The following is a 60,948-nucleotide window of genomic DNA, read 5'->3' on the forward strand; positions in this document are numbered from 1 at the left end:
GGCAGTTTCTTGTGTCTTGGCCAAAACCTTTGTTGTGGTTCTAGCATTCATGGCCACCAAACCTGGTTCCAGATTGAGGAAATGGGTGGGGGGAAGAATGGTCAGTTTTATTCTTCTATCCTGTTCCCTTGTTCAAATGTGTGTTTGTGCTGTGTGGCTGATAACGTCCCCACCATACCCAGATTTTGATGCACACTCAGTGTCTGAAGAACTCATTATGGAATGCAATGAAGACACAGTCATGTTCTACTGTGTTTTGGGCTTCATGGGCTTTCTTGCTCTGGTAAGCTTCTCTGCTGCTTTTCTAGCTAGGAAGTTACCCGATAGTTTCAATGAAGCCAAATTCATCACTTTCAGCATGTTGGTCTTCTGCAATGTTTGGCTGTACTTTATTCCAACCTATCTAAGCACAAGGGGAAAATATACCTTGGCTGTGGAGATCTTCTCCATGATCTCCTCCAGTGCTGGCTTATTGGTGTGCATCTTCCTTCCCAAGTATTTTATCATTGTGATGAAACCTGAACTGAATGATAAGCATCAACTCATGAAAAGAAAATTTTAACAAATCTTTCCATTTTCCTGATATCCTTTATATGTGGATGTTGGATATTTTCCTCAATGGCACATTTTAACCCGCAATTTCAGAAAGATTGGCCTTCTATATTGCCTTTTCTCCTGAGATTTATATAGCTCAGAACTTATTTTCCCTCTGGAAATGGTAATCATAAAATCATACAGATAAACAAATATCCCAAAGATGGCAACTGGACTTCTTTGCACTACACAGGTGATCCTGATGACACAGATTAACCTCCAGGTGGCATCAACAACTCTCTAAAACAATGCAAATTACCAGCTGTCTGCAAGGAGTATAAATCCTTCCATTCCCTAATTCCAGTCAGGACTGAAGAACCATCCTGCATGAAACAGGAGCTTTGTAGTAACTACCATATGACTGAGAATCTAGCACAAATTGGTGTATGTACATATTTTGTGGTGTGATAGACAGCTAACTAAATATATAGATTAAATATGAATTGTCAATTTGTCTTCAGTTTTTATCTTAATTCATATACACACTAGAATGTGAAAAAGAAGTGAAGTTAAATACAAATGACCTTTTTATTTAAAAATGAAAATAGATATTGGAGATCTTCCCCACTGGCACATTTAAGCCAGCAATTGCAGTAAGATTGGCCTTCTATATTGCTGTGTCCCCTGAAATTTATATAGCTCAGAACATTTTTTCCTTCTGGAAATGGGGACTATAAAAGCATACAGATAGACAAATATCCCAAAGATGCTTTTTCATGAGAGAACTGAACTTTCCATACCCATTTGCACTACACAGATGCCTCTGATGACACAGATTAACCCACAGGTGACCTCAACAACTCTATAAAAGAATGCAAATGACCACCAGCCTGCAAGGAGTATAAATCCATTCCCACTATACAGTCAGAGCTGAAGAAGCTTCTTGCATGAGAAGCAAAATGTCTTCCAAGAAAAACAAGAAAGTCCAGTTGCCTCATGAAAAAGCACCTTTGGAGTAACTACCATATGACCTGGATGACTAAGAATCTCCATAGACAGATAAACAAAAAATATAATGTACACATTTTGTTGTGTGATAGACAGCTCTGACTAAATATATAGATTAAATACGAATTGTCAATTTGTCTTGAGTGGACATCTTAATTCATATACACATTAGAATGTAAAAAAGAAGTGGACTTAAATAAATATGACCTTTTCATTTATAAAGTTAGGGCTTCTGAATTATTTCTGAAGCAAACAAACACTGTTAGTTTTCTAGATCACATAATGTGTAGAAGTTACCTAAGAAAATGGGCTAAATTCAAAATATCATTTAGCTGGATATATATGCCTTCTCCTCAGTAGCAAAGGCCAATGAAATCTCTGGCACAAAAATAATCCAAATCAATTCCATCAAAAGTCCAATGCATGCTAGTATCCAATTTAAATAATAGTCTCTTTCTAGAAAATTCAATGAAGTATGATAACTGTGTAGAACACCACATTCCATGGTCATAAGTCAAACAGAGTACCTCACACTTCAATAAGAGTCACACAATGATTCTAAATGCCAGCTGATGAGATCATTCTAGTTTCTCTGGATGAACCCTAGCTGGAATTTGCAGAGCCTTTACAACCAGGTGATCTGATAAAGCATCTCACCTCAATGGGATGGCCATGGACCTATCCCAGACCACCTAAGGCCCGATTCTAGATAATGATCATATTCTAGATAAGATTTTCTTTTCAGAGCAATAGTAATGTCATTTGCTGGGGGAATCTGTCATCATCCCCTCTCATGGCCAAACCACATCCTACTGGCTATGAGAATTTCCAATGTTCATCCCTTCTGCAGTGAGGTAGGACCTATATGAATAGTTCATCCTTGGCAACTGATGGATCTATTTGGGTTTCAGAAGGAACTGGGAGATATCTTGGGGATTCTGCTGCATGCCCTGTGGAAGTTTTTGTCAGAAATGGAAAAAGCTCTGTAGAGGTTTTTTTTTCACAAATAGAATCAGAAAGCAGGCAAGACCCTGGACAGGATCATACCTTTATAACGTCTGGTCCATCAGTCCTGAAACTCCCCTTGGTGTACACAGGAGGTGAGGGTGCTAAAAAGGTCCAAAAGATGGTGCAGAGCCACTGGAGGAAAACAACGAATGATGTGACATGATTGCACTGGGTGAGATTATCCAACACCTTGGGATTAGATATCATCAGCTTCTTCAGTTCTAACCAGTTAGATTTTAATGGTTTTTAATATCTGTTTCATCAGTTCCATCCAGCTGGTCTTCATTTTGTTGACATTGCATTAAACCAGTGTTTCTCAACCTTGACAATTTTAAGGCATGTGGACTTCAACTCCCAGAATTCCACAGCCAGCATTGCTGGCTGTGGAGTTCTGGGAGTTGAAGTCCACATGCCTTAAAATTGTCAAGGTTGAGAAACACTGCATTAAACAATGATGCAGTATTTTTATGATATATGCCTTAAGAATACGTGTAATTCCTGTATACACAGGAAAATTCCTTTCTAAAAGAAGAAATATCATAGACTACACTGATGGTTTCAACCAGCGCTTTTTTTGTCATAGAACTCGCTGGAATAGAGTCCGGCATCTTTTTTTGACAGATTTTTCAAGTTTTAAAAGTAACTTTTGAAAATTTGATGTTTGGTCCACATGAACTTGAATCGCCCTGTCAAACATATCAGGTCAGCGGCAAAGGGATGAGGCGGGACATGACATCAGTGTTCCAATATCTCAGGGGTTGCCACAAAGAAGAGAGAGTCAGCACCTGAAAGCAAGACAAGAAGCAATAGATGGAAACTAACCAAACAGAGAAGCAGCCTAGAACTAAGAAGAAACTTCCTGACAGTTAGAACAATTAGTCAGTGGAACAACCTGCCTCCAGAAGCTGTGAATGCTCCAACACCAAAAGTCTTTAAGAAGAGATTGGACAGCCATTTGTCTGAAATAGTATAGGGTTTCCTGCCTGAGCAGGGAGTTGGACTAGATGACCTCCAAGGTCCCTTCCAATTTTATTATTATTATTATTAAAATCATTAAAATGGTGCTTTGTCTGGCTGCTCGACTTGGGGCACTGCTCAGTTTGTGATTGGTCATTTGGTCATGCGCTGAGTGCTTATTGCATGCGACGACCGTTGTTTTGTTACACAAGTGACATGTGTGGATGTGTGTACAGTGATTGACTATGTGCGAAAGGTAAATAAAATATTAACAAGATGAGAGTTCCCACACCTTTTTTGTTACAAAAAAGCACTGGTTTCAACTAATGAAAATACTAATTTTAATACAATGATTGGATTCACCATTGGGTGTCTGACAGAACAATGACAGGGCTTGATCATCATATTGCAATCACCTCCATTAATATTATGTATTTTACTTCTAAGTGACCCCACTTAGCTGATTCAGGAAACAATTTTATATTAAATTGTTGTCTTACTCTCACATAGCCACTTTATCAAGTGCTTCTTTGGAGTATGAGGCTGTCATATTATTCTCAGACAGTGTTTAAACTGTTGAAATTCACAATCACCTGCAGACACTAAGATTAACAGTGCCCACTCAGAATGAAAAACCTAGGACAAATGTAAACATGTGCTGAACATGCCTGTGCCAATTGTGCATGGGCAGAATACATGCATGCACAGCATCACGTCTCTGACATGTCTGTACCCTTTCTTTGGATGTTCATGTCAAAAAATGCCTTAAATGGTACCCTTTTAGATTAGTTGCAGAGCCATTTTAAAAATGTCTAGGAATAGAACAGAATAGAAAAGAAATTAGGAATAGAATAGAAATTAGGAATAGAATAGAAATTAGGAATAGAATAGAATAGAATAGAATAGAATAGAATAGAATAGAATAGAGTAGAGTAGAGTAGAGTAGAGTAGAATAGAATAGAATAGAATAGAATAGAATAGAATAGAATAGAATAGAATAGAATTTATGTGTATATTAATGCATATATTTACATTTGTATTTTAATTTATGAATATAATGGAATGGAATAGAATAGAATAAAATAGAATAGAATTTATGTATATATTAATGCCTATATTTACATTTGAATTTTCATTTATGGATATAATGGAATGGAATGGAATAGAATAGAATAGAATAGAATAGAATAGAATAGAATAGAATAGAATAGAATAGAATAGAATAGAATAGAATAGAATAGAATAGAAATGAGGAATAGAATAGAATTTATGTATATATTAATGCCTATATTTACATTTGTATTTTCATTTATGGATATAATTTTATTTTTCTCTTGTGGCTCATGTCTTACTGCCTCAAGAGGCCTTCCAATGTTTTATCAATGTTCACATATGTGACAGTCTCACTATAATTATGAAATTAGCCAGTTTCTCTCCTCCAGATCCTATGGGATCCCATGGAAAAAGGAGGAACTGGCCCTGAGCGATAATATGTATTGTCCCCATGATATTCCATCCCATGGCTGGGAGCCCCAGAGCTCCAGGAATACACAAATAGTATATTGCTATTTGTGTCTGAAGAACATCTCAACAAGACAGGTCAGACTGATCTACTTCAAATATATTGTGGAAGACATAAACGTTTGGACACAGAAAGAAGTCACTCATGGAAGATGTTTGTATTCATGGAGCTGTTCTTAATAATAATGCCTCAAGTGGTGTGCAAGGATCCTAGCCTTCAATGTGACCTTGAGGAGCCTCTTCCTATTTATCACACATATCATCAGATTGGAGACATCAACATTGCTGGCATTATTTCTACATTGTTCACGTTTTCTTCTCCTATTGATTTCAGTCAACATCCTTCTCAGGCACGTCAGAATGGATCTGTGTAAGTACATCATCAATTCATTGTCAGACTCTAGATCATTCTGCTAAATCACACAATGCTTGAAATGTTTTCCTCTAATGAAAAAAGCTCCTGAAAACACACATCTTAAATAAGATGCCTAAGTTTACTTGAACTTAACTTTGGGCTAAATACATGCCCATCATCTGTCAAAAATTTAAAATAGTTTTAAAATAATGAATAAATGAAAAAGAAAACAAGTAACTCAAAGGGTGACTCATAATACCACTAGCTTTTTTAATGCCGTCAGATTTCAGTTTTTCTATGTTTCTAGATATTGCACTGACACATTCCACTAAAGGTGTTATACAGAAGTATTGAACATCCCATGATATGATATGATTGCATGTCCTGATATAAGCTATTATGAAAATCTGAGGATTGATACTGGATCTTTCTCATGTTTTCAGAAATAATGCTTCCAATTTCAAGCCAATTTTTGTCTTAAAAATAACTCCAGCTCCAGGCACCTTGATCCACAAAAAATGTCTCGTATGTATCCTGATTTGCAGCCTAATTGTTGGAGATGTGGATGTTTGGATGCTACTTATTTTCATATTTGGTGGTTATGTAAAAATATAAAAGCTTTTTGGATTAAGATATGGTGGAATATTCAAAGAATTTTTAAAAGAAGGATAAAATTTACCCCACAATTGTTCTTGTTAGGTATTGTTTCTGATTGTAATAGTAAAGAGACTATATTGATGTTAAATTTAATCACAGCCGCCAGGTTGTTAGTAGGGCAATGTTGGAAGAAGGAATCTTTGCCTACTTTGCAAGAGTGGTTTCTCAAAGTTTCTTATTTGGCGGAAATGGCAAAGATTTCGGCTTTCTTGAAAGATCAATCGCAGGAGAAGTATCTCCTGGTATGGAAAAAATGGATATAAAAATATTATTTAGTTTTTGAATAAATTATATAAATTTAAGATATTTCATAGACATTTTTTTTAATTTTTTTATTTTTCTTTTCTTATTGGATTTTTTCTTTTTCTGTTTCTTTCTTTCTTTCTTCATGTATTTCTTTTTATATATATATCGCTGTTAATTATTTTACAATTTGTTTAATATATGTATTTAGATTTGCTTATGGTTTATATGTATCTTAAGATTTTCCTTAAAAATTTTTAATTAAGCCTGTATTCAGCTCTGGGAAGGTTGTGGGAGGGTAGGGGGGGGGTTGGGAGGGTTTGGGGAAGGGAATTTTTTTTTTCTTTTTGTAAAACTTAAAAATTTTCAATAAAAAAAAAAAAACTCCAGCTCCTGTAGAGGTATATATGAACTAGTGTTACACGTTCCATATTCCAAGATCTTAGCTGAATAATCAAAATATGGCACTAAAACACTTTTCACTAAATGTTTTGTATTTGAGGATTGCAGGTGCCATGATATGAAGCAGATCTTACTTCATCTGATTTTTTTACAGAATGCTTTTTCAGAGTTACCAGCATGTCCTGGCCTTAGTGTTTACTCTAAAAGAGATCAATGAAAATCGGCAGTTTCTACCCAATGTCACGCTGGGCTTCCATATTTTTAACAGCCATTTCAGTCCAAGCTGGACCTACTTCGCCTCAATGGTCCTGCCTTTCACTCAGGGCAAATTCATCCCTAACTACAAGTGTGGGGTCCCAAACCCTTTGGCTGCAGTCATTGGGACACCAGATATAACTCTTCACATGGCAGCTGTATTGTGCATCTACAAATTTCCTCAGGTAAGATGTGCTGAAGATATTCATTATTATATTGCCATACCTCTCCAGAAGTCTCCAGGTTCTTTCTCTAAAAAGGGGGAACAATTTTCTGATTCCTAGATATTATGTTTTGCTTGATAGGATTACCGTAGCAGCATGAGTAATCATAACTCTTGACAGACAGTGAGGATATTGGGCATAGAAAAATGTTCCCTAATGCCACACACTGAATTAAGAGTTGGAAGGGACCTTGAGGTCTTCTAGACCAACCCCTGCTGAAGCAGGAAACTCTATGCTTTTCTGTACAAATGGCTGTCCAATCTCTTCTTTAAAAACCTCTAATGATGGAACATCTACAACTTCTGGAGGCAAGTTGTTCCCCTGGTTGATTGTTCTAAGTTGGTTCTCTTCGATAAGTTTCTATCTATTGTTTTTTGTCCTGCCGTCAGGTGCTTTGGAGAATAGGTTGACCACCATTTCTTTAATTCTTGTCAACCTCAGCATATATCAGTATATCTTGGTTGATATTTCCAAATAAAGACAACTCGTTGCATAATGTTTCAGAATGTATAAGCTCAATGGCACACAGGGACGCAAATGAATGTACACATTTTCAGAGGTTCACTTAGACCTTCGCATTCACATATGTTTGTCTTCCTGCAGTTGACCTATGGCTCTGCTCCAGCCATGGATAAAGAGACTCAAGCAGTTTTCTTCCAGCAAATGTTTCCAGATGAATCCCACGAACATAACGGTCTCATGGAGCTATTGAAGTACTTAAGATGGATCTGGGTTGGAATTCTTGTTGTAAACGATGAGAAAGCAGAGAAATTTGTCCAGGAAGTGGTCCCTATCTTTTCTGAGTATGGCATCTGCACTGAGTTCATAGAAGAGTTACCAAACGTAGATTTTTACAGTGATTTTACTGATGCCATGGATAAAGGACTAAAGATATACCATATTCTTATGAACAGCACAGCAAATGTGATAATTGTATATGGTAAAATTCAGACCACAACATTTCTGAGAACTTTCCTCCGGTTTTCAGAAGTGGAGGATATACCAAGGAAGCCAAAGATCTGGCTTATAAATGCCCAGACAGATTATACTTCAATGTCCCTTCATAACACTTGGGACATCCATTTCCTACATGGGGCTTTATCCTTTGCAGTTCACAGGAAAGATATTCAAGACTTCCAGGAATTTCTTCACAATCTAAGTCCAAACAATGACCACCATGACAATTTTCGAAAAGATTTTTGGGAACAGGCATTTGGTTGTTTCTTCCCTAATTCAAAAGCAGAGGTATCTGAGAAAACCTGCACTGGACAGGAGAGAATTGAGACCCTTCCTACATCTGTGTTTGAAACACGCATCAGTGGCCAGAGTTACAATATTTACAATGCAGTCTATGCTGTGGCACATGCTTTGCAATCTCTGTATTTATCCAAAGCCAGGGAAACATCAATAATGAAAAAAGGAAGGAAACAGTTTCACAATCAAATGTGGTGGCAGGTAAGAAACCATCATACCTCTAGTTTCAAGATCTGTCCATAAACTTTAACAAACAATAGTCTTTGGTGCAATTGACTTTAGATCTAAAATTGAGATGTAGAATTGAATTAACCATTTGAAATACTTAGAATATGTTTCTGTCAATGAAATTAGAATCAGAATCAGAACAGAACTGAAAGGAACTTTGGAGATCTTCTAGTCCAGCCCCCTGCTCAAGCAGAAGTTCCTATACCTTTTCAGACAAGTGACTGTCCAGACTCTTCTTAGAAACCTCCAGTGATGAAGCACCTACAACTTCTCATGACAAACTTTCCACTGGTTAATTTTCCTCCCTTTTAGGAAGTTTCTCCTTAATTCCAATTTGCTTCTCTCCTTGATTAGTTTCCATCCCTGGTTTCTTGTCCTGTATTCTGGTGCTTTGGAAAATAAGAGGACCCCCTCCTGTTTGTGGCAGCCTCTTAAATACTGGAAGACTGCTATCATGTCCTTCTTTTCTCTAGACTAGCCAAACCCAAATCCTGCAACCGTTCCTCGTATGTTTTACTTTCCAGGCTTTTAATCATCTTATTTGCTCTTCTTTGTATTAACTGCTTGTCAAGCCCAAAACCTCTTGGTAACACATGATGATTCTTCCAAGCTGGTTTCTTTATTGTTTCACACTTGTAGAAAAAAATCTTGCAGAACTCAGCACTCTACTCTATGTATATACAATCTATCCTGTGAACTATAAGAGAGGGTTACGGTTATCTTCTTTCTCCCACACATATGAATTGCCTTTTACATCTCTGAAACGCATCTCCTCCATCCTGGGAATCTATCTTCTTTACTACGTTCCATCACTCTACCATAAATTCAGTCTATAAGTTAATGGAAAAAGTGTTCTACACTCTCTACATGATATGCTGAAGTTGCTTTTTATTCTATTGTAGATGCTTTGTTTGGAAGGTTTGCATTTAGCCAGAACCAGTTCTTTGATGGTTGAAAGTATAATCGTACTCACATTTTTAGGATTTCCAGACCAGGATCTTTCCATGCATTTACTTATTTATTTAGCATCTGGGATACAAAATCAGGGAAATCTAGAATTGCTAGACACAATGCAATTCTGATAGTCTACTCTAAATTGCTAGTTCATTCTTTTTGGCTTTGCATGGTTATCCACTCCAGGAGGCAAACTAGCTAACCCCAGCTAATGCTTGGATTGTCGGCTTTTTCAAATTCCCCTGCTGGTCTACTTCACCTCATCTTGTATTGAGTTGCCTCACATCTGGCCACATTCAGTGCCAGCTTCCAAACTCTGCAATCATAAATGTGGCTATGTTTTTCTCAATGTAGTGGTACCTGTTTATCTACTTGCAATATTGCATGCTTTTGAACTGCTGGGTGGGCAGGAGCTCAGCCCATCTCACAGAACGAGGTTCGAACTACCAAAGTCCAAACCATTTCTGGCCATGTGTGGTAGATGAAGGACTGGTCATTATATTGTGACATCCTTTTCAAAAAAAAAAGATTTAGCATGCTGAAATGTTCCCTTTCCATCAGGCATACGGTTCCCCCCTCTTCATAGACCAACTGGGAGTCACTTGCATTTCACCACCCACATATTCACAGCAACACGTGCATAATTTTGGAGCAAATGAATGAAAATGAATGAGAATAGCCTTATATACTTCCAGGAACACAGTTCTAGGAGAAACAGAGAAGGGAATCAAGACTGCTTTAATATCTCAGGGCCTTAATAAAAAAATATACAAAGGGAAGATGCTATTTTGAACTTACGTTTTGTGAGAGAAATGTATCATCCTATTTGATGAAAGAAACATAGATTTCAAAATGGACATTTAAGCCACCAAATCCAACTCCTGCTTAATGCAGGATTTCAAATTCCAGCAGCTCCTGCAGATGTTGATTCTGCCTTTACTTGAATGCATCAAATAAAAGAAAGGGCATTTCTTGTTTCTATTTTTTTTTTTGTTTTCTATAATAGGTAGATAGGTAGGTCGGTAGGTGGGTAGGTAAGTAGGTAGATAGATAGATAGATAGATAGATAGATAGATAGATAGATAGATAGATAGATAGATAGATAGATGGGAGAATTGTGATCATGTGACCACAGGAGTCCTGCAACAGCCTGAATTTCAAGGAAATCATAAGTACCACTCATTCTGCACCACTGCAAATGCAAATGGTAGCTGAACAAGTAGCCATTAAAGGAGAACCAGCTGTACTTAGGTGTTGCTGTGCTGCCTCATTCATAAAGATCTCTAAGTTATCATCAACCACAAAGGGTAGACCTGACTGAGAAACCAAGACCATGTAGGTCAGGACTAATTTTATTGCAAGAGCTACTGTAACAGAATCTTACAAGTTTGAATGTCCTTACCCCTCCCACACATTATCCTTAGATGAATGTGGAGGAAAAAAATAGATCGAGGAAGCTACAGACCTATCAGCCTGACCTCAATACCTGGGAAGATCCTGGAAAAGATAATCAAACAACGAATCAACGAACACCTAGAGGCAAACAAAGTCATAACCAAAAGCCAACACAGGTTTGTCAAAAACAGATCATGCCAAACAAATCTTATTGCATTATTTACCCAGGTGACAAAATTAGTAGACCAGAGGAATGCTGTGAATATGATTTACTTGGACTTTGGTAAGGCATTTACTAAAGTAGACCACAATCTACTACTTGATAAGACAGAAAACTGTGGGTTAGAAAGCATCACCACCAGATGGATTCGTAACTGGACCAGCACTCTTCAACATCTTCATCAATGATTTGGATGAGCGTATAGATGGGGAACTCATCAAATTTGCAGATGACACCAAGCTGGCAGGAATAGCCAAAACTCCAGAAGATAGGCTTAAGATATAGAAGGATCTTGACAGGCTTGAACACTGGATGTTATCTAACAAAACGAAATTCAACAGTGGAAAAAGTAATGCACAAGTAGATGTGGTACCTCACTCAATAGTAGTAACTGTGAAATGGATCTGGGAGACCTAGTGGTCAATCACTTAAATATGAGCCAGCAACTGCCAAAAAGGTCAACATAGTCCTAAACTGCATTAACAGAGAGATAGAATCAAGATCACATGAAGTGTTAATACCACTTTAAAATGCCTTGGTTACGTCACACTTGGAATACTGCATCCAGTTTTAGTCACCATGATGTTAAAAAAGATGTTGAGACTCTAGAAAAAGTGCAGAGAAGAGCAAGAAAGGTGATCAAGGATCTGGAGCTTAAAACATATAAAGAACAGTTGCTGGAATTGGTTATGTCTAGTTTAATGAAAAGAAGGATTAGGAGTGACCAGATATCAGTGTTCCAATATCTCAGGGGTGGCCACAAAGAAGAGGGAGAATTGGGTTTGCTTGAAATGTTTTCTCGAGTTGTTTATTGTGGTCCAGTCAGTGGTGCAATTCAGATATGTGAACAACTGGTTCTCTGTGTAGATGCAGCTTCCAGAAATCCATTCTAGGCCTGGGCAACAAAAAATTAGCTACCGGTTCTGCCAAAGTGGTGTGAATTGGCTGAATCCTACCACTGGGTCCAGCCTCTAAGTCCTCTTATTTGATTGACTCCCCCTCCTGTCTTTCAAGACCATTCTTATGATCTGTACAGATACAGAGATTTCCCCATTCACAACACATTAGCTGGGGGAGAAGGAGCCTCACTTCTTTTGTCTCTTGCTAGCTGGCCAGGAGTCGGCATTTCACGTATTATAACCCAGTTCTGTATGAAAGCCATAATTGAATGAGACCTCCAAACAAAGTGATCCTGAACTCTTCCTGACTTAGCAAAACTTCATATGCCTTATGAACATTTTTCTGTCTCTTGAATATAAGTTAATATATTAAATATATAAGACAATAACAAGATAAAACATAGTGTAATCAGAAAGTTGTCTGTCTGTCTCTCTCAATCTCTCTCTGTACATATACATATATGTATACATAAATGTATACATAGAGACTTTTTCATTTATGTTTTGTTTTTTCTTGTTAGTATGTTGCTTCTAGGTTGTTGGATTGCAGCTGCAATAATTAAAAATTTTAGAATGGCTACAGCAACTATAAGTCTCTTTCTAAGTAAGAATAGTATTAACCTTTTATAGCTTTATATACGCTATTTCTCATATATCTATTAAGAAGTCATCTGTTTAAGAGGCTTTAGGAATTAAATTGTTAAAATTCTTCTTCTTTTTTTGCAATTCCATATGAATTTTATTTTGGTAATCTAATATTTTACCTCTATCTCTATCTCGGAATGATTGTAATGTTACTTGTTTGATTCTGGCCTATAGCTAAAATGAAAGTTTTTATATTTTATTTATTTAAACAACAATACCTATGTTCTGAATATATAAATTATTTCTCCTTCCGTCTCTCCTTATCTCTCTTTGTCCCTCTCTGTCTGTCCCTGTATTTCAGGTTCATTATTTTCTGAGAAAAGTCAGATTCAACAACAGTGTTGGTGAGAAGATCTCCTTTGATGAAAATGGAGAATTCATTGGTGGATATGATATTATCAACTGGGTCACATTCCCAAACCAATCCTTTGTTAGGGTCCAAGTTGGAATGGTAGATCCCACAGTTCCAGCAGACAAATTCTTCAATATTTCTATAGATTCCATCACTTGGCCAGGAGGTTTTAATAAGGTTAGGTGTCTAAATCTAGCCTGGTCTGCCTTCATTTATATAGTGTAAAATTTTCTTTATAGATGAAAGTCTTAGAGCCTCATCTCTAAAATAGCCTAAATATCAATGTTCTATGGATGGAAAAATATCTATATTAATGTTTACTTTTCTAATAGTTGGAACAGGACATTGTACTCATTACTTTGGCCCTCTGTTAATTATGGGTAATGCATGGTTTTGAAGTAAAAGCTACAATCCAGTGTACTGGGTTTCATCAGTCTGGTGATTTCAAAATTAAGAATTTGAGAAAACCCTCTTTAACTAGCACAAAAATTGTGTTTGGAGACTGAGGTTGATGGATATAGAAAGACATTGATACCAATAATTGTAGATATTTAATTATTATTATTTCAAACCAGTTACATCTCAAAATCATGCAATCACATTACTTCTGCTTATTAATCCACTTTATGTGGTTGATTCCATAGTAAGAATGGCTCTTCTTTTTCTTCTGTAACTTAAAATATTCGTTTTTTGTTTATTGATAGGCATTACCTTTATCTCAGTGTAACGATCCTTGTGAGACAGGATACAGCAAGGAAAAGATAGAAGGGGAGTCTTTTTGCTGCTATGCTTGCCGTCAGTGCCCTGATGGGAAAATAGCAAAAACAAAGGGTAGGAAATTTCCAGATAAAATGGGACTAAGTCATGAGGGTACAACACTGTCTGTAATCCACTGCATCAATTCTACTATATTCTCTTTCAGATGTAGACGACTGTTCTCCATGTCCAGAAGATCAATATCCAAATGCTCACAAAAATATGTGCATTCCAAAGCGGATCACCTTTTTGTCCTATGAAGAACCCTTGGGGATCAGTCTGACCATTCTTTCACTTTGCTTTTCTTTAATGACAACTTTGGTAATCACAATCTTCGTGAAACACAAAGACACTCCCATTGTCAAAGCCAACAACCGGAATCTCACCTACATCCTCCTAGTTTCCCTCCTCTTCTCTTTCCTTTGCATCTTTCTTTTTATTGGGAGACCCAACACAATTGTGTGTCTCCTTCGACAACCAGCTTTTGGCCTCATCTTTTCTGTGGCGGTTTCTTGTGTCTTGGCCAAAACCTTTGTTGTGGTTCTAGCATTCATGGCCACCAAACCTGGTTCCAGATTGAGGAAATGGGTGGGAGGAAGAATGGTCAGTTTTATTCTTCTGTCCTGTTCTCTTGTTCAAATGTGTGTTTCTGTTGTGTGGCTGATAATGTCCCCACCATACCCAGATTTTGATGCACACTCAGTGTCTGAAGAACTCATCATGGAATGCAATGAAGACACGGTCATGTTCTATTGTGTTTTGGGCTTCATGGGTTTTCTTGCTCTGGTAAGCTTCTCTGCTGCTTTTCTAGCTAGGAAGTTACCCGATAGTTTCAATGAAGCCAAATTCATCACTTTCAGCATGTTGGTCTTCTGCAATGTTTGGCTGTGCTTTATTCCAACCTATCTAAGCACAAGGGGGAAATATACCTTGGCTGTGGAGATCTTCTCCATGATCTCCTCCAGTGCTGGCTTATTGGTGTGCATCTTCCTTCCCAAGTGTTTTATCATTGTGATGAGACCCGAACTGAATGATAAACATCAACTCATGAAAAGACAGTTTTAACAAATCTTTCCATTTTCCTGATATCCTTTATATGTATATGTTGGAGATTTTCCCTATTGGCATATTTAAGCCAGGAATTGCAGTAAGATTGGCCTTCTATATTGCCATATCCCCTGAAATTTATATAGCTCAGAACTTTTTTTCCTTCTGGAAATGGGGACTATAAATGCATACAGATACACAAATATCCCAAAGGTGCTTTTTCACGAGACAACTGGACTTTCCATAACCATTTGCCTGACTAAGGTGCCCCTGACAACAGAGATAAACCCCCAGGTAGCCTCAACGACTCTCTAAAAGCGTGCAAATGACCACCGGCCTGCAAGGAGTATAAATCCATTCCCCATTGTTCAGTCAGAGCTGAGGAGGCTTTTTGCATGAGAAGCAAATTGTCTTCTGAGAAAAACAAGAAAGTCCAGTTGCCTCGTGAAAAAGCACTTTTGGAGTAACTACCATATGACCTGGATGACTGAGAATCTCCATAGAGAGATAAGCAAAAAATATAATGTACACATTTTGTTCTGCGACAGACAGCTCTGACTAAATATATAGATTAAATATGAATTGTCAATTTGTATTGAATGGTCATCTTAATTCATATACACACTACAATGTGAAATAGAAGTGGACTTAAATACAAATGAGCTTTCATGTAAAAAGGTAGGGCTTATGAATTGTTCCTGAAGCATGCAAACATTGTCAGTTTTCTAGATCACATAATGGGCTAAATTCAAAAGATCTTTCAGTTGGATATATATGGCTTCTCCTCAGTAGAAAAGGCCAATGAAATCTCTGGCACAAAAATAATCGAAATCAATTCCATCAAAAATCCAATACATGCTAGTATCCAATTTAAATAATTTCTAGGAAATTGAATGAAGTATGATGACTGTGTAGAACAGGACATTCAGAAAGAGATACAGTGCAGGAAGCAAATTGTTAATTGTAGCAAGCATTGGGCACAGAAGCAATAAACAAAGCAAAAGGTTACATTGTAGTGAATAGAGGAAGGAAAAGCAATAAACCCGCAAGGACATTCCCCCTCCCCCTTGGGAGTATGGCAGAACCCAGGGAAAGGTGAGATTTGTTTTTAGGTCAGAAGAAATAGGTAGAAATGAAATAGGAATGTGTTCTGACAAGCTGTATATATGTGCCTTCTCAGTAGTAAAGACCAATGAAATTTCTGGAACAAATATAATTCAAATAAATTCATCAAATGTCCAATACGTGCTAGTATCCAATTTAAATAATTTCTAGGAAATTCAAACAAGTATGATAATTGTGTACAACCACACCTTCCATGGACATCAGTCAAACAGAGTACCTGGCACTTGAATAAGATGATTCTAAATGCCAGCTGATGAGATCATTCTGATTTCTCTGGGTGAACTCTGGCTGTAATTTGCAGAGCCTTTACAACCAGGTGATCTGAGAAACCATCTCACCTCAATGGGATGGCCATGGACCTATCCCAGATCACCCAAGGCCCGACTCTGGACAATGGTCATATTCTGGATAGAATTTTCTTTTCAGAGCAATAGTAATGTCATCTGCTAGGTGAATCTGTACGCCGCCCTGAGTCCTTTGGGATTGGGTGGCATATAAATATTTGAAAATAAATAAAATAAATAAATCCCCTCTCATGGCCAGACCACATCCTGGTGGCTGTGAGAATTTCCAATGCTCACCCCTTCTGCAGCAAAGTAGGACTTATATGAATAGTTCATCCTTGATGGATCTACTTGGGTTTCAGAAGGAGCTGGGAGATATCTTGGGGATTCTAGTGCATGGCACTAGTGCATTTTTGTCAGAAATGGACAACCCCATGTGGAGGTTTCTTTCACAAATATAATCAGAAAGCAGGCAAGACCCTGGACAGGATCATGCTTGTATAACTTCTGGTCCATCAGTCCGAAACTCCCCTTGGTGTACACAGGAGGTGAGGGTGCTAAAAAGGCCCAAAAGATGGCGCAGGGCCACTGGAGGAAAACAAAGAAAGATGTGACATGGTTGCACTGGGTGAGATTATCCAACACCTTGGGATGAGATATCATCAGCTTCTTCAGTTCTTACCAGTTATTTAATGGTTTTTAATATCTATTTCATCAGTTCCATCCAGCTGGTCTTCATTTTGTTGACATCGCATTAAACAATGATGTAGTATTTTTATGATACATGCCTTAAGAAGAGGTGTAATTCCAGTATGCACAGGAAAATTCCTTTCTAAAAGAAGAAATATCATAGATTACACTGATGGTTTCAACTAATGAAAATACTAATTTTAATACAATTATTGGATTCACCATTGGATGTCTGACAGAACAATGACAGGGCTTGATCATCACATTGCAATCACCCCTATTCATATTATGCATCTTACTTCTAAGTGACCCCAATTAGCTGATTCAGGAAAAAAATTTAAATCAAATTGTCTGTTACTCTCACATAGCCACTTTATCAAGTGATTTTTGGAGTGTGAGGCTGCCATATTATTGGCAAATGCAGGACAGTGTTTAAACTGTTGAAGTTCACAGTCACCTGCAGACACTACTGTTAATAGTGCCCACTCAGAATGACAAACCTAGAACAAATCTGAACATATACTGAACATGCCTGTCACAATCTTGTCTGGGCAGAATTCATGCATGCACAGCATCATATCTCTCACGTGTCTATACCCATTCTCTGGATATACATGTCAAAACATGCCTTGAATGGTACCCTTTTAGATTAGTTACAGAGCCATTTAAAAAATGTCATCTTTTTGTGATGCCTTCCCATTGGTGCATAGAATAGCCCAAAGCACACATTCTGGTATACAGATATTTCCTGAGGATGGGATCTAGCATCAGTCCAAAAGCTCAGAAGACTAAACCTCTGATCCCAGTGACTGACTCAGGTTGGATCCTGGAATGGTATCCTGGCACATGTATATTTCCTTCTTTTCTGAGAAATTATTTGTTTTGAAAGATATACTGTAGATTTGACAGAAAACATGGAAAGGAATATAAATATAAGAAATTCTGAGATAATGGAATTGAAGAAGGATGGACTGGATTTTCTTGGCAAGAGGAATGCTGTGTTTTTAAGGAGAATTTTTCAAGAATGGATACTGCAGAGATATTTACAACAGAAACTTATGAATTCCGGAAATGGGAAAAAGAAAGAAAAAGCACTGATGCCAAATTTTCAAGTGCTCTGAATTCAGCCATGTTTCTTCGCTTTTCAGTTGCCAAAGCAATGGGGGGGGAGATGCATTCTTATAGTTTAGTCAAAACAATAACTTTCCTTTGGGAACCAAGGTCAAGCAGCCTTAATGTTTGGCAGGCTGGAGCTACCATTAGGAAGCCCATCAAAGGTGTTAATTAGGATTGTGATTTATGACATACAAAGAGGTGGGGAGTTCAACTGTTACTTTGTAACCTTTTGGGGGGGAGGTAACGTTCAGTCTTGGTTTCACCTATGTTCATGCTGATATTATGTAGCCATTAAAAGTATTTTTTGAGGAAAGTAATTGCCTCAGAGTTCTTATTTCTACTGGTCTCATTTATTGGAACCATGACATTAAACCAAGACTCCAAATTTCTTTCATCCATGGGGTCCTGAGCCCCAGTCACCTACCCAAGCCTTGGGAGGATGACAAAGACTCAGGGAAGACACAGAGATGGAAAAGAAAGGAGAATCAATCCAAGCCTAAGAGCAGCTGCAGCGGATGGGACACAAGCTGCTACTTTCATGGAGACTTTGGTCCTGGCAGCTGGAGTGAAACCAAAGACCCATGAAGTCCCAGTGGAGAAGCTGACTCACAAAGAGGAAGCCATCGTCCTCAGGAAGACCTGGTGGTCTGATGCTGCACTGCCACTAAAGACCACGTTGAAGGCTGCAGAGGTTGAATTCCCATTTATTTCATTGTAGGGTCTCCCTTCACCTGTACCAATAAAGGCAAAGCGGCCAACAACCTGGGACAAATCCATGAGTAGAAGAGGGAGAAGTTTGATCAGCTGGACATGGGCGAAGGGAGACATACCATTCACCAGATATTTACAAATAGACGAATTGCAGCCACCCTGAAGAGGCCCTAGCCCTGTGGTGATCGAGTGGGCCACCTCTCCACTCCCGAAGCCTGACCTGACATCGAGCCTGGTGCATTAGTGGAGCCCCGATCACTACCAATACCAAGCCAGCCCGGATCAACCCCAAAACCAGGTTAGTCCTGAATATTACAGACAATCCACTAGTAATGAGTGATGCAGGCACCCCTTTAGCCCAGATCGGCCCCATTGGTCTCCTAACCTCTCCTCACTACTGATGCCCTGCAAGCCCAGAGTGCTATTGGCACTATGCTAGCCCCAATCACCACCAGCACCCAGTAGAACCCGACCCCTATCAATGTCATGCCAGCCCTGACTGTTGTCCACATCCTATGAGCCCAAGACTCTCACCCAGGGTTCTCAGAAAAGGGGGATTGCAGCTGCCCTAACCACAGTTCCCTGGCTTAATGCAAGCTCTATCAGATCACTGCCCAGACAACCCATTTCCTCTTAAGCCCACTTTCAGTGGGGACCCTGAGAAGGTGACTATCTTTCTAAATCAGGTGTGGTCTCACATTAATTGTTATGAATGGGTTATGAATTTGGATGAAGCCGAGATGATTGATGCCATGGCTGCCAACATGGAGGGGGAGGCTGCGGAGAGGGTGACTGGTCTATGGGAGAAGCAAGTGCCCAAACTATGGAATTTCGATCTGTTCACACATGGACAGAGGGCTAGGTTCGCGGATGAATTCCAAGCAGTACAATCAGAAAAAGACCTGCATGACATGAAGCAGAAGGGTTGGCCAATAAGAGAATACGTGGCAGAGAAGATCAGGCAATGGCCCGAGCAATCATTGATCCACTACTTCAAAGCGGGGTTATATTGCAACCTATTCCAGGCTTGTATCTGCAGAGGCAATCCTAATCAACTCCATGATCAGTATCACTTATCTACAAACATGGATATCGAGCTGACACAGTACCACAAGCCTGCTGCTTTGGGACTTCAACCAAAGCAAGACCCTGTGAGGCGTCAACCGTCACAATGGCCTCCACCTGCCAGAACATGTGGATCTATTTAAGCCTCCACTGGATCCCAGATCAATTGCTTCAGGTGTGGACAACCTGGACATCGAGTGCCCAATCCGTTTCCCTCCACCAAAAAGTGCAACCGCAATTCCAGCAAAGCCAAAGAGACAACCTCGGCTGATGCAGGAGAAGTCAAATTGGGCCAGCCATGAGCAAGTTGTACAAGTCACCTCTCCTCCCCAGGAGAAGCAAAAGGAGCCAGCTGAAAGCCTGCCCACACAAATCCTTACAACAGTGATTACAGGGAGGAAGACACCCCATTGTGAGACAGCCTGTCCCACCTTTTGCCTTTTCACCAAAATAATGATGCCTAAACTGGGGTCTCAATTGGATTTGAAAGTTTTAATCAATTAGGGATGCACCCAATGCATCAACCTCCCTACCATACTAAAACTCCGCTTTAGAGCAAAAGTGCTGCCACTACCCTTCAGATTTGAGCAGGCCAATGGATCTGTCATAGGGGGAGCCCCAGCTACCCACCTAACTATACTAGTGCATCTAGAAATAGGGGAACATTGGGATTTAATCTGCTTTGTGGTGATCCCAAAAATGATTGAAGCAGTGAATCTGGGATTGGCCTGGCTTGTTAAATGGTGCCATGGTTTGGTTGGAAAACAGGACATTAAGATTAGCATCCTGACTGTTGCTTCCTACCCCAATCAGTATTCCAGTTGAAAGCCAGTTGCAGCACCTGGAAACCTTGAAGTCTGTTGTTAGTTCCTCACCAGGAGAACCTATTATCCCAAGTGAATGTAGAGTCTTAACAGAAGCTTTCAGCAAGGCGGAATGTGATGTCCCATCACCCCACCAAACTATGGACTGTACTATTGAAATTTTACCCGAAGCAAAATTACCCAACTGAAAATGTATTCAATGACCCCTCATGAACTGAAAGAGCTGAGATCATATGTTGGTAAAAACTTAGAAAGGGGATTTATCCAACCAGCAAAATCCTGAGTAGCCACCCCAGTGCTGTTGAAAAAAAAAGAAAGATGGGTCGATCAGTCTGTGTGTGGATTATAAAAGGGTTTTTAGTTTACCTTGACAGCATCTTCATCTACACTGAGACCATGGATGAACATGTTAAGTTAGTGCGCAAAATGCTAAAACAGCTATTAAATGCCAAACTTTACACAAAACTCTCACAATGAGAGTTCCATCAAACACACCTGGATTACTTAGGATATAGGATCTCCAGTGAAGGCATTGAAATGGACCCAGCTAAAGTGAGAGCAATACTGGACTGGCAGCCACACAAACTCGAAAGCAGCTCAAGTTTTTGCAGATTCACTAATTTCTACCAGCAATTCATCCCCTCTTTTTCAGAAATTAGTTTGCCACTTACTGAGAAATGGGTGGGAAGCCGTGACCATGCAAACCACTCCCATGGTCCATTGAATGCCAAACTGCATTTAAAAATTTAAAAAGACTGTTTGAAGCTGAACCTATTCTCAAACATCCCGATCCTGAGAAACAATTTACCATTCAAGCCGATGCCAGCAATGTAGCTGTGGGGCTATTCTTTTGCAAAGGAATGACAATGGAAATGTACAGCTCTGCGCTTACACCTTCAAAAGATTAATTGACACTGAATGAAGGTGGGCAGTTTGGGAGAAAGAAGCTTTCGCCGTAGGATGGGCACTGCTTACTTGGTTAAAATACATCCCAGGAGGAAAGAATTTCCTAGCTGATGCCCTATCCAGATTACCTCAATACAAAAGCCATCGAGAAGTGATTATGAACTCTGTTATTCTGCAAGCAGAATTGGTTTCTCAAGTAAAAACAGGGGACCTATCGCATGCAAAATCAACTGAACCTGGTAATCTGATTACAAAGAGACTGAAGGAGAAGTTGATATCTGGTTCTTAACAAATAAAACCATACTGACTTGTCGGGATGGGATAGCTTGGAAGGGATCAAAACTGTATCTACCAGAAACTCTCAGAGTTCAGGCTCTCCAATGCAGCTATGAGAGCAAACAAGCGGGTCACTTTGGATATCTAAAACTTTACATTTAATTTGTTGGCAGTTTTGTTGGCCGGGACTGAAAAAAAACATTGAAAATTATGTGAAAAGCTGCACAACTTGTGCAACCATTAAAAAACATCCAGGAAAACCCCCTGGATTATTACAAAGAGTCGCAGATCTTTCCCAGCCCTGGGAAGAAATAGCCATGAATTTTATTGTAGAATTGCCAAAAAGTAGTGGAAATACGATAATATACACTGTGATAGATCTTTTTTCTAAACAAGCTCATTTCATTGCCTGCACCAGTCTCACCTCCACAGAGAAATTGGCAAGAATGTTTCTCAAGCATATCGACTGACTCCATGGAGCTCCAAAGTGGATTATATCAGTTAGGGGATGCAATTCGTTGCCAATCCTGGAGAGACTTTCTGAAACTTATTGGGTCCATGCATGGACTGTCATAGGCTTTTCACCTGTCTACTAATGGAGCTGATGAAAAAGCTAACTTGATGCTGGAGCAATATATTAGGTAGTATGTGGACTACCAATAGACCACATGAGCTGACACCTGCCCTTCACTGAGGTGGTTTACAATAACACTCTACATAGCAGCACTGGACTCACTCCTTTTAAAATCTCTACTGGTAGAGAATTCATTCCCATGTCTGAGCTCCCTCAGGATCCTCCTTTTTCTCAATAGGTGACTTCCTAGAAAACTGTGTGGGACAATGCAAAAGCAGTTTTGATAAAAGCCTCAAAAATTTATAAAGAGCAGGCAGACAAGAGGAGGGCCCCCCCCCAGAGATCATTTCATGTGGGCGAAAAGGTTTACCGCTCTATAAATATCTAAGACTCAAACTACCTAGTAAAAAATTGGGACCAAGATTTTTTGGTCCTTTCCCTTTAGTGCATATCATAAATCAAGTCACTGTGGAATTAAAGCTTTCTCCTCTTCCAGGGATAATCCACCCTGTGTTCCACTGCAGTCTACTGACGCCATACAGAGAGTGCACATTGAGACCTCCTCCCAAACAGGCACCTGGTCCTCTTGTTGTGGAGGCACCTGGTCTTCTTGTTATCAGATAAAGCAAATCTTTGACTCAAGGTTATATAATGGAAAATTACAGTATCTAGTGTATCAGAAGGTTACCCACTATCAGAGGCCACCTGGGTTAAAAGTGCTGATGTAAAAGCTGATAGATTGATACATAAATTTTATGATAAACATCTGAATAAAGCTAGGGGTTGATTTCTGATTCTAAATTCTTTTCCATTCACAGGATTTCTCTCTTATTTAGGGGATCCGACTGTTGAACCTTCAAATGCTCTGAATTCAGCCATGTTTCTTCACTTTTCAGTTGCCACAGCAATGGGAGGGGGGAGATGCATTATTATAGTTTAGTCAAAACAATAACTTTTTTGTGGGAACCAAGCTCAAGCAGCCTTAATGTTTGGTGGGCTGGAGCTACCATTAGGAAGCTATTAATTGGGGGTTGTGATTTATGACACACTAAGAGGTGGAGAGTTCAACTTTTATTTTGTAACATTTTGGGGTAACTTTCAGTCTTGGTTTCACCTATGTTCATGCTGATATTATGTAGCCATTAAAAGTGTTCTTTGAGGAAAGCAATTGCCTCAGAGTTCTTATTTCTACTGGTCTCATATATCGGAACCATGATAACTGATTTCCAACTCCCTTTGGTGTGGTAAAATAAGATAATAGTGTGAAACTCAACTTTTTACTTTTACATGATAGTATAAAGTAGTCATTTCTATAACAACAAACCTATCTAATCGGTAAAACCCAAAAACAAAGTTTAATTTTTTTCCACCTCAAGCACAAAGTCCAGAAGAAGCTTCCAACTAAAAACAAAAAAAATGTTTTTTCCTTAATCAAAGCAGTTAATTTAGCCATCCCTGTTAACACCATTAACTTTACAGCCATTCATCAATTATAGGAATCAAAGTGTCCTTCTATTTTTGTGCATGAAGTATTCTTGCTGCTGTCAACACATATAACATCAAAGTTCCATTTTTTTCCAAGTCTTTTTTTATTAAATCCAAATGAAAAGTGTCTGGTTTTATAATTATATTCACTTTGAGAATCTTCTGTATTAAGATGTAAATCCTACTCCAATATTTCTTTGCTTTATTACATGTCCACCATAATGATAAAAGGTCCCTTTTTTACATTTGCAGACTTTCTAAAAATAAATTATAATAACAGATTGTTAACAGAGCGATTTGAACTTTAATTTTGCAGTTGTTTAACCCATTAACTCTTTTTTTCATATATATAATGTATGACAGTCCAATGGGTTGAGAATAGAATAGAATAGAATAGAATAGAATAGAATAGAATAGAATAGAATAGAATAGAATAGAATAGAATAGAATAGAACTTAGGAATAGAACTTAGGAATAGAACTTAGGAATAGAATTTAGGAATAGAATAGAACAGAATAGAATAGAACAGAACAGAACAGAACAGAATAGAATAGAATAGAATAGAATAGAAGCTGTGAATGCTCCAACAGTGGAAGTGTTTAAGAAGAGATTGGATAGCTATTTGTCTGAAATGGTATAGGGTTTCCTGCCTGAGCAGGGGGTTGGACTAGACTAAACTTTTATTATTAAAATCATTAAAATAGTGCATGCGGGCTGCTTGTGTGTCAAGTCCAATGCATGTGTACTTCATCTAGCTGCCTGGCTTGGGGCACTGCTCAGCTTGTGATTGGTCATTTGGTCATGCACTGAGTGCTTATCGCGGGCAACGACTGTTATGTTTTGTTACACAACTGACGTGTGTGGGTGTGTGTACAGATAAATAAAAGATTAACAAGATGTGAGTTCCCACACCTTTTTTGTTACAAAAAAGCCCTGGTTTCAACTAATGAAAATACTAATTTTAATACAATGATTGGATTCACCATTGGGTGTCTGACAGAAAAATAGGGCTTAATCATCATATTGCAGACATGTCAAACACAAGGCCCAGGGGCCGGATGCAGCCCACAAAGTTGTTTCATGTGGCCCACAAAGCCATCCTGGAAACAGTGAGAGAACGGCCCTCGCTGCCATGTACAATTTTGTGGTGGCCATCTATGCTGAAACTCATTCAGTCTTAGCTCCACAAGGCTGCCTAGAAACAGTGAGGAACCAGCCCCTGCTGCATTGGCCCCACCCCCTGGGTGCATATAGGGGAGGTGTCACCCTTCACGAGGAATTAAGAAATGCACCATCGCCTGGAAGTGGCCAGCAAATGGCCTTTGCCTGCTTCACATATCTGGCTTGATGGGCTCCAGGGGAGAGGTTTTGGCAGGCAGGGGGTGCTCTCTTCACAGCACCGGGTGGCGCGAATCCAAAAAGAAGTGTGAGGCTACACAACTCCCAGCCTGCCCGGTTTCAGCATGCAGCAGGGCGCTCTCCTCACAGCGCCAAGAGCTGAGCCAGGTGGCGCGAATCCTAGCAGAAGTTCAATGCTGCCTAGCTCCCAGCCTGTCCAGTTTCAGCAGGCAACAAGGTGCAAAGCTGGTAAGCTCTTTACCGCCTGGTTCAACCTCTCAGCACTGTGAGAAGAGCACACGGCTGCCTGCCAAAACCAGGCACGGTGGATGGCATCGCACTTCTTTTGGGATTTGCGCTGCTCAGTTCAGCCTCTCGATGCTGTAAGGAGAGTGCCCCGCTGCCTGCCGAAATCAGGCAGGCTGGGGGCTGGATGGCCTCATGCTTGTTTTTGGATTCGTGCTGCCCGGCTCAGCCTCTCAGTGTTGTGAGGAGAGCACCTCGCTGCCTGCCAAAACTGGGCAGGCTGGGGGCTGGGCGGCATTGCGCAGGTTACATCAACTCTCACACTGCTCATGGCATTCCTTCCACCCAAATCCCACCAACCCAGATATGTGAAGTAGGTTAGGGCCATGTGCTGACCACTTCCAGGCGATGGTGCATTTCTTCATTCCTCATGAAGGGTACGTTTCTTGCCTATTTTTCTCCCTCCCTCATCTCAAATATTTTCCCACCACTCTATACTTAGGAAGGAAGGAAAAAAGGAAAGGGAGGATCTGAGGGAAGTCCTGCCTTAGTCCTGCCCTGCTGCCCTTTCACCATCCCCTTGCCCCCTCCTTCTGGCCTATCCTGGGGGTCTCTCATCCTATTGCTAAGGAAGCTTTGGATACAAAGTCGGGTCTCCTCCCATGGAGAGGGAATGGGTCTCCCTCTGACTTTGCCCTTGTACCCATCATGAGCAACCTGGTTAAGGAGGAGGTAAGTGCAGCTGGGTGCCCCCTTGGGGAAGTGGAGCTGGGCTTGGTGCCATGAGTGCTCAAGAGCCAGGCTGGATGATTGAGCTCTGCTGCCCAGGGTTCTGGGCAGCCCGCACCAACATCCAGCCCCTCCCCCCCATGGCCTGAGAGGAACAATGAGGCTCCTCCAGTGGACCATGGCTTGGCACTTATGCTGATCCCATCTCCTTCTCCCAGAGACCCTCAGATCTTTCCCACTCCTACCCAGGCCCCCACAGGCACCCTTGACACAAATGATGCAGAGCTGGCCACGCCCACTCTATCCATGCACACCCAGTAGGCCACACCCACTGTGAGGGCAACCACAATGTTGATAAGGTCCTCAATGTAATTTTGTTTGACACCCCTGTCATATTGCAATCGCCTCCAATAATATTATGTATCTTAGATATAAGTGACCACATTTAGCTGATTCAGGAAACAGTTTTATATCAAATTGTCGTCTTACTCTCACACAGCACGTGATTCTTTGGAGTATGAGGCTGTCATATTATTCTCAGACAGTGTTTAAACTGTTGAAATTCACAATCATCTGCAGACACTAATATTAACAGTGCCCACTCAGAATAACAAACCTAGGACAAATCTGAACATGTGCTGAACATACCTGTCTCAATCATGCATGGGCAGAATATATGCATGCACAGCATCACATCTAGGAATAGAATAGAATAGAATAGAATAGAATAGAATAGAATAGAATAGAATAGAATAGAATAGAATAGAATAGAATAGAATAGAATAGAATGTATATATCAAGGCCTATATTTACATTGTATTTTCATTTATGGAAATAATGATCTCATTTTTCCCTTGTGGCTCATGCCTTCCTGCCCCAGTAGGCTTTCAAATGTTTTGACAATGTTCACATATGTGACAGTCTCACTCTCATAATGAAATAAGCCAGTTTCTCTCCTCTAGATCCTATGGGATCCCATGGAAAAAGGAGGAACTGGCCCTGAAGGATGATACTGTATGTATTGTTCCCATGATATTCCATCCCATGGCTGGAAGCCCCAGAGCTCCAGGAATATACAAATAGTGTATTGTTATTTGTGTCTGAAGAACATCTCAAAGAGGCAGGTCAGACTGATCTACTTCAAATATCTTGTGGCACACATAGATGTTTGGACACAGAAAGGAGACACACACGAAAGATGTTAGTATTCATGGAGCTGCTGTTAATAGTAATGCCTCAATTGATGTGCAAGGATCCTAGCCTTCAATGTGACCTTAAGGAGCCTCTTCCTATTCGTCACACATATCATCAGACTGGAGACATCAACATTGCTGGCATTATTTCTACATTGTACAGGTTTTCTGATCATATTGATTTCAGTCAACATCCTTCTCGGGCACTTCAGAATGGATCTGTGTAAGTACATCATCAATTCATTGTCAGACTCTAGACAATTCTGCTAAATCACACAATGCTTGAAATGTTTTCCTCTAATGACAAAAGCTCCTGAAAAAACACATCTTAAATAAGATGCCTAAGTTTACTTTATGTGAAGTGAAATTTCAGCACCCACATAAAGTTGAAAGAGAGATCAAATTCCCAATCATAAAAAACCACATCTAAATATCTATAACCATAGAGGAATGTATGACTTGATTTATGAGGATATAATTATCATTAAGATTTCGGGAGAAAACATATTCCCTTGATAACTTTTTCATTTGGTACTTCTGCTACCAAAATTCAGCAATTTCCTTCTGGATATAAGCCATTCTTAAAAGCTGTGAATAATTAAAAAAGAAAAAAAGAAACTCAAAGGGTGACTCATAATACCACTAGCTCTTTTAATGCCATCAGATTTCACTGTTTCTACATTTCTAGATATTGCACTGATTCCATTCCACTAAAGGTGTTAAACTGAAGAATTGAAGGTCCGATGATTTAATATGATTGCCTGTCCTCATATAAGCTATTATGAAAAGCTGAGGAGTGATACTGAAACTTTCTCATGTTTTCAGGAGTAATGCTTCCAATTTCAAGCCACTTTTTGTCTTAAAAATAACTCCAGTTCCTGTAGGGGTATATATGAACTAGTGTTACACTTTGCATATTCCAGGATATTAGCTGAATAATCAAAATATGGCACTAGAATACTTTCCACTAAATGTTTTGTATTTAAGGATTGTAGGTGCCATGATATGAAGCAGATCTTACTTCATCTGTTTTTTACAGAATAATTTTTCAGAATTATCAGCATGTCCTGACCTTAGCGTTTACTCTAAAAGAGATCAATGAAAATCAGCAGATCCTACCCAATGTCACGCTGGGCTTCCATATTTTTAATAGTCATTTTACTCCAAGCTGGACCTACTTTGCCTCAATGTTACTGCCTTTCACTCAGGGCAAATTCATCCCTAACTACAAGTGTGGGGTCCCAAACCCTTTGGCTGCAGTCATTGGGACACCAGATATTACTCTTCACATGGCAGCTGTATTGTGCATCTACAAATTTCCTCAGGTAAGATTTGCTGAAGATATTCTTTATTATATTGCCATACCTCTCCAGAAGTGTCCAGGCTTCTTTCTCTAAAAAAGGGAACAACATTCAGATTCCTAGATATTATGTTTTGCTTGATAGGATTACTTTAGCAGCATGAGTAATCATAACTCTGAACAGACAGTGAGGATATTGGGCATAGAAAAACGTTCCCCAATGCCAGACATTGAATTAAGAGTTGGAAGGGACTTGGAGGTCTTCTAGACCAACCTCTACTCAAACAGGAAACTCTAAATTATTCTGTAAAAATGGCTGTCCAATCTCTTCTTAAAAACATCCAGTAATGGAGCACCCACAACTCTGGAGGCAAGATGTTCCACTGATTAATTGTTCTAAGTTGGTTCTCTCCTTGATAAATTTCCATCTACTGCTTTTTGTCCTGCCTTCAGGTGCTTTGGAGAATAGATTGATGACCCCCCCTTCTTTAATTCTTTTCAACCTCGGTATAGAGTGGGACATCTTGGTTGATATTTCCAAATAAAGACAACTAGTTGCACAATGTTTCAGTTTATAAGCTCAAGGGTACACAGAGACGCAAATGAATGTACACATTTTCAGAGGTTCACTTAGACTTTCGCATTCACATATGTTTGTCTTCCTGCAGTTGACCTATGGCTCTGCTCCAGCCATGGATAAAGAGACTCAAGCAGTTTTCTTCCAGCAAATGTTTCCAGATGAAAACCATGAACATAACAGTCTCATGCACCTATTGAAGTACTTAAGATGGACCTGGGTTGGAATTCTTGTAGTAAAGGGTGAGAAAGCAGAGAAATTTGTCCAGAAGGTGGTCCCCGCCTTTTCAAAGCATGGCATCTGCACTCAGTTCATAGCAGAGTTACCAAATTTAGATTTCTATAATGATTTTACAGATTTTTTGGATGAAGGACTAGAGATATACCATGTTCTCATGAACAGCACAGCCACTGTGATAATTCTATTTGGTGACATTTCCGCTATGACAGTTCTGAGAACTTACCTCCGGTTATCAGAAGTGGAGGATATACCAAAGAAGCAAAAGATCTGGCTTATAACTGCCCAGACAGATTATACTTCAATGTCCCTTCATAACACTTGGGACATCCATTTCCTACATGGTGCTTTATCCTTTGCAGTTCACAGGAAAGATATTCAAGACTTCCAGGAATTTCTTCACAATCTAAGACCAAACAATGACCACCATGATAATTTTCAAAAAGATTTCTGGGAACAGGCATTCGGTTGTTTCTTCCCTAATTCAAAAGCAGAGGTGTCTGAGAAAACCTGTACTGGACAGGAGAGAATTGAGACCCTTCCTACCTCTGTGTTTGAAACACGCATCAGTGGCCAGAGTTACAATATTTACAATGCAGTCTATGCTGTGGCACATGCTTTGCAATCTCTGTATTTATCCAAAGCCAGGGAAACATCAATAATGAAAAAAGGAAGGAAACAGTTTCACAATCAAATGTGGTGGCAGGTAAGAAACAATCATACCTCTAGTTTCAAGATCTGTCCATAAACTTTAACAAACAATATTCTTTGGGGCAATTGACCTTAGATCTAAAATTGAGATGTAGTATTGCATTACCTATTTGAAATACTTAGAATGTTTCTGTAGATGAAATTAGAATCAGAATCAGAATAGAACTGGAAGGAACCTTGGAGATCTTCTAGTCGAGCCCCCTGCTCAAGCAGAAGTTCCTATACCATTTCAGACAAGTGACTGTCCAGGCTCTTCTTAGAAACCTCCAGTGATGAAGCATCTACAACTTCTCAAGACAAGCTTTCCACTGGTTAATTGTCCTCATTTTTACGAAGTTTCTCCTTAATTCCAATTTGGTTCTCTCCTTCATTAGTTTCCATCCCTGGTTTCTTGTCCTGTACTCTGGTGCTTTGGAAAATAAGAGGATTCCCCTCCTGTTTGTGGCAGCCTCTTAAATATTGGAAGACTGCTATCATGTCCTTCTTTTCTCTAGACTAGCCAAATCCAAATCCTGCAACCGTTCTTCATATGTTTTACTTTCCAGGCTTTTAATCATTTTAGTTGCTCTTCTTTGTATTAACTGCCTGTCAAGTCCAAAACCTCTTGGTAATGATGATTCTTCCAAGCTAGTTTCTTTATTGTTTCACATCTATAGACAAAACCTTGCAGGACTCAGCACTCTACTCTATGTATCTACAATCTATCCTGTGAACTATAAGAGACGGTTACCTTCATCTTCTTTCTCCCACACATGTGGATTGCCTTTTACTTCTCTGAAAAGCATCTCCTCTATCCTGGGAATCCATCTTCTTTACTACGTTCCATCACTCTGCCATAAGTTCAGTCTATAAGTTAATGGAAGAAGTGTTCTACACTCTCTACATGACATGCTGAAGTTGCTTTTTATTCTATTGTAGATGCTTTGTATAGAATGTTTACATTTAGCCAGAACCAGTTCTTTGATGATTGAAAGTATAATCATACTCACATTTTTAGGATTTCCAGAAGAGGATCTTTCCATTCATTTATTTATTTATTTAGCATCTGGCATACAAAACAGGTGGAAACTAACCAAAGAGAAGCAACCTAAAACTAAGGAGAAACTTCCTGACAGTTAGAACAATTAATCAATGGAACAACCTGACTCCAGAAGCTGTGAAAACTCCAACACTGGAAGTTTTTAAGAAGAAACTGGACAGCCATTTGTCCAAAATGGTATAGGGTTTCCTGTCTTAGCAGGGGGTTGGACCAGATGACCTCCAAGGTCCCTTCCAACTTTATCATTATTATTATTGTTGTTGTTGTTGTTGTTATGGATCATCGCACAGTCAGCCAGATGTTCAGACTGGATTTGGCATTTTGTATTCCTATCGAGTCCTTACCCAGGACCTGGGATAGGCAGATGTGGATGTTTGATGGTATTACAGATATCGTCGCAGGATGGAAGCAGTTCCTAGTAAGGCCGCCTTTTGCAATTGACTAATAGCGAATTTGTCAATGCCAATGGTGTTCAAGTGGTGCTCCAGTGGTTTTGGGATTGCACCCAAGGAGCCTATTACTATTGGTACTACCCTTGCTTGCTTTTGCCACAGTCTTTCTATTTCTATTTGTAGGTCTTTGTATTTTGTTATCTTCTCCAGTTCTTTCTCTTCTATTCTGCTGTCTACAGGCACTGCCACGTCCACTATCCAGACTTTTTTGTCTTTCTTATCGACAATTGTTAAGTCTGGGGTATTATGTTGCAGGTGCTTGTCTGTTTGAATTCTGAAGTCCCAGAGCAGTTTAATTTTATCATTTTCTATGACTTTCTCTATTTTATGATCCAACCAGTTTTTGCTTACAGGCAAATGATATTTTTTGCAGATCTTCCAATGCACCATTGTTGCTACTTTGTCATGCCACTGCTTGTAGTCAGTCTGTGCAATCTTCTTGCAACAGCTTACCAGGTGGTCCACTGTTTCTTCAGCTTCTTTGCATAGGCGCTTACTGTCTGTTGCTGTCTTCTCAATTTTGACTTTATATGCATTTGTCCTTAAGGCTTGATCTTCTGCAACCAGAATTAGTCCCTCGGTCTCTTTCTTCAATTTTCCTGCTCTTAGCCATTGCCAGGTCTTTTATTATCTGTTTTCCCACCTATTTTTTTTCATGTATTGGCCATGTAGTGCTTTGTTTTCCCATGCCTCTATTCTGTTCTTCATTTGGTCTTTCTTGTAGGCCAATTTGGTCTCTCCAGTAGTCAGTAAGCCTTCCTGATATACTAATTTCAGTGCATCTTCATCATTGTTCTTCAGATATTCTTCCAAAGCCATTTTTTTCTTCTTCAACCATCTGATGTATTTGTAGCATTCCACACCCACCTATTTGCCTTGGTAGATAAAGTTTGTCAATGTCACTGCGTGGATGAAGGGCATGATTCATTGTCATTATTTTTCTGGTCTTCCTATCCATTGCTTTTAGTTCTGCTTGAGTCCAGTCCACTATTCCAGCTATGTACCTAATGACTGGAATTGCCCAGGTGATGATTGCCTTTATCGTATTTCCTCCATTGAGTTTGGACGTTAAGATCTTCTTCACTCTCTTGATGTATTCATCTCTAATCTTTTTCTTGACTTCAGTGTGCTTGATGTTGTCAGCTTGAAGGATACCCAAGTATTTGTAGTAATCTTCCTCATCCAGACTCTTAATGTTATTTTCATGGGGCATCTTGATTCCTTCAATTTTCACTATTTTTCCTTGTTTGATATTAAGTGTGGCACATTTATCCAAGTCAAACTCCATAACAATATCTTGGCTATATATACGGACAGTGTTGAGCAGCGATTCTATTCAAGAGAGTCTATTCTATTGGCTTTCAAAAGCCAATAGAATAAAAGGGAGTAGCACAGCTAAGGAAAAGGGGAAAAAATGGCAGACTGCATTGTTTGGCGACCCCCGTGAAATGGTCGTTCGACCCCAAATGGGGTCCTGACTCACAGGTTGAGAACCACTGTTCTAAGACATTTAACATCGTTCTCGTGTTATTCCTAATTTGTCTTGTGAGTAAAAAACCATTTTGATCTGGATGTATTATATCATTTAATATTAATTTCAATCTTTCTGCAATTATGGTGGTAAATATTTTGTAATCTGTGTTCAACAAAGAGATTGGCCTATAATTTTTTATCTGTTTGGGGTCTGTACCTTCTTTTGGGATAAGGGATATATTAGCTTCTGTCCAGGAGTCTGGTAATTGGGTTTTCTCCAACACATCATTGTACATTTCTAATAATATCGTCTCGAAATCCTCATAAAGAGTCTTATACACCTCCTCTGGAAGTCCATCTGGCCCCGGAGTTTTATTATTTTTTTGGTTTTGCACTGCGGTTCTTAATTCCATAGCTGTTATTTCCTTGTTCAATATTTCTCTCTGTTCTTCTTTTGATTCTGGCAAACCATTAACCTTTAAGTATTGTTTTATATTCTCCACATCTATTTCTTCTTTTTTGTATAGTAACTCGAAATAATTCTGAATTATTTCTTTCTTTTTATCCATTTTATATTGAAACTCTCCATTTTCATCTTGTAATCCCTGAATGAATCTTTTTTCCTTCTCTTTTTTTAATTTGTAAGTGAGCCACCTCCCCGGCTTGTTTGCGTGTTCGAAGAAATTTTGTTTTGCTATTTTCAATTCTCTTGTCATTTCCTCTTGGTCTATCATGTTTAGTTTATGTTTAGCCAAAACCATTTCCGCTTTAATCATTTCATCTGGGAGCTCCCTTTGTAGTTTCGATTCTAATTTTTTAATCTCCTCCTGCCTGAAGTATGTTTTGCCTTTTCACCTTATTCTTTTTTGCTGTATAAGATATCACTATACCTCTCAAATATGCTTTAACAGTGTCCCAAATAATTTGTAATGATGTTTGTTGTTTTGTGTTTTCTTGAAAAAATAATTCCATTTCTTTTCTAATCCTTACAATTAATTCTTTTTCCTTTAAGATGTGGGAGTTCAATGTCCACCTTCTCCTTACTTTTTTCTGCCCTTTCCAAACTATTTTCAGAGGGTTATGGTCAGCCCATGTATTTGACATTATTTCTATTATTTCTATATCTTGTCCTACCTCTTCATTCATCCATGCCATATCTAACCGAGACCAAGATTTATGCGGATTCAAGAAAAAAGTATATTCCTTTTTTGGGGAGTACCATTTCCTCCATTGATCAGATAAATTAAATTCATGTGCCATCTCAAAAAATGTCCTTGGTAATATTTTCCATTTTTTTTAATTTTTCATGTTGCTAATATAGTCTTTTTTTACATTCACTACCGCATTATAATCTCCTACTATACAAACATTTCCCTGTCCAATGTCTATAAGTTTTTCATGTAATTTATTATAGAATTCTTTTTGATTCTCATTTGGTTCATAAATTGTTACCAACAGCCATGGTTTCTGCTCAATTTGTAATTCTATTATTAGTACTCTTCCATCTGTGTCTTGATATTTCAGTTTAGCTTTAATTTCTTTCCTAATATAAACTGCTATTCCCCTCTGTTTTTGTTCCGCTAGTGCGGTATATAATACTCCTAATTTCAGAAATTCCAAATATTTCCTATGTTGCTCTTTAATGTGTACCTCTTGCAGACAAGCTATATTTATATCCTGTTTTACTAATTTTGTTAATATTTGTTTTCTTTTAGCGGGTGCATTTAATCCATTGACATTAATTGATATTAGTCTAATCTCCTCTTCCATTGTTCTACTTGTATGTTCTATTTGTGTGCTTGTCTTGTTCTCAAACCTACTCCTCTTTCTTTCCTTTGTCCTTTTTCTTCCTTATTTTCTATCTCTCATTCTATTTATTTTAGCTCCTATTGTTGGTCTTCCTGACATCTAGATTCTAGTTCTTCTTTACTACTATTCTCTTCTTCCACCCCTTTCAACTGTTCATAGGGTTCTTGTGCCTTGTCTAAGCTGTCTATCTTAACCTTTCTCTCCCGCCATGATATTAACATCCCCTCAGGGATTAACCATCTAAATGGTATGTTTCTTTTAATTAGATAAGCACTGAGAAATCTATAATCCCTTCTCTGTTCTCTTATTTTCTTTGGGACCTGTTTTAATGTTTATATCTCTATATCTTTGTAGATCATTGGGTCTTCTCTTGTAATCTTGTATATTATGTCTCTAACTTTTTTTCTGGCAAATCTTATGTGTACTTCTCGTGGAAGTCTGTTGCATCTAGCATAGCTAGTATGGATTCAGTACACCTCGTCTATCTCTAACAATATCTCTTATTTATCCCTTTGTAAAGCTTCCGCAATCAACTCTACCATAATAGCACCCAAATCCTCTTCCTTCTCTTCCACCATATTTTGAAATCTTAGGTAGAATGCAGCCTGATCCATTTCCAGATGGATAATCGATTCTTCCGTTTTTTTATTAGTTACCATCAATTTTTTCTCCAGTGAATCAACTTTTTCCCCATTTTATCCAACCCTACTTCTACTGTCTATATTCTTTCTTCATTTTTCTCAATTGTTTGCTGTATCATCTCTATTCTGTTATCTAATTTGTTCATATCCCCTCTCATTTCTATGTGGTTTTTAGACATTGTCTCTTGCATTTTTAATATCATTTCCTGAATAGTGAGTAGTGTTGTCTGCATAGTTTGCATATTTAATATTACACTCTGTTTCTCTGTCCCTAGCATTCCTTCTTATGTTCTCTGACCTGGTGGGGATGAAGGTGTCAGTGCTAGACTTGATATTGTTTTCTTTCCAGTCCTCAGTGTTGTCATAATGATACCATATTTCTCAAATACTTTCTATTCTTAATATCCTTTTGTTTAGCCAACTACCTATTTAACTTTACTCTTTTACTCTAAACTTCTGGTTCTTCATTTTTCTTTCTTTCCTTTTCTAGATCTACATCTACTTCCACTATTCCCCGAGACCTCTCTTCATCTTCTCCAACCCTCTTCACTTTCTTTCCTCCTTCTTACTTGTCACACAGTCTTTCTAAGACTCTGGATTTATATCGTCAACCATCAGGCTTAAGATACAGAAGGATCCTGACAGACTTGAACACTGGATGTTATCTAACAAAATGAAATTCAACAGTGGAAAAAGTAATGCACAAGTAGATCTGGTACCTCACTCAATAGTAGTAACTGTGAGAAGGATCTTGGAGATCTAGTGGACCATATTTAAATATGAGCCAGCAGTTGCCAAGAAAGTCAACACAGTTCCAGGCTGCATTAACAGAGGGAAAGAATCAAGATCACATAACGTGTTATTACCACTTTATAATGTCTTGGTTAGGCCACACTTGGAATACAGCATCCAGTTTTGGTCACCATGATGTTAAAAAAGATGTTGAGACTCTAGAAAGAGTGCAGAGAAAAGCAGGAAAGGTGATCAAGGAACTGGAGCTTAAAACATATAAAGAATGGTTGCTGGAATTGGTTATGTCTAGTTTAATGAAAAGAAGGACTAGGGGAGACCAGATATCAGTGTTCCAATATCTCAAGGGTGGTCAAAGAAGAGGGAGAATTGGGCTTGTTTGAAATGTTTTCTCGAGTTATTTATTGTGGTCCAGCCAGTGGTGCAATTCAAGTATGTGAACAACTAGTTCTCTGTATGGATGCAGCTTCCAGAAGTTCATTCTGGGCCTGAGCAACAAAAAATTAGCTACCGGTTTTGCCAAAGTGGTGTGAATTGGCTGAATCCCACCACTGGGTCCAGCCTCTAAGTCCTTTTGTGTGATTGACTCCCCTTCCTGTCCTTCAAGATACAGAGATTTCCCCATTCATAACACATTAGCTAGGGGAGAAGGAGCCTGGCTGCTTTTGTCTCTTGCTAACTGGCTAGGAGTGGACATTTCACTTATTATAGCCCACTTCTGTTTGAAAGCCATGATTGAAGGTATATGACACCTCCAAACAAAGTGATCCTGAACTCTTCCTGACTTAGCAAAACTTCATATGCCTTATGAACATTTTTCTCTCTCTTTTGAATATAAGATAATATATTAACTATATAAGATAATAACAAGATAAATCATAGTGTAATCAGAAAGTTGTCTGTCTGTCTGTCTGTCTGCCTCAATCTCTCTCGGTGTACATATACATATATGTATACATATATGTATACATAGAGACTTTTTCAGTTATGCTTTGTTTTTTCTTGTTAGTATGTTACTTCTAGGTTGTTGGATTGCAGCTGCAATAATTAAAAATTTTAGAATGGCTACAGCAACTATAAGTCTCTTTCCAAATAAGAATAGTATTAACCTTTTACAGCTTTATATGCGCTATTTCTCATATATCTATTAAGAAGTCATCTGTTTAAAAGGCTTTAGCAATTAAATTGTTAAAATTCTTCTTCTTTTTTTTCTTTTTTTGCAATTCAATGTGAATTTTATTTCGGTAATCTGATATTTTACCTCTACCTCTATGTTGGAATGATTGTAATGTTCCTTGTTTGATTCTGGCCTATAGTTAAAATGAAAGTTTTTATATTTTCTTTATTTAAACATCCATATCTATGTTTTGAACATATAAATTATTTCTCCTTCCTCTCTCTTTATCTCTATTTGTCCCTCTCTGTCTCTGTATTTCAGGTTCATTCTTTTCTGAGAAATGTCAGATTCAACAACAGTGTTGGTGAGAAGATCTCCTTTGATGAAAATGGAAAATTCATTGGTGGATATGATATTATCAACTGGGTCACATTCCCAAACCAATCCTTTGCTAGAGTCCAAGTTGGAATGGTAGATCCCACGGTTCCAGCAGACAAATTCTTCAATATTGCTATAAATTCCATCACTTGGCCAGGAGGTTTTAATCAGGTTAGCTGTCTGAATCTAGCTTAGTCTGCCTTCATTTATATAGTGTAAAAATTTCTTTATGCATGAAAGTCTTAGAGCCTCCTCTCTGAAATAGCCTAAATATCAATGTTCTATGGATGGAAAAATATCTATATGAATGTTTACTTTTCTAATAGTTGGAATAGGACATTGTACTGATTGCTTTGGCCCTCTCTTACTAATGGGCAATGCATGGTTTTGAAGTAAAAGCTATAATCCAGTGTACTTTGCTTTCATCAGTCTGGTGACTTCAAAATTAAGAATTTGAGAAAACTCTCTTTAACCAGCACAAAAATTGTGTTTGGAGACTGAGGTTGATGGATATAGAAAGACATTGATACCAATAATTGTAGATATTTAATCATTATTATTTCAAACCAGTTAGATCTCAAAATGATGCAATCTCATTACTTCTGCTTATCAATCCATTTTATGTGGTTGATTCCATAGTAAGAATGTCTCTTCTTTTTCTTCTTTAACTTAAAATATTCTTTTGTGTTCATTGATAGGCATTACCTTTATCTCAGTGTAATGATCCTTGTGAGACAGGATACAGCAAGGAAAAGATAGAAGGGGAGTCTTTTTGCTGCTATGCTTGTCGTCAGTGCCCTGAGGGGAAAATAGCAAAAACAAAGGGTAGGCAATTTCCTGATAAAACGGGACTAAGCCATGAGGGTACACCACTGTCTGTAATCCACTGCATCAATTCCACTGTGTTCTTTTTCAGATGTAGATGACTGCTCTCCATGTCCAGAAGATCAATATCCAAATGCTCACAAAAATATGTGCATTCCAAAGCGGATCACCTTCTTGTCCTATGAAGAACCCTTGGGAATCAGTCTGACCATTCTTTCGCTTTGCTTTTCTTTAATGACAACTTTGGTAATCACAATCTTCATGAAACACAAAGACACTCCCATTGTCAAAGCCAACAACCGGAATCTCACCTACATCCTCCTAGTTTCCCTCCTCTTCTCTTTCCTTTGCGTCTTTCTTTTTATTGGGAGACCCAACACAATTGTGTGTCTCCTTCGACAACCAGCTTTTGGCCTCATCTTTTCTGTGGCAGTTTCTTGTGTCTTGGCCAAAACCTTTGTTGTGGTTCTAGCATTCGTGGCCACCAAACCTGGTTCCAGATTGAGGAAATGGGTGGGGGGAAGAATGGTCAGTTTTATTCTTCTATCCTGTTCCCTTGTTCAAATGTGTGTTTGTGCTGTGTGGCTGATAATGTCCCCACCATACCCAGATTTTGATGCACACTCAGTGTCTGAAGAACTCATTATGGAATGCAATGAAGATACGGTCATGTTCTACTGTGTTTTGGGCTTCATGGGCTTTCTTGCTCTGGTAAGCTTCTCTGCTGCTTTTCTAGCTAGGAAGTTACCCGATAGTTTCAATGAAGCCAAATTCATCACCTTCAGCATGTTGGTCTTCTGCAATGTTTGGCTGTGTTTTATTCCAACCTATCTAAGCACAAGGGGAAAATATACCTTGGCTGTGGAGATCTTCTCCATGATCTCCTCCAGTGCTGGCTTATTGGTGTGCATCTTCCTTCCCAAGTGTTTTATCATTGTGATGAGACCCGAACTGAATGATAAACATCAACTCATGAAAAGAAAGTTTTAACAAATCTTTCCATTTGCCTGATATGCTTTATATGTAGATGTTGGAGATCTTACCCACTGGCAAATTTAAACCAACAATTTCAGAAAGATAGGCCTTCTGTATTCCCCTGTCCCCTGAGATTTATATAGATCAGAACTCTTTTTCCCTTCTGGAAAGGGGGACCCTAAAATCATACAGATAAACAAATATCCCAAAGGTGCTTTTTCACAAGGCACCTGGATTACTTTGCACTACACATGTGACCCTGATGACACAGATAAACCTCCAGGTTGCCTCAATGACTCTCTAAAAACAGTGCAAACAACCAGCTGTCTGCAAGGGGTATAAATCCTTCCATTCCCATCATCCAGTCAGAGCTGAGGAAGCATCTTGCATGAAACAGGACCTTCAGAGTAACTCCATATAACCTGGATAACTGAGAATCTCCATAGACAAAAACTAGCACAAATTGGTGTATGTAAATATTTCATTGTGTGATAAACAGCAAACTAAATATATAGATCAAATATCAATTGTCAATTTGTCTTGAGTGGTCATCTTAATTCATATGCACAATAGAATGTGAAAAAGAAATGGACTTAAGTACAAATGACCTTTCATTTAAAAGGTTAGGGCTTCTGAATTGTTTCTGAAGCAAGCAAACACTGTTCGTTTTCTAGATCACATCATGTGTAGGGGGATACCTAAGAAAAATGGGCTAAATTCAAAAGAACTTTCAGCCGGATATATATGCCTTCTCAGTAGCAAAGGCCAATGAAATCTCTGGCACAAAAATAATTCAAATAAATTCCATCAAAAGTCCAATACATGCTAGTACCCAATTTAAATAATGGTCTCTTTCTAGGAAATTAAATCAAGTATGATGACTGTGTAGAACAGCACCTTCCATGGACATAAGTCAAACAGAGTACCTGCCACTTGAACAAGATGCACATGATGGTTCTAAATGCCAACTGATGAGATCAATCTGGTTTCTCTGGGTGACCATGAACCTATCCCAGATCACCCGAGGCTTGACTCGGAATAATGGTCATACTCTGTATTTGATTTTCTTGTCAGAGCAATAATAATGTGATCTGCTGGGGGTATCTGTCATTATCCCCTGTCATGTCCACACCTAGTAGCTGTGATAATTTCCAATGCTCAACCCTTCTGCAGGGAGGTAAGACCAGTGGTGGGATTTAGCCAGTTCACACAACTTTGGCAGAACTGGTATTTAATTTGTTGTTACCCAGGCCCAGAATGGACTTCCGGAAGCAGCATCCACACAGAGAACTGATTGTTCACATATTTGAATCCCACCACTGGGTAGGATCTATATGAAAGTTCATCCTTGGCAATTGATGAATCTACTTGTGCTTCAGAAGGAGCTGAGAAATATCCTGGGAATTCTGCTGCATGGCCCTGTGGAAGTTTTTGTCACAAATGGAAAACCCGCCACAGAGATATTTACAACAGAGACCTATGAACTCTGGAAATGAGATGTAATTGTCGGGATAATCCCCAATTAAAAACCTAAGGAAAGATTTCACTATGAAGAACCAAAAAAGAGAATTTGATCCTGGCCAGATCAGAAATAATGATTTGTGGTAGATAAGAAACCATTGTAGACTTTCTTTATTGATTTACATTATAAAATACAAAACTACAAAAGAAAATAGTAGAATTATAGAGGAGGAGAAGGGAAAGGAAAAGTGCAGGGGAAAGAGGAAAAAGAAAGAAAAAATACTGATTTTAACCTCCCTTTGGTGTGATAGAATAAAATAATACCATCAAACCTCAACTTTTTACTTTTACGTAATAGTATAAACAAGCCATTTCCATAACAACAAACCTATTTAATCGCTAAAACCCAAAATCAAAGATTCATTTTTTCTACCTCAAGCACAAAGTCCAGAAGCTGGAAGTTTCCAAGTAGAAACAAAAATATTTTTTTTCTTTAATCAAAGCAATTTATTTAGGCATCTCTGCTAACTCTATCAACTTCACAGCTATTCATCAATTATGGGAATCAAAGTATTCTTCCATTTTTGTGCATAAACTAATCTTGTAACCATCAACATATATGACATCAAAGTTCCAAAAAATTTTCCAACTCATTTTTTATTAAACCCACATGAAAATTTTACAATTATATTCACTTTGAGAATTTTCTGTATTAAGATGTAAATCCTACTCCAGTATATTTTTGCTTTATCACACATCCACCATAAATGATAAAAGATTCTTTTTTTGCATTTGCAGACTTTCTACGAGTAAATTATAATAACAGATTTTTAACAGAGGGTCTTGAACTTTCACTTTACAGGTATTTAACCCATTAAATGTTTTTTCTACATATATATAATATATGACAGGTCAAATAGGTTGAGAATAGAATAGAAATTAGGAATAGAATAGAAATTAGGAATAGAATAGAATAGAATAGAATAGAATAGAATAGAATAGAATAGAATAGAATAGAATAGAATAGAATAGAATAGAATAGAATATATGTATATATCAATGCCATTATTTACATTTGTATTTTCATTTATGCTTATAATGATTTTTTTTTGTCTTGTGGCTCATGCCTTTCTGCCTCAGGAGGCCTTCAGATGTTTTGACAATGTTCACATATGTGACAGTCTCACTATCATTATCAAATTAGCCAGTTTCTCTCCTCAAGATCCTATGGGATCCCATGGAAAAAGGAGGAACTGGCCCTGAGCAATGATATGTATTGTCCCCATGATATTCCATCCCATGGCTGGGAGCCCCAGAGCTCCACGAATATACAAATAATATACTGCTATTTGTGTCTGAAGAACATCTCAACCAGGCAGGTCAGATCTACTTCAAATATCTTGTGGCAGACATAGACGTTTGGACACAGAAAGAAGACACTCATTGAAGATATTAGTATTCATGGAGCTTCTGTTAATAGTAATGCCTCAAGTGATGTGCAAGGATCCTAGCCTTCAATGTGACCTTGAGGAGCCTCTTTCTATTCAACACACATATCATCAGATTGGAGACATCAACATTGCTGGCATTATTTCTGCATTGTACAGATTTTCTGATCATATTGATTTCAGTCAACATCCTTCTCGGGCACTTCAGAATGGATCTGTGTAAGTACATCACCAATTCATTGTCAGACTCTAGTAAGTACATCACCAATTCATTGTCAGACTCTAGACCATTCTGCTAAATCACACAATGCTTGAAATCTTTTACTCTAATGACAAAAGCTCCTGAAAAGACACATCTTAAATAAGATGCCTAAGTTTATTTTATGTGAAGTGAAATTTCAGCATCCATATAAAGTTAAAAGAAAGGTTAAATATCCAATCCTAACAAACCACATCTAAATATCTATAACCATAGGGGAATGTATGACTTGATTTATGAGGATGTAATTATCATTAAGATTTCGGGAGAAGACATATTTCCCTTGATAATTTTTTCATTTGGTATTTCTGCTACCAAAATTCAGCAATTTCCTTCTGGATATAAGCCATTCTTAAAAGCTGTGAATAACTAAAAAAGAAAAAAAGAAACTCAAAGGGTGACTCATAATACCACTAGCTCTTTTAATGCCATCAGATTTCAGTGTTTCTATGTTTCTAGATATTGCACTGATACATTCCACTAAAGGTGTTATACTGAAAGATTGAATGTCCCATGATATGATGTGATTGCATATTATGAAAAGCTGAGGATTGATACTGGACCTTTGTCCTGTTTTCAGAAATAATGCTTCCAATTTCAAGCCAATTTTTGTCTTAAAAATAATTCCAGTTCCTGTAGAGTTTTACATGAACTAGTGTTACACCACACATATTCCAGGATCTCAGCTGAATAATCAAAATATGGCACTAAAACACTTTCCACTAAATGTTTTGTATTTAAGGATTGCAGGTGCCATGATATAAAGCAGACCTTTCTTCATGTGTTTATTTACAGAATAATTTTTCAGACTTATCAGCATGTCCTGGCCTTAGCGTTTACTCTAAAAGAGATCAATGAAAATCACCAGATCCTACCCAATGTCACGCTGGGCTTCCATATTTTTAACAGTCATTTTAGTCCAAGCTGGACCTACTTCGCCTCAATGTTGCTGCCTTTCACTCAGAGAAAATTCATCCCTAACTACAAGTGTGGGGTCCCAAAGCTTTTGGCTGCAGTCATTGGGACACCAGATATCTCTCTTCATATGGCAGCTATATTGTGCATCTACAAAGTTCCTCAGGTAAGATGTGCTGAAGATATTCATTATTATATTGCCATACCTCTCCAGAAGTCTCCAGGCTTCTTTCTCTAAAAAAAGGAACAACATTCAGATTCCTAGATATTATGTTTTGATAGGATTACTGTAGCAGCATGAGTAATCATAACTCTGAACAGACAGTGAGGATATTGGGCATAGAAAAAAGTTCCCCAAGGCCAGACACTGAAATAAGAGTTGGAAGGGACCTTGGAGGTCTTATAGACCAACCCCTACTCAAGCAGGAAACTCTAAACTATTCTGTAAAAATGGCTGTCCAATCTCTTCTTAAAAACCTCCAGTGATGGAGCACCCACAACTTCTGGAGGCAAGTTGATCCACTGATTAATTTTTCTCAATTGGTTCTGTCCTTGATAAATTTCCATGTATTGCTTTTTTCCTGCCTTCAGGTGCTTTGGATAATAATAATAATAATAATAATAGTAATAATAATAGTAATAATAATAGTAATAATAATAATAATAATAATAATAATAATAATAATAATAATAAAGTTGGAAGGGACCTTAGAGATCATCTAGTCCAACCCCCTGCTCAGGCAGGAAACCCTATACCATTTCAGACAAATGGTTGTCCAGTCTCTTCTTAAAAACTTCCAGTGTTGGAGCGTTCACCACTTCTGGAGGCAGATTGTTCCATTGGTTAATTGTTCTAATTGTCAGGAAGTTTCTCCTTAGTTCTAGGTTGCTTCTCTCCTTGATTAGTTTCCACCCGTTGCTTCTTGTCCTGCCTTCAGGTGCTTTGGAGAATAGGTTGACCCCTCTTCTTTAATTCTTGTCAACCTCGGTACAGAGTGGGACATTATGGTTGATATTTTCAAATAAGTTGCATAATGTTTCAGTTTATAAGCTCAAGGACACACGGAGACTCAAATGAATGTACACATTTTCAGAGGTTCACTTATACCTTTGCATTCACATATGTTTGTCTTCCTTTAGTTGACCTATGGCTCTGCTCCAGCCATGGATAAAGAGACTCAAGCAGTTTTCTTCCAGCAAATGTTTCCAGGTGAATCCCATGAACATAAGGGCCTCATGGAGCTATTGAAGTACTTAAGATGGATCTGGGTTGGAATTCTTGTAGTAAAGGATGAGAAAGGAGAGAAATTTGTCCAAGAGGTGGTCCCCACCTTTTCAGAGTACGGCATCTGCACTGAGTTCATAGAACTGTTACCAAAAATAGATTTCTATAATGATTTTACTGATATTATGGATGAAGGAGAACGTATATACCATGTTCTCATGAACAGCACAGCCAATGTGATAATTGTATATGGTAAAATTCAGACTAAAACATTTCTCAGAACTTTCCTCCAGTTTTCAAAAGTGGAGGATATACCAAGGAAGCCAAAGATCTGGCTTCTAAATGCTCAGACAGATTATACTTCAATCTCCCTTCATAAAACCTGGGACATCCATTTTCTACACGGTGCTTTATCCTTTGCAGTTCACACAAAAGAAGTCCAAGACTTCCAGGAATTTCTCCACAATCTAAGTCCAAACAAGGACCACCATGATAATTTCCGAAAAGATTTTTGGGAACAGGCATTCGGTTGTTTCTTCTCAAACTCAAGAACGGAGACAACTGAGGAAACATGTACTGGACAGGAGAGAATTGAGGCCCTTCCTACATCTGTGTTTGAAACACGCATCAGTGCCCAGAGTTACACTATTTACAATGCAGTCTATGCTGTGGCACATGCTTTGCAATCTTTGTATTTATCCAAAACCAGGGAAACATCAATAACGAAAAAAGGAAGGAAACCGTTTCACAATCAAATGTGGTGGCAGGTAAGAAACCATCATATCTCTAGTTTCAAGATCTGTCTATAAACTTTAACAAACAATATTCTTTGGGGCAATTGACCTTATATCTAAAATTGAGATGTAGTATTGCATTACCTATTTGAAATACTTAGAATGTTTCTGTAGATGAAATTAGAATCAGAATCAGAATAGAACTGGAAGGAACCTTGGAGATCTTCTAGTCCAGCCCCCTGCTCAAGCAGAAGTTCCTATACCATTTCACACAAGTGACTGTCCAGACTCTTCTTAGAAACCTCCAGTGATGAAGCACCTACAACTATTCAAGACAAGCTTTCCACTAGTTAATTGTCCTCGTTTTTAGGAAGTTTCTCCTTAATTCCAATTTGCTTCTCTCCTTCATTAGTTTCCATCCCTGGTTTCTTTTCCTGTACTCTGGTGCTTTGGAAAATAAGAGGATTCCCCTCCTGTTTGTGGCAGCCTCTTAAATATTGGAAGACTGCTATCATGTCCTTCTTTTCTCTAGACTAGCCAAACCCAAATCCTGCAACCGTTCTTCGTATGTTTTACGTTCCAGGCTTTTAATCATATTATTTGCTATTCTATGTATTAAGTACCTGTCAAGCCCAAAACCTCTTGGTAACACACAATGATTCTTCCAAGCTGGTTTCTTTATTGTTTCACAGCTATAGACAAAACCTTGCAGAACTCAGCACTCTAATCTATGTATATACAATCTATCCTGTGAACTATAAGAGTGGGTTACGGTCATCTTCTTTCTCCCACACATATGAGTTGCCTCTTACTTCTCTGAAACACATCTCCTCCATCCTGGGAATCCATCTTCTTTACTACGTTCCATCACTCTGCCATAAGTTCAGTCTATAAGTTAATGGAAGAAGTGTTCCACACTCTCTACATGATATGCTGAAGTTGCTTTTTTTTCTATTGTAGATGCTTTGTTTGGAAGGTTTGCATTTAGCCAGAAACAGTTCTTTGGTGGTTTTCTTTCTGAAAAAAAGATTCAGCCTGCTGAGATGTTCCCTTTCTATCAGGCATACGGTTCCCACCTCTTCCTAGACCAATTGGGAGTCACTTGCATTTCACTACCCACATATTCAGGAAAACATATGCAAATGAATGGAAATGAATGAGAACAGCCTTATATGCTTCCAGGAACACAGTTCTAGGAGAAACAGAGAAGGGAATCGAGGCTGCTTTAATATCTCAGGGCCTTAATAAAAAATATACAAAGGGAAGATGCTATTTTGAGCTTACGTTTTGTGAGAGATATGTACTCCTATTTGATGAAAGAATCATAGATTTCAAAACGGACATTTAAACCACCAAATCCAACACCTACTTAATGCAGGATTTCAAATTACGGTAGCTCCTACAGATGTTGATTCTGCCTTTACTTGAATGCATCAAATAAAAGAAAAGGCATTGCTCATCAATTCCCATTGCCTAACATCTTCTACTTAAACATGATTTCTTAGGAAGAATATAGTTTCCTAAAATCATTTTCTACATTAGGTTTTGATTTTACTATCGAAAAGTAGGGGTGCAATAGCTCAGTGATTAAAGACACTGAACCTGTCAGCTGGAAAGATGATAGTCTTGGTTTGAGTTCCAAGTGCCACCAAACAGAGTGAGTTCCCGTTACTTGCTCCAGCTCCTGTCCACCTAGCAATTCAAGACCATGCAAATGTTACTAGATTAATAGGTACCACTTCAACAGAAAGCATACAAATGTGAGTAGATTAATATGTACCACTTCAGCAGAAAGCATGCAACTGTGAGCATATTGAAAAGTACCAGTTCAGTGGGAAATAACAGCATTTTGTGCTCCTTTGACGTGTAGCCACAGAAAATGTCTTTGGTTAATGCTGGGTCCCTCAGCCAAGAAATGGAGATAAGCACCACACACTAGATTCAGACACATCTGGACAGGGAAATCTTTACCTTTACCTTTACCTAAAAGTAAGTGAGTCTGTCTTCCATTATGCTACACATTTTGCAGGTAGTTCTTACTTAACAATGATAATTGGGGCCTAATTTTCCATTGCTAAGTGATCCGTTATAAAGTGTGATGTTACTTGATCAATAACAGTTCCAGACGATCCCAGTTACTGTTGTTAATTGAGGACTGCACAGGTTTTCGAGCAAGGACTTCATTTGATCACAACTTCCAACTTCTTTTTGGCTTCCCCATTAACTCTGATTGTGAAAAGCCAGCAAGGAAGTTTGCAACTCACAATCTGTAACTATGGAATACCATGATAATCAGAAGTTCAGGTCAGTTGCCAAGTTCAAGAATTGGGATCATTGAAGCTGGAGTGTTTTTATCTTTTACAGTGCTAAAAAGAGTCGGAGGTCAAGGCCTTTTCTTTCTTTTTTCCCTTCTACCTCACATTTTCTTTTTCCCCTCTCTTTTTCCTTCCCCTAATTACTTGTTTCTATTTTTGTGTTTTCTATAATAGATAGGTGGGTAGGTAGGTAAGTAGATAGATAGATAGATAGATAGATAGATAGATAGATAGATAGATAGATAGATAGATAGATAGAAACACAGACAGACAGATAGACAGACAGACAGACAGATAGATGGGAGAATTGTGATTATGTGACCACAGGCAAACAAAGTCATAATCAAACGCCAACATGGGTTTGTCAAAAACAGATACATGCCAGACAAATCTTACTGCATTCTTTAACCAGGTGACAAATTAGTGGACCAGAGGAATGCTGTGGATATAATTTACTTGGACTTTAGTAAGGCATTTACTTGAATGCATCAAATAAAAGAAAAGGCATTGCTCATCAATTCCCATTGCCTAACGTCTTCTACTTAAACATGATTTCTTAGGAAAAATATAGTTTTCTAAAATCATTTTCTACATTAAGTTTTGATTTTACTATCAAAAAGTAGGCATGCAATAGCTCATTGGTTAAAGACACTGAACGTGTCAGCTGGAAAGATGATAATCTAGGTTTGAGTTCCAAGTGCCACCAAACAGAGTGAGTTCCCGTTACTTGTTCCAGCTCCTGTCCACCTAGCAATTCAAGACCATGCAAATGTTACTAGATTAATAGGTACCACTTCCATTGAGGACTATATGTTGAGGACTCAACATATAGTCCTCAATGGAACTGCAACTACATGGAAGGAAGTGTGTAGTAGTGTACCTCAAGGCTCTGTTTTTGGCCAAGCACATTTCGACATCTTCATCAATGATTTGGATGAGTGGATAGAATCAAATTTGTAGAAGACACCAAGCTGGCAGAAATAGCCAACACTCCTGAAGATAGGCTTAAGATACAGAAGGATCTTGACAGACTTGAACACTGGGTGTTATCTAACAAAATGAAATTCAACAGTGGAAAAAGTAATGCACAAGTACAGTACAGGTGGTACCTCACTCAATAGTAGTAACTGTGAGATGGATCTTGGAGACCTAGTGGACAATACTTAAATATGAGCCAGCAGCTGCTAAAAAACTCAAGATCACATGAAGTGTTAATACACTTTATAATGACTTGGTTAGACCACACTTGGGATACTGCATCCAGTTTTGGTCACCATGATGTTAAAAAAGATGTTGAGACTCTAGAAAGAATGCAGAGAAGAGCAAGAAAGGTGATCAGGGGACTGGAGCTTAAAACATATAAAGAATGGTTGCTGGATTTGGTTATGTCTAGTTTATTGAAAATAAGGACTAGGGGAGACCAGATATCAGTGTTCCAATATGTCAGGGGTTGCCACAAAGAAGAGGGAGAACTGGACTTATTTGAAATGTTTTCTCAAGTTATTTATTGTGGTCCAGCCAGTGGTGGGATTCAAACATGTGAACAACAAGTTCTCTGTGTGGATGCAGCTTCCGGAAGTCCATTCTCGGCCTGGGCAAAAAAAAAATTAGCTACTGGTTCTGCCAAAGTGGTGCGAACTGGCTGAATACCACCACTGAGTCCAGCCTCTAAGTCCTCTTATTTGATTGACTCCCCCTCCTGTCCTTCAAGACCATTCCTATGATCTGCAGATATACAGAGATTTCCCCATTCACAACACATTAGCTGGGGGAGAGGAACCTGACTGCTTTTGTCTCTTGCTAGCTAGCTGGGAGTGGGCATTTCATGTATTATAGCCCAGTTCTGTATAAAAGCCATGATTGAATGTATATGGCATCTCCAAAGAAAGTGATCCTGAACTCTGTCTGACTTATCAAAACTTCATAGCCCTTATGAACATTTTTCTCTCTCTTTTGAATATAAGATAATATATTCAAATATATAAGACAATAACAAAATAAAACATGATGAAACCAAAAAGTTGTCTGTCTGTCTGTCTCTCTGTGTGTCTCTCTCTGTCTGTGTGTGTGTATAAACACAAACATACATACATATATACACATATATGTATATACATATATGTATACAGAGAGACTTTTTCAGTTACATTTTGTTTTTTCTTGTTAGTATGTTGCTTCTAGGTTGTTGGATTGCAGCTGCAATAATTAAAAATTTTAGCATGGCTACAGCAAGTATAAGTACCTTTCTAAGTAAGAATAGTATTAACCTTTTATAGCCTTATATACGTTATTTCTCATATATTTATTAAGAGGTCATCTGTCTTGAGGCTTTAGCAATTAAACTACAGAGTTTAATGTTAAAATTCTTCTTCTTCTTCTTCTCCTCCTCCTCCTCCTCCTTCTTCTTCTTCTGCAATTCTATGTGAATTTAATTTCAGTAATCTGATATTTTACCTCTACCACTATGTTGGAATGATTGTAATGATTTGGCCTATAGTTAAAATGATTTTTTTTATATTTTCTTTATTTAAACATTCATATGTATGTTTTGAACATATACATTATTTCTCCTTCCCTCTCTCCTTATCTCTCTTTGTCCCTCTCTGTCTGTCTCTGTATTTCAGGTTCATTCTTTTCTGAGAAGTATCAGATTCAACAACAGTGTTGGTGAGAAGATCTCCTTTGATGAAAATGGAGAATTCATTGGTGGATATGATATTATCAACTGGGTCACATTCCCAAACCAATCCTTTGTTAGGGTCCAAGTTGGAATGGTAGATCCCACAGTTCCAGCAGACAAATTCTTCAATATTTCTATAGATTCCATCACGTGGCCAGGAGGTTTTAATCAGGTTAGCTGTCTGAATCTAGCTTAGTCTGCCTACATTTATATAGTGTAAAAATTTCTTTATGGATGAAAGTTTAAAGACTCATCTCTGAAATAGCCTAAATATCAATGTTCTATGGATGGAAAAATATTTATATCAATGTTTACTTTTCTAATAGTTGGTATATAGGATATTGTACTGATTGCTTTGGCCCTCTGTTAATTATAGGGAAGAGATGGTTTTGAAGTAAAAGCTACAATCCAGTGTACTGGGTTTCATCAGTCTGGTGACTTCAAAATTAAGAATTTGAGCAAACCCTCTTTAACCAGCACAAAAATTTTCTTTGGAGACTGGGATTGATGGATGTAGAAAGACATTGATGCAAATAATTGTAGATATTTAATGAATTATTATTTCAAACCAGTTAGATCTCAAAATGATGCAATCACATTATTTCTGCTTATCAATCCATTTTATGTGGTTGATTCCACAGTACAAATGTCTCTTCTTTTTCTTCCATATCTTAAAATATTTTTTGTTCATTGATAGGCATTACCTTTATCTCAGTGTAATGATCCTTGTGAGACAGGATACAGCAAGGAAAAGATAGAAGGGGAGTCTTTTTGCTGCTATGCTTGCCGTCAGTGTCCAGAGGGGAAAATATCAAAAATGAAGGGTAAGAATTTTTTAGATAAAACAGAACTAAGCCATGAGGGCACAACACTGTCTGTAATCCACTGCATCCACTGTGTTCTTTTTCAGATGTAGATGACTGCTCTCCATGTCCAGAAGATCAATATCCAAATCCTGACAAAAATATGTGCATTCCAAAGCGGATCACCTTTTTGTCCTATGAAGAACCCTTGGGGATCAGTCTGACAGTTCTTTCTCTTTGCTTTTGTTTAATGACAACTTTGGTAATCACAATCTTCATGAAACATAAAGACACTCCCATTGTCAAAGCCAACAACCGGAATCTCACCTACATCTTCCTAGTTTCCCTCCTCTTCTCTTTCCTTTGTGTCTTTCTTTTTATTGGGAGACCCAACACGATTGTGTGTCTCCTTCGACAACCAGCTTTTGGCATCATCTTTTCTGTGGCAGTTTCTTGTGTCTTGGCCAAAACCTTTGTTGTAGTTCTAGCATTCATGGCCACCAAACCTGGTTCCAGATTGAGGAAATGGGTGGGGGGAAGTATGGTCAGTTTTATTCTTCTATCCGGTTCCCTTGTTCAAATGTGTGTTTGTGCTGTGTGGCTGATAATGTCCCCACCATACCCAGATTTTGATGCACATTCAGTGTCTGAAGAACTCATTATGGAATGTAATGAAGACTCGGTCATGTTCTACTGTGTTTTGGGCTTCATGGGTTTGCTTGCTCTGGTAAGCTTCTCTGCTGCTTTTCTAGCTAGGAAGTTACCTGATAGTTTCAATGAAGCCAAATTCATCACCTTTAGCATGTTGGTCTTCTGCAATGTTTGGCTGTGTTTTATTCCAACCTATCTAAGCACAAGAGGAAAATATACTGTGGCTGTGGAGATCTTCTCCATGATCTCCTCCAGTGCTGGCTTATTGGTGTGCATCTTCCTTCCCAAGTGTTTTATCATTGTGATGAGACCCGAACTGAATGATAAACATCAACTCATGAAAAGAAAGTTTTAACAAATCTTTCCATTTGCCTGATATGCTTTATATGTAGATGTTGGAGATCGTACCCACTGGAACATTTGAACCAGCAATTTCAGAAAGATAAGCCTTCTGTAGTCACCTGTCCCCGGAGATTTATATAGGTCAGAATGTTTTTTCCTTCTGGATATGGGGACCATAAAAGCATACAGATAAACAAATATCCCAAAGGTGCTTTTTCACAAGGCACCTGGATTACTTTGCACTACAGGTGACCCTGATGACACAGATAAACCTATAGGTGTCCTCAAAGTCTCTCTAAAAACAGTGCAAACAACCAGCTGTCTGCAAGGAGTATAAATCCTTCCATTCCCATCATCTAATCAGAGCTGAAAAAGCATCTTGTATGAAACAGGACCTTTGGGGTAACTACCATATAACCTGCATGACTGACAATCTCCATAGACAAAAACTAGCACAAATTGATGTATGTACATATTTTGTTGTGTGATAGACAGCTAACTAAATATATAGATCAAATATCAATTGTCAATTTGTCTTGAGTGGTCATCTTAATTCATATGCACAACAGACTGTGAAAAAGAAATGGACTTAAGTACAAATGACCTTTCATTTAAAAAGTTAGGGCTTCTGAATTATTTCTGAAGCAAGCAAACACTGTTAGTTTTCTAGATCACATCATGTGTAGGGGGATACCTAAGGAAAAAATGGGCTAAATTCAAAAGAACTTTCAGCCAGATATATATGCCTTCTCCTCAGTAGCAAAGGCCATTGAAATCTCTGGCCCAAAAATAATTCAAATAAATTATATCAAAAGCCCAATACATGCTAATATCCAATTTAAATAAAGGTCTCTTTCTAGGAAATTAAATCAAGTATGATGATTGTGTAGAACCCCACCTTCCATGGACATAAGTCAAACAGAGTACCTAGCACTGTTTGACTTATGCACATGATGGTTCTAAATGCCAGCTGATGAGATCAATCTGGTTTCTCTGGGTGACCATGAGCCTATCCCAGATCACCCGAGGCTTGACTTGGAATAATGGTCATACTCTGGATTTGATTTTCTTGTTAGAGAAATACTAATATCATATGCTGGGGGTATCTGTCAGTATCCCCTTTCATGTTCAGACCACATCCTAGTAGCTGCAATTTCTGCAGAGAGGTAGGACCAGTGGTGGGATTCAGGCAGTTCACACCACTTTGGCAGAACTGATAGCTAATTTGCTGCCCAGGCCCAGAATGGACTGCCGGAAGCAGCATCCACACAGATATCTGATTGTTCACATATTTGAATCCCACCACTGGGTAGGAGCTATATGAATAGTTCATCCTTGGCAACTGATGGATCTACTTGTGTTTCAGAAGGAGCTGGGAGATATCCTGGGGATTCTGCTGCATGGCTCTGTGGAAGTTTTTGTCACAAATAGAAAACCCCCTGGAAAGGTTTTTTTCACAAATATAATCAGAAAACAGGCAAGACCCTGGACAGGATCATGCCTATATAACTACTGGTCCATCGGTCCTGAAACTCCCCTTGGTGTACAGAGGAGATGAGGGTGCTAAAAGGGACCAAAAGATGGTGCAGTGCCACTGGAGGAAAACTAAAAATGATGTTACATGATTGCACTCGGTGAACCATGTAACATCATTCTTAATTTTCCTCCAATGGATTATGCAACACCTTGGGATAAGATATCACCAGCTTCTTCAGTTCTAACTAGGAAGTTTTTAATGGTTTTTAATAATAACTGTTTCATCAATTCCATCCAGCTGGTCTTCATTTTGTTAACATCGCATTGAACAATGATGTAGTATTTTTACATGCCTTAAGAATATGTGTAATTCCAATATTCACAGGAAAATTCCTTTCTAAAAGAAGAAATATCATAGATTACACTGATGGTTTCAACTAATGAAAATACTAATTTTAATACAATTATTGGATTCACCATTGGGTGTCTGACAGAACAATGACAGGGCTTGATCATCACATTGCAATCACCTCCATTAATATTATGTATCTTACTTCTAAGTGACCCCAATTAGCTGATTCATGATACAATTTTATATCAAATTATCATCTTACTCTCACATAGCCACTTTATCAAGTGCTTCTTTGGAGTCCGAGGCTTCCATATTATTCTCAAATGCAAGACAGTGTTTAAACTGTTGAAGTTCACAATCACCTGCAGACACTACTGTTAAGAGTTCTCACTCAGAATGACAAAACTAGGACAAGTCCGAAATATCCTGAACATGCCTGTCACAATCCTGTCTGGGCAGAATACATGCATGCACAGCATCACATCTCTCACATGTCTGTACCCATTCTCTGGATGTTCATTTTAAAACATGCCATGAATTCGTACCCTTACAGAGCCATTTTTAAAATGTCATCTTTTTGTGATACCTTCCCATTGGTGAATAGAATAGCCCAAAGCACACATTCTGGTATAGAGATGTTTCCTAAAGATGGGATCTAGCACAGTGGTAGCAAACCTATGGCATGCGTGCTAGAGGCGGCACTCAGAGCCTTCTCTGTGGGCAGACACACCGTCATCCCAGCCCTGCCTTCTCCCATGGCCCACCCCTCACTAGCAGCCCCGGAGAAGAGTCACCCCCAGGTGCGGCCCACACAAAGCAGTGCAGCCAAGGACATGGTAGCTGGGCAGCGGGGAATAGACTCCGCCCTTGTACCCCATCACACACAGATGATGCTGTGGGGCACGGGTGGAAGGCATGGCCACCATGGCACTGCTGGGCTGCCTGGGTGGTCTGTGGGTGATGGGCCGTGGAGGTGGTGGGTGGCCCAGCGGGCAGGGTGGGGACAGGAGGGTGGGGGTGTGTTTTGGGCACTCGGTCTCTAAAAGGTTCGCCATTACTGATCTAGCATCAGTCCGAAAGCTTGGAAGACTAAACCTCTGATCCTGGTGACCGACCCAGGTTGGATCCTGCAACGTTATCCTGGGATATGTATATTTGCCTCCTTTTGTGAGAAATTATTTGGTTTGAAAGTTATAGATCTGCTGGAAAAGATGGAAAGGAATATCTTCTTCTTGTGCCATATCCATTATCGGATGTTGGCGATCATGTTGGCGATAGATAAGTAGGTTGGTAGGTAGGTAGGTAGGTAGGTAGGTAGGTAGGTAAGTAGGTAGGTAGGTAGGTCGGTAGGCAGGTAGGCAGGCAGGCAGGCATCAGACATTGGCGATCATGTTGGCGATCCTGTTTTTATCAGCAGCTGCATGAAATAGTGCTGTTGAGTTTTGTCCAAACCAGTCCCTTAGATTTTGAAACCACAGTGTTCTTCTTCTGCCCAGACCTTGTTTGCCTTCAATCTTTCCCTGGAGGATTAAATGGAGTGTGCCGTATTTTTCTGGGTGTCGCATCACATGTCCAAAATATTCTAATTTTCGTTTTTTTAATTGTTTTGATGATTTTCCTTGGCTTTCCCAGGCAGTGTATCACCTCCTCATTTCTGATCTTGTCAACCCAGCTTATACGTAACAGTCGCCTGCAAATCCACATTTCAAATGCTTCTAGTTTCTTCAGGTGGCCTTCTGTCAGAGACCAACTCTCTACTCCATAGAGCAGAATAGAAAAAAATATAGCATCTGACAAACCTGATTTTCAGTCTTAGGCTTATGTCGTGACTGCAGAAGACCTTTTTCATTTTGAAGAATGCTGTTCGGGCTTTTTCTATCCTTGTCCTTATTTCAACGGTCATATCCCAGCTTTCATGTAAATTAGAACCAAGGTGTGTGATCCTATCAACTTTTTCTAGTGGTATTCCCTCTGAATTTAATGCTGATAAATTAACGGGTTGTTTGCTGATGACCATGATCTTGGTTTTTGAGGTATTAAGCTTCAGATATTTCTGTGACTCTATAGGTGAGGAGCTGAAGGTCTTCATGCTTACTGGCCATCAGAACTGTATTGTCAGCATATCTTAAATTGTTGATCCAAACACCATTTACTTTGATGCCAGCATCCATGTTCTCCAGTGCCTCGTTGAAGATTGACTCAGAGTAGATATTGAACAACAGTAGAGACAGAATATATCCCTGTCTGCCCCCTCTTCTTATTTCTGCAGTAGCGGAGTATTTTTGGCCTAGTCTCACATTTGCTACCTGATGCCATTACAGATTCTTTATGATTTGGATGTCTTTGTCATCTAGTCCCCCTTGTTTCAGGATATCTAATAGTTTGCTGTGTCTTATTTTATCAAAAGCTTTTTGATAAGGAATATAAATATAAGAAATTCTGAGATAATGGAATTGAAGGATGGGCTGCATTTTCTTGGCAAGATGAATGCTGCGTTTTTAAGGAGAATTTTTCAACAATGGATACTGCAGAGATATTTACAACAGAGAGTAAAGAATTTTTATAAAATGTTTTATAGATGGCACCTTGATCCACAAAAAATGTCTCTTATGTACCCTGACCTACAGCCTAAATGTTGGAGATGTGGTTGTTTGGATGCCACCTACTATCATATTTGGTGGTCGTGCAGAAATATAAAAGCTTTTTGGATTAAGATATGGTGGAATATTCAGAGAATTTTCAGAAAGAGGGTAAAATTTACTCCACAGTTATTTTTGTTAGGTATAGTTACTGATTGTGATGCAAAGGAGGTTATATTGATGTTGAATTTGATTACAGCCGCAAGGCTGTTAGTAGGACAATATTGGAAGAAGGAATCTTTGTCTACTTTGCAGGAATGGTTTCTTAAAGTATCTTATCTGGCGGAAATGGCAAAGATTTCGACTTTCCTAAAAGAACAATCGCAAGAGAAATTTCTTGCTGTTTGGGATAAATGGATAAAGTTTATACAATTTAAATTGGATATAAAAAAATATCATTTAGCCTTTTTATAACTCTTATTTTTATATACATATATTAGTGTTATATTCTTTTTTTATATAATCTGTTTAACTTTTTTTTAATTAAGCCTATATTCTGCTCTGGGAAGCTCCGGGGGGGGAGGGACTGGGTGTTTTGGGGAAGGGTTGTTTTGTTTTGTTTTGTTGTGTTTTGTTGTGTTTTGTTTTCTTTTTTATGCTGTTGTTGTATTGTCATTTTTTTTGTTTTTCTGTAAAAATTTATAAAAATTTTCAATAAAAAAAAAACAGAGAGTAAAGAACTCCAAAAATGAGATGCAATTGTTGGGATAATTCCCAATTAAAAATCTAAGGAAAGATTTCACTATGAAGAACAAAAAGAGAAAAGTTGATCCTGGCCAGATCAGAGATACTGATTTGTGGTAGATAAGAAACCATTGTAGACTTTCTTTATTGATTTATAATATAAAATACAAAGCTATAGAAGAAAATAGTAGGAAAATAGGGGAAATATTTTTTTCTTTAATCAAAGCAGTTAATTTAGCCATATCTACAAACTCCATGAACTTTTACAGCCATTCATCAATTATGGGAATCAAAGTGTTCTTCCATTTTCCTGCATAAACTAATCTTGTAACCATCAAAGTTCCAATTTTTTTTTTCCAACTCATTTTCCATTAAACCCACATGAAAATTTTACAATTATATTCACTTTGAGAATTTTCTGTATTAAGATGTAAATCCGACTCCAATATTTCTTTGCTTTATCACATGTCCACCCTAAATGATAAAAGGTCCCTTTTTTACATTTGCAGACTTTCTAAAAATAAATTATAATAACAGATTGTTAACAGAGGGCCTTAAACTTTAATTTTGCAGTTTTTAATCCATTAACTGTTTTTTTTCTACATACGTATAATGTATGACAGGTCAAATGGGTTGCAAATTAATAAAACGGAATGGAATGGAACGGAACAGAACAGAACAGAATAGAATGTATCTATATATTAATGCCTATATTTACATTTGTATTTTCATTTATGGATATAATACTTTTATTCTTCTCTTCTGGCTCATGCCTTTTTGCCTCAGGAGGCCTTCAAATATTTTGACAGTTCACATATATAACAGTTTCACTGTCATTATGAAATTAGCCAGTTGCTACGGGATCCCATGGGAAAAGGAGGAACTGGTCTTGAATAGAATAGAATAGAATAGAATAGAATAGAATAGAATAGAATAGAATAGAATAGAATAGAATAGAATAGAATAGAAATTAGGAATAGAATAGAATTTATGTATATATTAATGCCTATATTTACATTTGTATTTTCATTTATGGATATAATTTTATTTTTCTCTTTTATTTTTCTCATATCTTCCTGCCTCAAGAGGCCTTCCAATGTTTTGACAATGTTCAATGTGTGACAGTCTCACTATCATTATGAAATTAGCCACTTTCTCTCCTCCAGATCCTATGGGATCCCATGGGGAAAGGAGGAACTGGCCTTGAGTGATGATATTTATTGTCCCCGTGATATTCCATCCCATGGCTGGGGGGCCCCAGAGCTCCATGAATTGATCTGATAGTATGCTGCTATTTGTGTCTGAAAAACATCTCAAGAAGACAGTTCAGTCTGATCCACTTCAAATATCCTGTGGCAGACATAGACGTTTGGACACAGAAAGAAGACACTCATGGAAGATGTTTGTATTCATGGAGTTGCTGTTAATAGTGATGCCTCAAGTGATGTGCATGGATCCTAGCCTTCAATGTGACCTTGAGGAGCCTCCTCCTATTCGTCACACTTATCATCAGATTGGAGACATCAACATTGCTGGCATTATTTCTGCATTGTTCACGTTTTCTGATCCTATTGATTTCAGTCAACATCCATCTCGGGCGCTTCAGAATGGATCTGTGTATGTACATCATCAATTCATTGTCAAACTCTAGACCATTCTGCTATATCTGCTTGAAATGTTTTCCTCTAATCACAAAGGCTCCTGAAAAAACACATCTTAAATAAGATGCCTAGGTTTACATTATGGGAAATGAAATTTCAGCATCTGCGTAAAGTTGAAAGAGAAGTCAAAAGTCTAATCATAACAAATAACATCTAAATATCTATAACCATAGAGGAAAGTATGACTTAATTTACGAGGATGTAACTATCATTAAGATTTGGGGGGAGGGAATATTTCCCCTGATGAATTTTTCATTTGATATTACTGGTACCAAAATTCAGCAATTTCCTTCTGGACATAAACCATTCTTAAAAGCTGCAGTTTGATACTGGGCCTTTCTCATTTATTAAGAAATAGTGATTCCAATTTCAAGCCAGTGTTTGTTTTGTAATATAAATAACTCCAGTTTCTGGAGGGGGATATATGTGCTAGCATTTTGCTTTTCATTTTCCAGAATCCAAGCTGAATAGTAAAGATGGATGCATCACTAAAGGGAACAAGAGCAGGAAAAAAATAGGTCCTAATCCTGCTGCAAAGGGCTTTAGTCAGACCCCATTTGGAATACTATGTCCAGTTCTGGAGACCTCATTTTTTAAAAAAAAAGATTTTGGTAAGATTGAATAAGTCCAGAGATGAGCAAAAAAAATGATACAGGGTCAGAGGGACAAAAGATGTCAGGAGAGTTTGGTGGAACTGAATATATACTGTACAACCTGAAAGACAGAAGGGAAATGGGAAACATGATGGAAACCTTGAAATATATTAAGGGTGTGATTAAGCTTTAGAAGGGACATAATTTTAAACTGACTGGAGAGTAGTTCAAAAGCTATGTTAGAAAGTAATACTTTACAGAAAGACTAGTGGAAACTAGGAACCAACTTCAAGTAGAGGTAGTGAGTCAGCAATCACTAACTGAGTTTGAATTAAACTTTGGGCTAAATACATGTCCTTCATCTGACAGAAATTAAAAATAATTTTAAAATAATACCACTAGCTCTTTTTCTGCCATCAGACTTCAGTGTTTCTATGTTTCTAGATATTGCACTGACACATTCCACTAAAGGTGTTATACTGAAGGATTGCAGATGCAATGATATGAAGGAAACCTTTCTTAATGTGTTTTTTTACAGAATATTTTTTTCAGAATTACCAACATCTCCTGATATAAGCCATTATGAAAAGCTGAAGTATGATACCAGACCATTCTCATGTTTTCAGAAATAATGCTTCAAATTTAAAGCCAATCGTTCTCTTAAAAATAATTCTAGTTCCTTTAGGGGTATATATGAACTAGTGTTTCATTTTCCACGTTCCAGGATCTTAGTTGAATAATCAAAATATGGCACTAAAACATTTTCCAGTAAATGTTTTGTATTTAAGGATTGCAGGTGCCGTGATATGAAGCGGAACTTTCTTCATGTGTTTTTTTACAGAATATTTTTCCAGAATTACCAGCATGTCCTGGCCTTAGCGTTTACTCTAAAAGAGATCAATAAAAATGTGCAGTTCCTACCCAATGTCACGCTGGGCTTCCATATTTTT

At 38.3% G+C, this 60,948-nt stretch overlaps 2 protein-coding genes across 2 annotated transcripts; both read left to right on the forward strand.

Moving 5' to 3' along the window:
- Positions 1–27,481: 27,481 nt before the first annotated feature.
- Positions 27,482–39,775, forward strand: LOC120301997 (vomeronasal type-2 receptor 26-like). Its single transcript, XM_039329880.1, has 6 exons — positions 27,482–27,699; positions 28,516–28,801; positions 29,445–30,296; positions 37,904–38,131; positions 38,659–38,785; positions 38,877–39,775. Exons 1-6 carry the CDS (start codon positions 27,482–27,484, stop codon positions 39,773–39,775), a joined length of 2,610 nt encoding a protein of 869 aa, XP_039185814.1.
- Positions 39,776–42,682: 2,907 nt separating this feature from the next.
- LOC120301998 (vomeronasal type-2 receptor 26-like) lies at positions 42,683–52,606 on the forward strand. Its single transcript, XM_039329881.1, has 6 exons — positions 42,683–42,888; positions 43,724–44,009; positions 44,984–45,835; positions 50,742–50,969; positions 51,495–51,621; positions 51,708–52,606. Exons 1-6 carry the CDS (start codon positions 42,683–42,685, stop codon positions 52,604–52,606), a joined length of 2,598 nt encoding a protein of 865 aa, XP_039185815.1.
- The last annotated feature ends 8,342 nt before the right edge of the window (positions 52,607–60,948 follow it).

The sequence above is a fragment of the Crotalus tigris genome, unplaced genomic scaffold (assembly GCF_016545835.1).
Source record: "Crotalus tigris isolate CLP2741 ecotype Arizona unplaced genomic scaffold, ASM1654583v1 scf7180000024422.1470167, whole genome shotgun sequence".
Taxonomy (NCBI): domain Eukaryota; kingdom Metazoa; phylum Chordata; class Lepidosauria; order Squamata; family Viperidae; genus Crotalus; species Crotalus tigris.

What these genes read in the sequence shown, in the direction of transcription:
- LOC120301997 (XM_039329880.1), top strand. Translation starts at nt 27,482, where the DNA reads ATGTTAGTATTCATGGAGCTGCTGTTAATAGTAATGCCTCAATTGATG. An exon ending in ACAATCAAATGTGGTGGCAG is followed by an intron (nt 30,297 to 37,903) that starts GTAAGAAACAAT and finishes TCTGTATTTCAG; the next exon opens with GTTCATTCTTTTCTGAGAAA. An exon ending in GGCCAGGAGGTTTTAATCAG is followed by an intron (nt 38,132 to 38,658) that starts GTTAGCTGTCTG and finishes GTTCATTGATAG; the next exon opens with GCATTACCTTTATCTCAGTG.
- LOC120301998 (XM_039329881.1), top strand. Translation starts at nt 42,683, where the DNA reads ATGGAGCTTCTGTTAATAGTAATGCCTCAAGTGATGTGCAAGGATCCT. An exon ending in GCATCTACAAAGTTCCTCAG is followed by an intron (nt 44,010 to 44,983) that starts GTAAGATGTGCT and finishes GTCTTCCTTTAG; the next exon opens with TTGACCTATGGCTCTGCTCC. An exon ending in GAAAATATCAAAAATGAAGG is followed by an intron (nt 51,622 to 51,707) that starts GTAAGAATTTTT and finishes GTTCTTTTTCAG; the next exon opens with ATGTAGATGACTGCTCTCCA.